We start from the raw sequence: 72,089 nt of genomic DNA, 5'->3' as shown, positions 1-72,089 counted from the left end.
GACCACTGTGTACTGTCGATTGGTGGACCGATGACAGACCCTGTCAGACCTTCCTGTGCCACAATACATGTCTCATCATCTCCACCATTAGTGGCAATGACATCAGGTTCCCTGCTGCATTTAGCCACCCCTAACTCAGCACCTGTGGAAGGAAGACAGGAAACACACTTTACAATCTGTACATGATGTTAGCACACATGAACACATGCACACATGCACACATGCACACATGAACACATGCGCACATGCACATGCACACATGCACACATGCACACATGCACACATGCACACATGAACACATGCACACATGCACATATGCACACATGCACACATGAACACATGCACACATGCACACATGCACACATGCATAGACATATACAGCTCACCATAGCGCACACACACACACACACACACACACACACACACACACACACACACACACACACACACACACACACACACACACACACACACACACACACACACACACACACACACACACACACACACACACACATACACACAAACACACCAGCAATCCAACACATACACAATAGTGGGTGATGGTGGGTGACAGTATCACAAGGCAAACAGTCACCACACATGTGTCAGCATGCAGACCATTTGTTGCTCAACACCATGCAGTGCAAGTGTAGACAGCCCTATCTAATCACGTTATACATGGCTTTGATGCATGTGTGTAGTTGTTCAGTGATTGGCTACTCCCTGGAACACAATGTTTACATGGACACAACATTGCTGTGCAAGTATTATCTGCTCTGCAATGTCATATGCACCATTACTCAATGGTATACATACCATGGCTGCATGTGTTATCTGTGTGACACATAGATTGCCATGTCTGATGACAGTGTCTGTGTCCATAGCACATAATAGTGGGCACAGGTGTAGCAAATGCATGCAATGTACAGACATGGGATGAGTGAAGGAATCCCAATGCATGACATGGACATTGTACAGTGGTTATGGTGAGTGTGGGACATATTGCAGATATCTCGGTGCCAGCCATGACATGGCATGCTACATGACTGCAACATTAAACACCACACATACCCAATGTGTGTCATGTGACCTATACACCCAATAGCATTCCAGGACATATATGTGACTCTCTCAGATGGTGACTGTTGTGCAAAATGTACACACACAACATGCTATGCATGGGTTTGCACACATAGAACAATGAGGTGCACAGCAAAGACTGCTATGTGTAGTACTGTGGTCACTGTAACCGGATGGGGTGTAGTACTATGTGCCATCATCATCATCATGCATCTTGTGGTCACTGTGTGACAGACCACCACCTAGCATGCTGTACCTGAACTGCAGTGCTGTGGATATGTTCACTCTTAACAGCCACTTTGTACATGGGTGTATGAGGTGCCCAGTAACATGATTGTGTTATGTGTTGAAGAGTGTTGCACAGCCCACCCTGAGGTACATCATGTGTGTGTGGATGACATGTGGGATACTGAAGTGTGACCTTACAGCGTGCATGTGATAAATGTGTTATGTTGTGTACAGGTGTTGCAACTATGCCTATCCAATGTGCAGTATGGACAACTGTGTGTCATGCTCTGTGTATTGCATGTCATTGAGGCAGCTACTGACATTACTCAATGTCTCACAGCAAACATGCACGGCATGCATTATACATAGGAGTGTTACGTGTACATGGCCTACACCTCACCTATGACATGCATATTTCATTACCAACATTGCAAGTATAACACACTCACCAGCATGGATCGGCTGCCCTGCCGTCACACCAGATGGACCTACGAGAATATGAGAGGGTTCGTCAGTGGCCACAACTGTGGCATTGCTACAGTGGGTATGCTAAACTGCAGTACAACAACAGTCAACAGTCACAGGTGTAGGGATATTATTCAAACTATCCGTATTGCACAACACTAGGCAGCGGAACTAGCGGAACTGCTAAACACACAGTACACATCTCACGTACACATAATCTAACAATACAGTTAACTGTAGCATGTTACCTGCTTGCTCCATGTAGATGCATTACAACACATGTCAGAGGTTGATGCAGCTGTTGTCCAGGCAGCTCCTCCACTCTGGTGAGGGGCCACCACACCCTGGGGGCCAACTGCTGTCTTTGGATATCAGATGCACGCCACCAGACTTGTCTAATTAAATCACTGCAGTACCCAAGGAACAAGTTCCTGCCACAGTGCAGTCCGCCTGCTGGTGCTGGCTGCTTCTGGAGAAACTGCAATAGGCTGTCGAGTATCACCTCTTCCTCATTTGCATCTGGCTGAAAATGATATGAACAATATGTGTGAGAGTGTCCTGTGGCACACTTTACACCTTTACCCACAGATATCACTTTACTGACATATATACCATCCTATTGTCTGTCAGAGGTAACACACGTTCAATACCACTTATTGGTTCTCAGGCCACAACTAACTAACACTGCCTGGCAGACTCTATATATCACACCACTATACAATAGTACCCGACACACTCTTTGTGACACATTGCACAACCTCAAGACATGGGTGTATATCACACCAATGCACGAACAGAGATGTCATCCATTGCAATGGATGTAAAGTACAGGTACAGTAGTGCCAATCAACCACCATAGTCATTGATGCCATAGCCCTGCCTAATAGATGTGTCCAGTTGTTACTATAGGTGGCATACTGCTGTAACAGACTATATATGTTGCTGTGACACACATATGATTGCAGCCATTGTACAGGCATAATCATACACACATCAGGCAAACATACAACGCACCACTGTATATCAACACAGATGAGCATTACCTGTTTATGCCTGCATTCTGTCCTCTGTGGAGACTACAGGAAACACACATGACAGTGTTTCCAAGCAATGTGAACACACACCATACTGTGCTGTTTAGGCCTACAGCTATAGGTAGTACTACAGTTCATATTGGTGATGGATTCACCAGCAGTACCACTCATTAATCATACATGTATTGCTTTAGCGTACAATGAGACACCACATTCATCAACGGAGAACTACGTCACATCATCTGCCTAACAGTACATTACACATCAGTTGCTGTCCTCACAGCTAGGATAGGCACTACCATGTCAGATACAACATCACACTAAGCTATCACACCTTTACAGACCTTGCACACATTCAGCGTTACACTTATTCAACCTCACATAGCAGCATTTTGCATTAAGTACATGCGTGAGTGCATAGTGTCATAGGTAGGTAATATGCTATTGGCCCTAGGGCCTACGGCAGCCTAGCCATATGCTACCCTGGCCTTTGACACACATGGACTTTGATTTCACTTGCCCCTGCCAACCTGAACCACAGAGGTGTTTCCTGGGGTGTATTACCAATCTCACACACAATCATCAGGGGTATTTATAACAACTGCTAAGGAGGAGCCTTGTTTGATATTGCTATGTGGTCTATTCCAGTGTATGGCATATCTCTGAGAAAGGAACCTATCCCTCCAGCATGTGCTGTTTAGTGAGCTGACAAGGTTTAGGGCCCTAGAGTGTGTATCCCGGAGGGATTGTGATATGTTGCCATGGTGGTTGTCACCCAGCTATGGGTGTGACATACCTCAGTATGTTCGGCAGATGTCACCTCTGTGTGGCCAGTATGCAATACAGTGTAGTTGTGGTTTTGTGAGTCAGTCTGCATAGGGCATCTGTTTGCGGCCAGTATTACCCTCTGGGAGGTCTGTCTGTGGCCTGTTCACCTGGTGTAGTTGTCATGTGAAGTACATACCACACAGGGCATTGTGATGAGTAGAGGGGAACTCTACCCTATGCTTTCATAGATGACACACCTGTTGTCATGACACATACCATACAGACAGATTACAGGTGTAGTGTGGCACTGTCTTCTTCAAAGTGGAGGCTACTGTCCACCTGTGTCCCATGTTCCCTTATCACACCTTCACTGTTAGGTAGATCTCTACCTATGTGGTAGCTAATGGGTACACTGTTTTGGGAAAGTGGAATGGCACTGCAGTATCAACACTTGTCTGAAGTCCATGCCTTGGACACCACACACCTGTTGCGGTACATATGACCCTGTGTCTCTCTGTCTCTCTCTCTCACTCTATATGTATATACATATATATATATATATATATATATATATATATATATATATATATATATATATATATATATATATGTATGTACATTATATATATATGCATATCTATACACATACATGTATATATCCATTGCTGTACACATGGATGTACATATAGGCACATGTACAGTCCACCTTTCATGGTGGGGATATCACTTATGCGACAGTTGTGGGATGTACAGGTATGTGATTAAATTGCAAAGTGTTGTGCAGAATGCATGTGGGTGTCCTCAGCCCTTGTAGCATTAGCAGGCCTCACTTGCTGTAACACAGCAGATCTGACAAATCTGTCCCACAGCATTTAACCACCACATGACATATATCAACACTACCATAGCTGGCCTTAGGCATAGGCCAACTGGGCGGCCGCCTAGGGCGCCGCTCTATCAGGGGTGCTTTTCCACTATCTATGTGGTGTAGTAAGACAAGGATGGGGGCACCAGGAAGTGTGGTAGGGGGCACCATGGAGCCCTTTTGCCTAGGGCACCAGTTGACCTAAGGCCGCTCCTGCACACTGCATGCTGTTTTCTAAGCCACACACTATGACCTACATGCATATATGCACATATAAACCTTCACTGATAGATATCTGTCCACCCTTCACTAACAGTTGCAGTATGTCCCTTGCCCTATACACATGTGCAGATACAGATAGATACATACTGCTGCCACATATGAATGATTTGCAGTGTGTAGAGTACTCTTCAGGAACATCTACAACATGCCAACACATACATGTGAGTTACATATCTTACCTTTGTATTTCCCTGCTCCATGTGTTACGGTTTTGTAGTTTTTTTTTTTTTTATTGGTGGTTTGTTTTGGGTTTTTGCCCTCTATTAAACTTTCTGTCTCAGTTTCTCACTCTGTTCTGTCTCTGTCTCAGTCTGTGTCTGTGTCCATGTCTCTCTCTCTCTCTCACTCTCTATCTCACAGCACCTGCAATGATATAATAGCATGTGTGGACTGCAGGTACAGCCTGCTTTTCTAGGTATCTGCACTTATGCATGTGACAGCCTCTGCACCAGTTGCTGCCCACTATTCAGTAATTGCATGCAGCCTGCTGTTTGGTGATTGCATTACTCACTGTGATTGCAGCCCACTGCTATAAAATGCTAAGTTAGGTAGGCATAGCCCTTTCAGATTTCCAAGGTGGGGCCCATGCTTGTTTGCTCTGGACACCGTTGTGTCAGTCTGAAGGTTGGTATATGTCTCTTATCTGATGCTAGGGTTGAAGCCAGTTATATGCATGTTGTACTCAAACCTGAATGTTGCTGCTTCCAGTACACACATCTCAGTGTAGACATGTACGCACCCCTCCAAGTGCTAACACAGGATACATGGAAGTATGTACTTTTTTCTCACTTACACAATTAACTGCCATACAAATGTGGTTATTGCACTGTATTCCTGTGGCCAGTATTTATTCTGGTCTGATACTGTGTGGTGTTTGTATGGTGCTACTGTAACATTAGTCCCTGCTTGGATGGCTGGTTCTCCTTTCACAGTCATGTCATGCAATTCCACAACCACTGCTGGTAAAGACCCACAGAAAAGGATTTGTGTTATGCCACTCCTAATTTCCATTTACATTCCCTCATTGTAATGCATGATATATTTATTTCAGAACCAAGTTATTTGTATATCTGCTGTGGCTTAGTGGTAATTCATGCAGTCTATTGTGTCAATGGTCAGGGATTCGAGACTGGCAGAGGTTTTTTTCTTTTGCTGCTCAGCAGAACAAGGGCCCTGCCATAGAGTGACTAAGGCACTTTTAAGTAGTTGTAAGTGGGTTTGCGTTGGTTTGTGAGAAGCTTAGCGATGCTTAGCTAAGCGTACACATGTGCACACTCGCTTAATCCCACTTACTACTGCTTAAAAGTGCTTACTCCCGCTAACCCCCGCACTAATTTCTTTTAAAGAAAAGAAAATGGGGAGACAGGAAAGTGGTGAAAAAGGGGGCACAAAGAGGGACAGACAGTAGGTAGACAAGCTCGAGATGTGCAGGACGGGTGTAGGGAAGGTCCATAGCTGCCCATTTCTTTAACAGCAACAGCTGTGCATATGCAATGAATTTGGAGTGATATTTGAAACCTTCCACCCCTGGGAGAGGGGTGAGGACAACAAAGTATGTTGTACTGCCAATTCTAATTATCAGCTTACATGTCCAATGGACATGTGTGCAAAATGGGCAGCTCTGTATGGGGCATAATTTTTTTATGGGCACAGATTGCCCTTTTTTTTTTTTTTTTTTCAAGTGAGAGTGGGAAGTGAGGTAGAGGAAGTAGGTATGTCCAGGGAGGTAGGTTGGGAAGGTAAACAGACAAGACAGACAAGATGCATACAGGGGCGGTGTATGACACATGGGGTGGGTGAACACAATTGACGGGGTCGGATGTTTGGAAATCGCAAGCCCATGAGCCCACAGATGGTAACAGTGGAACTGAGATCCCCATCCATGGGCAGTCACCACTGAACCTTCACAGCCCCGAGGGTGGCTGTGCTGGGGGCTATGTAGGATGGGCAGGCTCACCCGTGAGATGCGCCATTCTCACCTCGAGCTGGCGTAGGGGATCAGCGACTGAACGCTGTATCTCTCTACGCACCACAACCCGGACCCTTCCAAGGGTGACAGGTGGCCCTTCTCTGCCCATGCTTGCAAGGGGGGATGAGCCCCATCCCCTGCAGCGCTTCCACCCGAAGGTGGCATAGGACCAATGGAGGAGGGGAGCCCGGGCTGGGCACCAGACCTGCTGGTGCCAGGTGCACTCGCCAGCTGAGGAGGGACAGGTGGGTCCGCTGGGACCGGCCTTCCCATACGTTCTGTGATTAGGTGTGTTTAATTACAACATAAGCAAAACAGCATTCCAGATTAGTTGTAACAGCATGCAGTAATATTCCCATTAACCCAACACACCAAGGTTACAACAGTTGAACAGCAACATAACACATGCATATATTGAACCACAGTGGATATTCCAACAGCATGCAGGGATGTTTGGTAGCAACAGGCCACCATGATTGTGGTGTTTAAACAGGGCACATGCATCAACGTGAATGCAAATATTTATAGAACAATAGGACATATGTCCCAACAAATATGTAAGATTACACATACCCATTGAGGTGTGGAATTGCATGGTTTATGCACATACAGTAGGGTGAAGAAAAAACCTCGATTAACATCTTATAATTACCTTTTCATCTACACTGCATTCCTAGTGACTGCAAGTGTATATCCCCTACATGTATTATTACACTTGCCACCATTCATTAGGTTGTGTAATGGGTTTGGCTAGTTCAATATATGCCTGACCTGTATCTGACATACTAACAGTCCAGGATGCAGATGTTACTGCTACATATTTCTTGATTGCATTTACATTTCTTTATCTACATATCTGGGATGTTTTCACATGACATTTTCACTTCGATTTGTACAGAACCCTGCATTTCTTGACACACACTCACATTTCTGGGGAAAAATAACATACTTCACATGTGCCAGATTTACTTATTCATGCCAGCCAGTAACTGACTGTTGTGGACTGTATATATGTTTCACAGCTACTAGCACTTCCATCACTCACTTTATATGGGACTGCACAACTCTGGGTTGCCAGCACCTTTTCAAACAGTACTGTTTGTATAATGCAAGGGTACAACAACATTTCAAACTCTGTGATACAGACACACTCCGGGTTTTAGACCTTTATTAATGACATTACACACTTTTCCACAGGCTCACTCCTTTATTTGTTTTAACGGTGTATATGGCAGACATGTTCAAGACATATTATACCTTTATTAATGGGTTAGAACACTCTTTTTTCAGGCTCACTCACTTATTTTATATGACAGTGCCTGCAGAGATATTATTCCAGACATATGTTACCTTTCTTAATGGGTTACTACACTCTTTTTCTGACTCTCTGATGTTTTTATCTGACAGTACATGCAGAGGACTTATTCAGACAATTTTATGGCTGTATTATTGGACTACAACACTTTCCTTCATGTTCTCTCCCATATTTTATATAACAATACATGCAGAATAATCACTAACCTGCCTGGTGGTGCAGCCTTAGCAGCCTATCAGCATAGGCTTGCTGATTCGCAGCACAGTCACCTGCAGCTGTAAAGTAAATGAAGGGATATTGAGACATACATATCCATTATATATACTCCATTATCAATTCTTACATACTGCATTCCATGGCTACTTACTCAGTTGTGGGGCATCCCGCATCCCACGGGCCTCCTGTATCCATTGGTTCAGGTGGTCCTGCTTTCGTCTCATCAGGTCTGCATGGTGGTGATGGACCTGCTCACCAGTCTGAGGAACGCCTGTGGCACTGGTGAGGTCACGAGCTAACCGGTTCCAAGCCTCTGCCTTTTACGCCATCCCTTGGAACTGGCCCTGCAGGAGTCTTGACTCATGATGGTGGACAAGGAGCCAAACCATGCATTTCGACTCCTCGATGCCCCAACGTTGCGCTCGGAAGCATGTTCCCTCTCCGACACCAGACATTCTAACTGCAGATGTGAACTACAATCAGTTATGGCGTGTATTCCCAACTGTGGGGCTTAAATATGCCACATTTCCCGCACTTTTTTGTGATTGGTCATTTTGTAAAATTCTCGGCTGACTGCAGACCTGCTTAGTAATGGTTAAACTACCATTCATAAGTATATGAATGTTAACTGTGGCTGTTTCCCCTATGTTGTCATGGCTTAGTGGTTCTGTGCTTTGCTTCTGATGCACAGAGTCCTGGATTCGAACCTTGTCATTCATTTTATTTTCATACTGTCCAGACAGGCTAGAGGGTGTGGCTTTATTTAAGCAACTTTGCTGTACATTGCTCCTTGGTGCCCTATGGTGCCCTGGTTGGTGCGGCGCGCACGTCCACGCAAATACATTGAGCTGGGTAAAGCGCTGTTAAACTATGGGCAACTCTATTGTGCTGGGTGAAGCGTTGCTTAACTGCAGGCAATTTTATATTGGGATCCTTTAAAATATTTATTTTGTTCACTGATACATTGGCCATTTCACTGCTTTTTAGTTATGTTTAAACATATATGTCAGGTATTATTCCATATACTAATTTAAAAAATAAATACGAAAGGGAGTGGTGGGACTCGAACCGTGAATGCCTCTTCTTTGTGCAAACGCTCTACCATTACGCTATTGCTATTTGGTGTGATTTGCATAAACATTCTTTCTTATGCTCTTCCATGTCAGAATTGCTAACTGTAGCTAAGCAATGGACACACCCGCGCACACACACGCAAATACGGGCAGCTATTTTGGGAATTTAAAAAAAATGAATGTTATACGTTTTAGAACTGTGATGGGGGTTTACAATATCAGACAGTGAGGTGTTGGGTGCAGGGACATTTGAGCGGACTCGCTCTTGTTTATTTGCATTTATTTTAAACACTTGCAGGGGCGTGGACATTTAGTCTGCTTGGCAGTCGGACACGCCCCCTGCTTTCTTACGGTCCGTGTAAGACTTACGGTTGAGTCAGCATGCCCTCATGCATATTCATGGCACGCTGACGTCATACCGTTCAACTGCAGCCTCAGAGCAAGACTTATTAAGTCTTACACGGAGGATTTGTGAATCTGGGGGATTGTCTTTCCATTTGTTCAAACCTGAGTGCTTTTGTTCTAGTGTGCAGTGGCCTACAATTTTTATCAGTCTCAACAAAGGAGAAAATAGATGAAGGGTGTTTAATGGAATGATTATACAGGGCACTTGTTTTCTTTGACAGCAAATATCATGTATTTGTGGTGCAATACATTGTTTGAAATAACAAGAAATCTGTCCTACATAAAATGCCTAACATTGTTGTACAGCTAAATAAATCATCCTGGTGGTGTAATAAATAATAAGGTATCTAATTTGATGTTTTTTTCAGTATTTAAAGAAGAAAACTGTTTTACAAATCCCTAAACAAAATCTGCAATTACCAAAAGGGTAACAACCCCTTGACAGATTCTGAAAAGGACCAGTCTATCTTATGATGTTGTCACTATATGCTGTCTCATTGTAGCTATATTCCAAAAGTTGCACCCTACATTTTTTCTTTGGCTATGTGACCATCACGTTTTACACCCTTACCACTATAGCTTTGCTTCCTTTAAATCCTAGTCGGTAGTTCAAACTCTCTGACCACAAGTACAGATAAGGTTACTGGAAAATAAAGCATTTTGGACAGGATACTAATAACAGACTCCCAAAATGTCCCCTGTATTGTGCTTGACACCATTACTGATTATGATGCATGGCACAGTCTGCCTTATAGAGGAGTACAAAAATTACATAGAAACTTCCAATATAAAAATATCAGACATATAACCAAATTCAATAAGGACACGTTCTAGTCTATCCTGAAACTTAGAAACTGGGAACCATTAAAACTGTCTGCTTAACTCACTTCAACAAAACTATCCTCTACACATAAAACTCTACAACTCAATGCAGGAGTACAATCAGACCAACTCCTGCACTATGGCTAATTTATAACAGATACAAAGCTGTAAAAATTGGTATTTAGAAAATTAGTAATTATGTTGCAACAGTATTGGCTCTTACAAAAGCATACTAAGAATACCAACCTAGAAACTAAACAAAGCTACTTGTAGTCTTCAATAAAACCATTGTAAAACTCCAAAACAGTTTTGGTCAACAGTCAACATATATAAATCCTAGTCAAAATTTGCAACTGTGCAAATTCACAGATGAAATAAAGTATAACACGGCATACAAATTTAACTTGTACTACATAAATGTTACTGCCACCCCTAATAACTCTAGTGCAAACAATACATCTGCAAGTGACATGGACCCTAACACCACTATCTTTTCACTTACCAAAACTCCTACTACTATGATAAAAAAGTACTCAAAAATTTAAACCCATTTCTCTTGCAGCTAATAACCTTTCAGTACTATTTCTCAGAATAGGTGCAGAAGCCGTTGCATAACCAGCATCTTTACTTATAAATCACTCTCTTGAAAAATAAATAATTCCCATACTATTGAAATAATCCTATGTTATTCCATTAAATAAAACTGGTAAATTACTTGAACATCTACAGATCTATAGACATCCTTTCCATCATGTCTAATATACTTGGCAGATGTGTTCTCATACACTCGATCAATTACCTATTGGCAGAAGAACTTAATTTCCACAATACAGCATGGATTGTGGCCAGGCCATAGCATGGAATAAGGATTACTAACTTTTCTAATCTATATTCATGACAGATGAAATCAAGATACAATGGATACATCCCTATTTTTAGACTTGTCCAGTGCATTTGGTATAGTTTCAGATACCATGCTATTATGCAAGCAATAATGCCACAGGGTGTGTATTATTGTGTAAATAACACATGCCTAGGGGTGTTCTGAGGCCCAAAGCTACATACACACACACGCACACACACGCACACATACACACACACACACACACACACACACACACACACACACACACACACACACACACACACACACACACACATTCATAAGTGATGAGCCTTTAAAAACACATATGATTATACTCAATTAATAATGACAGTCATTAAGTTTCATACTCCCGTATATCTCAACTGTTCAGATTTTCAAAGAATGTCCAGACTTAATTTACATTTTTGGACCATTCCTTGTAAAATTTGTAGCTTGTTGGCAAATCATTGGAGGTTGAAGTCACTAAATAATGACATGCATTTAAGTTTCAGACTTTATATCCTTCAGAAAATGCATCTGTTATTCTAGTAAAGTGTGAAGTTTATAAGAGCACTATTTAAAATCAGTGCCTATTTCTGTGTCTTTGTCATTATTTTAAACTTTGTCCAGATAGATAAGAAGATAAGTATGCAATTACAGCCCCTACTCAGTCTCAGTTTCTCTCTCTCTCACTTCCAGTTTCATGCCCAAGCATGCATATGCTCACACATGCAGACAGAAACACACACACACACACACACACACACACACACACACACAGACACACACACACACACACACACACACACACACACACACTTTTCTATTTTTTTATCTACCATCTATTTGTTTTAATTTTATGCTCACTAAACAGCGAAAGCACTGCTTAGCAAGCATAAAATAATTTTGTCTGTTAGATTTTTTACAGTCCGTGTACCACGGCAGCTTAATATGCTGTGATGAAGTGGTGGATTTATTTTTCAATAGATATAACCTAAACAGTAACACCTTGCTGGAGAGCATTTGTTCTCCAATCAGGGTTTAATGTAAAGTTTGCCTATTCTCTAATTAGAATCAGTCAACTTGGACTTGTAAGTAATTTATTCAATTTGTTTAAATGTTTACCTTAACCACCAAACATAGCATGTGTACGCTAATCAGATGAGATGTCTTCATAGTAAGTAGCATTAGGTTTGCCACAAAGTTAAATATTAGAATGCTTACTTTTTACTACATTTAAAAATAAAATGCATCTGCTCACTCAGCCAACAAATGTAACTCAATACAGGTTCATATATAATTGCTAGGCTATCAGTCTGTAGATATTACAAACCTAACCAATAACCAGTGGGAAGAATAAAACTCTTTACTATAGATCTGTTAGTTAAAGACCTTAACCCTTATGCCATTTCTTCCCTCCCAAAAATGTTGTGTAGTAGGGATTTCAAGTCCATAGCTCATAGGTTCATAGGTTGGTACTAGGCTAGCGGCCTTAGGCCCTATACAAGCCTAGCCATAACAATTCCCTGGCTATTTCTTCCCACACTATTTACTTCCCTGGACCCCTGTCTAGCAGGATGACTGACGTGATCCCCGAGGTGAATTTCCTTTCTCCCATCCAGTCTTCAAGGTTCCTTTTGAAGAGGGCCAAAGATGCACTCTGCTTGACATGTATGGGCAGTCTATTCCAGAGTCTGGGGAGTCTCTGGGTGAGGAACCTATCCCTCCAGCATGTTTTGTTTATTGTGATGACAAGGTTTAGATCCCTGGAGTGTGTGGCTCTGAGGGATTTGGATTTCTTTAAGTGTAGCATGTACAGTAGCTCTGGGTTTGATATGGCCTTGTATGTTAAGCAGAGATCGCCTCTGAGTAGACGATATGCAACAGAGTATAGCTGGAGTTTTTTTAAGGTGGTCAGCGTAGGGCATCTGCTTTAGGCCTGTGATTCTTTTAGTGAGATATTTCTGCAGCCTTTCCAGTTGTTGCAGATGTCTTGAGCGGTACATACCAAACGGGGCATTGTATTCTATAATGGATTTAATGAGGGATGAGTACAGTGGGACAAGGACCTCCTTTTTTCTGTATGAAAAGCCCTTGGTGATGAGGTGTGCCACATAGAAGGATTTCCTGACTGTTGTGTCAATGTGGTTATCGAAGGTGAGGCCACTGTCCACTTGTGTCCCTAAGTCTCTTATCGCACTTTCAGTGTTTAGTGTACTGCCATCTATGTGGTAATTCACAGGTACATGTTTTTTTCCCAAAGGGGATAACTATACATTTCTTGGCATTGAGCTTGAGACCATGGCTCTGGCACTAAGCATCTGTTTCTGTAAGGCCCTTTTGTAGAGTATCCACATAATTTGGGATTCAATAATGGCTCCCAGTTTACAGTCATCTGTGAACTTTGTTAGCCAGAGTCCCTTAATGTTGGCCTGTACTTCAGAGAAGTAGATGCCAAACAAGAGAGGTCCCAGGACTGAACCCTGAGGTACTCCACTTGTCACTTGTCTGGAGCTGGATTTGGAGTCAGCTACTTTTACTGTCTGGGTTCTGTCAGCAAGCCAGTTAGCAATCCATCGAGTGACATAGGGATTAATGCCCAGCTTAGTAAGTCTATCTATGATTCCGGAGTGGGAAGATGGTGTCAAAGGCCTTGGCAAGGTCCAGATATGCTGTGTGGACCACCTTACTTTTGCCCACGGCTCTGGAGACTGATTCGAAGAAGTCAATCAGGTTCAGGTGACAAGATCAGCCCTTCAAAAACCCAAACTGGGTAGGGTCCAGTGTTTGAAGGTTGCCAATGTCTTTGTTTATAAGTTCCATGATAATGCGTTCCATGCCCTTGCAGATCAGGTTCATCAGACTGATGGGGCGGTAGTTCCCGGGATCCAAGGTGGATCCCCCCTTGTGGAGTGGGATAACTGTAGCTGTGCACCACTCAGTGGGCATGAAGCCTGAGGTAAGGCTATGATTAAACATGACACTTAGGTGAGGTGTCAATTCATTTTGTAGTTCATGTAGTACATAGCCCGGGATGTCATCTGGTCCCATGGATGCTGTAGTCTTAGCTTTTGAGAGTGCATTTTTTACCTGTGTGGCCATTATTACCTGAATTTGGCAATTGTCGGTATTGAGATGGGCCCTTTAGGGGGTTAGAGGGGGGTGAAGTTGGCACTGAATTGATCTGCCAGGATACTGGCAATATCCTTGGGATCAGTATATTTAATACCATTCTGTTGTAGCTCTGAGCAGATCTGAGCATTGCCATTTAGATTCTTGACATAGTCATAGAATGCCTTGCGGTTGTCTTTGGAATCTTTGGCAATTTTATTTTTGTAACTAGCTTTGGAGGATTTTATGAGGTATTTCAACTTCTTACTGAGGCTGGTAAGGGAGTTTTTTGCATCTTGGGATTTCCCTCTTTTCTGCAACAGTTTCTTCCTTTTGTTATAAAGTTTGTTTATGGTAGGGGACCACCAGATTGGCTTGCTTTTTTTGGAGGAGGGCATCTTGGTTCTATTTGGGATGGCACGATTCATGCATGAGTGGATGTGCTCATACAGTGCCTTAGTGTAGGATTCAGCAGTCGAACTTTCAGTTCCTGTCTGCATGGGTGTCATGAAGTTTGTCACTTCTGACTTGAGTAGTATGAAGTTGGCTTTGGAGAAGTTTTTTTGGAGGTTTCCTTACTGGGGGGTGGAGGTGGGATGTGGATGTTAAGGGTGATTAGCTTACGGTCAGACCTGACCAACTAGGGGGTGACCATAGGTGTGGAGCATTGATTTCCCATGTTGGCAATGACCAGGTCTAGGATATTGGAGCCCCTGATGGGACTATGGATTAGTTGATCCAGGGCACTGGAATTTATGAATTCCAAGAACTGTTGGGCAAAGGTGTTAGTACATGGGTAGTTTTCCCAGTTAATGGCAGGGTAGTTGAAATCACCTAGTATTAGGGTGTTTGGTTGTATCTTAATATTTTCCAGTATGTTTAGAAAGGTGTAGTGAGAATCTTGGGGCATGGTGGAGGATCTGTAACAAGCTACAATTTGGATTCCAGTCTTATCTAGTGTTAGTTGGACCTGGAGAATTTCAGATGCATTGTACTGGGCAACTAGCCTGGTGGTGTGAATATCCTTGGTGAATATGGGCAATCCTCCACCTTTAGTGTTTCGGTCCTGGTTTGGTGGCTGAAAAGTGTGGTAAGAGTTGTAGCCTTGTATTGCAGGGGTGCTCTCTGGAGTCTTGAACCAGGTCTCAGTTACTGCACAGATATAGATATTCTCCATTTTTAGGAGTGCCTCGAGAGAGTGAATTTTGAGGTTTAGACTTCTAGCATTGAGTAGCATTACCTTCAGAATTTGCATGCTTGTACCTGTTATGGTGGTGGTTTTGTCCTTTGAACCTTGCCTAAAAAAGGCACTATAGGTGTGGCAAGCGCCTTAGCCAGTAACCTGAATCCCAGGGGCGACAGGTGCAGACCATCTCTGGCAAAGAATTCTGGTCTGTCGATCATGTCGTCCCAGGCAGACAGATACTGGATCCCCTTTGAATGACAGCAGAAGCTTAGCCAATTGTTGAAGTCAATTATTTTGTCCTTATATTGTGGTATCATTCTGGGTGAAGGTAGGATGCTACTCAGGGCTAGGGTCATACCTAACTGGGCCACATGATCCAAGAGCTCTTCCATGTCTTTTTTTTATGTAGTCCAGGGAGGTACATCTCAAGTCATTCACTCCAACATGGACAATGACATAGTCATATTTGTACTTGTTGTGGAGTAACTTGAATGCATGCTTTATGTGGTGGATCCTGGCACCTGACAGGCAGCTTACTGTAATTTTCTCCTTGTTCAGCCTGGTGAGTGGGACATCAGTGTGCCTGACTATAGAGTCACCTATGAATAAAGTGTTAGGTACGTTGTCTTGCCTTAGGGGCTGTTGCTGGGTGGCACACTGGTGTTGTGAGCTATGTGACACTTTGGTTGTGATTGTAGTTTGTTTGTGTTTCAGCTTCAGAGGTCCTTGTTACTTGGGCAGGTTACAGTTAAGGGCCTCCGTATATGTGGATTTAATATTGTTATGTGTGGGTGTTGGTGGTGTGGATTTAAAAGGGCTATGTGTTGCTTGAGGTGTAGTGTGGGTGTTAACCTTCTCCTCTTGACTGTCTAGCACAGTCTTGGGTGGAGAGAGCTTTGCTTATAGTTTGGTTATGTAAGGGCATCTCTCACAGGTTATAGTGTTGGGTGGTAGGAGGAGAGGGTTGTCTGTATACATGAGGCAATTTCTGCATTGCCCCAGTATGCCCATATTCATCTGGTGGACAGGAGAAATCACCAGAAGCTGACCCTTGGAAATGCATGGTTTGGTGCTTTTTTTGTAAAGTACAGGAGCTGTTTTCCCTTGCCTTTGCAAAGTACTTTGCAACTATAAGCTGTTCAGTGCCTACGATTAATTTCTCCTTATTAACAAGGAGAGTTGAGTGCTTGTATCAGTTTACGGCTTCCTAGTGCTTTCCAGCTGGTATTAAAGTAAGTGCTAGTCACAGGGATGCTCAAAGGTAAGATGACAAAAAATGGTTTATCCTAAACACTGCATTGTGCACTAGATAAGTTAGATGTGAAAGTAGGTAATGTAAGTTTTACCTATCTAAAAAGTTAAGTTTTAGTGGAAAGTCACTATTTTTAAAACAGCAAGATAGATTGAAAGGGGCGGTCACTTTTGTATTCTGGTACTATGGAATACAGTAGGATGGCCAATAAAGTTAAATAGTTTAAGGGGAGTGAGTTCATAAAATGATAATGTTGTGCTTAGTCACACCAGCCAGTAAAGGCAGAGAGTAAATGAGATATATGGTCAAATTAACATAAGAGGCAGGCAACTAGAAAAAAAGTGGTATTTTAGAACATGACATTAAGTGGGTAGGAGGGTTATTATCATAGGTTAATACTAGTCAATCAGTCTGCTGACTATCACATGTCTAGCTAACAACCAAATTGTGACCAAAGGTGAGAATCAAACCTTGTACCTGTCATGTAATTACCATAACCATTATGACAGATAATGAGACATTAATATGCACTGTTTCTTTAATCAAACAGCTCTAAGAAGACCTGCAGCATTCCTTTGTAAAAATTGAAAACTGGCTGGAACAATCTAAATGACTCCTAAATGAAAATAGAACTAAACTGATGGTATATTCATGTCCAACCCAAGAATCAGATTATTGCAACTTAACAGTATTGTAAGTCAATAATACTATAACCGAGTTGGTACACAATACACAATTGTGAATAATAAGACATCATATATTAAGATTATCCCAGCCTCCCAAACCTCTCTGAACTCAGGTGAAGGCCGCCCTCTCCAAAGCAAAAAACACTGCTTCCATGGGACCAGATGGTGTCCCGGGTTGCGTCCTACATGAACTCCAAGAAGAACTAATCCCTCAAGTAAAACTGCTGTACAATCTCAGCCTCACTACAGGATATGTGCCCAAAGAGTGGCGTACAGCAACAGTGGTCCCACTCCACAAAGGTGGCGCCTCTACAGACCCTGGAAACTATCGCCCCATAAGCCTGACTAGCCTAGTCTGCAAGGCTATGGAGAGGATCATCATGGAACTCATAAACAAAGACATTGGGGACCTACAGACACTAGATCCTACCCAATTTGGCTTCGTCAAGGGCAGATCCTGCCTTTTGAACATGGTCGACTTCTTCGAAGCAGTCACCAAGGCCATAGATGAAGGGAAGGTAGTCCACACAGCCTATCTGGACCTCGCAAAGGCATTTGACACAATACCCCACTCGGGCATCATAGATAAGCTATCCAGCCTAAATATAAACCCCTATGTCACAAGATAGGTTGCAAACTGGCTCAAAGACAGAACCCACAGAGTCAGAGTTGCTGGAGCCATGTCAGACTCGAAACCGGTCACAAGTGGCATCCCACAAGGTTCTGTCCTGGGACCTCTCTTGTTCGGTATTTACTTTTCTGAGGTACAGGCCAACATGGGAGGACTATGGCTCACCAAGTTCGCAGATGACTGCAAACTGGGTGCCATAATTGACTATCCAGCTGACAAAAACATCCTTCAAAAAGGTCTCGCAGAGATGGATAACTGGTGCCAGAGCCATGGTCTAAAGCTAAATGCCAAAAACTGTATAGTCATACCCTTTGGCAAAAACAATGTGCCCACAAATTACCACATAGGTGGTAACCCATTAAGTACAGAGAAAGTAATTAGGGATCTGGGGACCCAAGTTGATAGCAATCTCTCCTTTGACAACCACATTGCCAAAGTGGTTAGAAAGACCTTCTACATAGCCCACCTCATCATGAAAGGATTCACATCTAGATCAAGAGAGGTAATCATGCCCCTTTATTCATCCCTCAACAGGCCCATCATAGAATACAATGCCCCCTTTGGGATGTACCTTACCCGACACCTGCAGCAATTAGAAAGACCCCAAAAGTACCTCACCAGGAAGATCAAGGGACTCAAACAGATGCCATATGCTGCTCGGTTAAAAAAACACCAGCTCTACTCAGTTGCATACCGCCTACTTCGAGGCGATCTATGCCTGACATATAAAGCTATGTCCAACCCAAAATTAATGGACATGCTCCACCTCAGTAAATCTAAATCCCTTAGAGCCACGCGCTCAAGGGACTTGAACCTCAGCACAGAAATAAATAGAACATGCTGGAGGGACAGATTCATAACCCAGAGGCTCCCTTCGCTCTGGAATAGAATTCCAATTCATGTTAGACAGAGCACCTCACTGACTCTCTTCAAGAAGAATCTTGATGAGTGGATGGGGGATCGTAGGTTTGTCCCGGGGATTACTTCCATGTCACTATTAGACAGAGGCACAGTAAACTAAACTTTAAAAAGGGCACAGTATACTCAAATCAAGGGCTGGCGTAAGCCAAACACAATCGGGCTAGGCTTATAAATGCCCCAGGGCAGATAGCCTAGTATGAACCTATGAACCTATGAACCTAAGATTTGATCAGCACATCCAGCATGCAGTTCAAAAAAATGAAGAAAGAACTAGGAGTCACCTATAATGTGAAACCATTCTTTAAAGAATATGCTCAGAAGACTGCAGTTCAGACATGTCTACTCCATACCATCCTGTATGCCTCATCCATTTTCACTAATCTAAACTTTTCTCAGGCAGATAAATTGAAGAAAGCATATAATAAAATTGCAAAGTTTGCTAATAACCGCATTACCCAAACATGTCACTTTAGAGCACTTCACTCCTTAAACTGGCTTGAGCTGTATTATCTCCTAGACTTTTTACATGTTAAGACTGCCCACAACATCCTCTAGACCACAGACAGAGGCTTTGTTACCAGCCAGTTATTAAACTTGTACACAATCCCCAGAGAACTGTGCTCATCAAACTAACACCTAGTGCTCATTCAAAAATCTGAAAGTCATAATGGTGACTCTGTACTTCTACATATGTCACTAACTGTGGAACTCAAAAAAATCTCATCTTATGTACAATTTAAAATCTCTTTGAAGATGTACCACTCAAGCACATTGCCCTGTGCTGAGAATAACCACATTACCATGACCCCTTTGCATTCTAAGTTGTACTCCATCTATAATTTACAATCTCAATGAAATAATATCAAGCCATATAACAGTACAGCCCTTTTACCAACCACATTACTAATTCCATACCTCATATAGTCAGATCAAACAAATATCAATAAATTCTCGAGTTTACTATAGTAATTTCCAAGTTATGGGTCTCATGTAAATTTAGCTGTTTGGATAAAATATGCATATGCCTTATTTGTTGTCTGTATGCTAATTTTAAAGTGGGTGTATGTACATACACTGTAAATTAAAGCCGAATGTTCTGTGGATGTTTGAGAGATTTACGTGCCATATATGCTATGTTTTATAGATGTTTCTGAGCTTAACGTACTGTAAATACTTTAAAACCAGGAACCAAAATAGAGGACTTGTAAAGACAACTGCAGCCAAAACTAAGGAAAGCAGGAGCTACTCCAAGACAAACTGGAAGATGTTTTAATAAACACACAGTTGAATAAAATTTCAGTAAAGAACGATTTAAGTACTTTCATCTGACATTATACAGACTTTATCAGAATCAAAGAAACAATACCAAAATCACAGTTTAAATCCCCCTCCATTAAAATCACATGATCCTTCATATCCATTGATAAAAATCAATTAAAATACACTCTGCCATAAAATAACCTGCATCATATTTGTGCTGTTACAATGTATAACCTGTAACTATAAAATCATTGTATCATCAAAAGCAATTACACAATATAAGATTTTAATCTCAAAAAGCTGCCAATAGAATTTTGCTCATTAAGTCTGGGCTGGGCAGTGGCATTTAATCTGAGTTTCCCGTGCAACTCATGTTGTTCTAGAAGATCTTCCCACGGCTCACCCCAAGGATTTTGTGCAATGTAATCAAACCCAAAAAAACAGAAAACAATGATCTGGAAATTTAATAACTTTTCGCTAAAGATTTTTAGGAGTTTTCTTTCTCATATCTAAATAGTGCTCATATATGCAATCTTTAAGCCTTCTTTGGGTTTTACACACATAGAAACCATCACATTTCTGTCACAAGGCCAGATAAATAACCCCCTGAGTATTGCAATTAAAGTAAAAAGTGGCTTTTACATTAACTTTGTTAACTTCATCAGAAGTGGCAACTAAAATGTGTTTACATTGGCTGCAAAAGCCATACTTAGCCATATCTTACCTTTTGTAACTAATAAACAAATCAGAATAACTATTGTATTCCAAGAAACTCTTTATAGATCTACCATTCCAGTCAACAGCTTGTGGCTTTTCACCTACCTTTTTTACCAAATCATCAAAACATGAAAAAACAAACCAATTTCTACCATGCACTTCTCTTATAGTTCAAAATTTCTTAGAATAATCATTGATGAAAGACAACGCATGATCTTTGTCCACTTTGAGGGTGCCACCAAATAAATCATTAATGATACTAAAAGAGGTTTTAAGTAATGGTACTATTAAACCTTTTTTTTCTTTTTTGTGCCAAACTTGCTCAAACTTCAGAGACCAATTGTGTTGGATAACTGCATGTAGCAAACATATCGTCCAATGTATGGCTTTCAAAATCAAATTGGTCATCCTCCGACACCATTCTGGTCAATCATATGTATTGTCCCTTAACAATGCCTCTTTCCTGATGTTCAAGATGATTACTCATATAGTGTAGCAAACTGCTAGAATATGTAGGTTTTCTGTAAACAGTGCTAACAATACATTGGTTACTAGTGTCTTTAGCAATATTTACATCTAAATAGTTGAAGGATAAATTGTTAAAGGAAAATATAAACCTTAAGAAAGATGCTATGGAATTCAAATAATCAAAGAAGGGCTCAATTTCACTACTTGATTTGTCCCATACAATAAATATATCATCCAAGTAACGTACATACAATTTCCAGGGCACAGTTGTAAACTTGTTAAACAAAAACTTCTTTTCCCACTGGACAAGGATGATATTTGCGAAAATGGGGGTACAAGATGCTTTCATTGCCACTTCCTATTTCTGCTGAAAATATTGCCCTTCAAGATACACAAAATTTTTCTTAAGCAAAATTTCCATAAATAAATCCAAAGTATTCATTTCATTATTGTCCAAAGTGGTGAACTCAAGTAAAAAATCATGAAACCACAGCAAACCAATAGAGTGGGAATAACATTAAACAATTCAACTACATCAACTGTAAGGAAAATAAATTCATTAGAGCCACCTATATTTTTGAGTTTGAGCACAAGGAGTCCCATGAATCATGCCATAAATAGGTAAAAGGTTCCTACCATGTTTAAGCCTAATGTCAACATATTTGGTTAAGGGGTGTTTTTTTTTACTTCCTTTTGTTAACAATATGTCTCATTGGTGAGTCTGTGGTGCTCTTATGAATTGTTGGTATACCAAAGATAGAGGGTACTACGGAAAACTTCACATGTAAATTGTCAAACATTTCAGGTCTTATTTGGTCTTGATCAACTAAATCCTTCAATAGAAAAATCAATCCTCTTATGAGCATTTTAAATAAAATTACATGAAACCTCATCATGGAAATTACCATCCAAATCATACCCATTCATTTTGTTAAGATGGTCATTTTTTGTCATAATAACAACCCCACTCCCTTAATTGAGTTTCATTACCCTTACATTTTTATCATAGGTAAGGTCATACGGCAACAAAGTTTCGTTCTCAGTTAAATTATGTTGCCCTCCACCCTATACCTTATTTTTCTACAAAGCTCTAAAATCACTTTCCCATAATTTTTCAAAAATGAGTAAGGGTAATGAAAGGGGGGTTGACAGTACTATTCCTATGCAGTGAAGTAGGTACAAAATCAAGTCATTGAAAATAATTGGGAAATTCAACTTCCTAAGATACATTTTAAGATCTCTTTATAGCTTGTGAATCTTTAAATGGCAGGTAGGGACATAACTATCAACCTTCAATCGCCAAAATGAGGAACACTTGCCTTCATAATGTGGAACAAATGGGCAAAATGTGGAACACATACTAATGGCGTACTAACAACTTCAACTAGGAAGGTCATAGGATGGTTAAAATATGCTGGTTTTACTTATAAAGAAGATCCTTTAATGAATTAATATGAATAATTTCAATTTACCATGGATTTCACTTAAAAAAATTCCTAACACTGAATGTGTGACAGACTCTTTCATTGTGGAACTTTGAGGAATTTCGAGGAACATGAACTTTTTAAGACCCCAAATGAGGTACGTTCCTCTTAATGAGGTACACTTGAGAGGTATGTAGGGACAAAAGTTTGCCTTTTATTAAGTAAATTAGCATGTTCATAACTAAAACCATACGTAGTGTAGTTATAAAGTTTAAAGTCACCTGTTGAATTTAAAAGAGCTTAATCATTTTTTACTAACATTTTATTCAACTGTGAGTTTATTAAAATGTCTTCCAGTTTGTCTTGGAGCAGCTCCTGCTTTCCTTGCTTTTGGGTTCAGTTTTCTTTACAGGTCTGCTATAAATACTATATAGTACCATTAACATGATGACCACCTGTTAATTATGTAATCCTGAATGGTATGTATATATTTTTAGTGTTATCTCAGTCAAATTATGTAATGTGATGTTTTTCTTTCTGGGCCTCATTGAAAAAGAGCCCTTGCACAGTTGAACTTTCCTGGTAAGCAAATGCAAATAATTAAATAATCACATGTAATATTATTTATTCTACTTAACACCTTAATCCTGAGTTGAGGTTTATGACCCCCTCCCCTTTCCATAGTAGTACCATTACACCAGGTGCCTAATACAAATGTACTCATTGTTTTAGTTAGAATAAATGCTACAATTTCTAAAACAAAAAATGCTTAACCTACTTCACATTGGTATGGGAAAACACGCATCAACTATTATAATGAGGACATTAAAGAAAAATTATCATTAACTTATTAATACCAAGTCTGGAAGTATGAGCTGCCATAGACACTTTTCAAAACTATGTAATGTTCTGAAATGAGCTAATCATAGACATACTAGTGGTTCAAAAAAGATCAGTGTAATTGCTTTGTATATTTTCACTCAAATTTGTCTTGGGAAGTGAGGTAAGTAGACCTGCCACCAGATCCACAGAGGTTTTGTGTCTTAGCAGGAGATCTCCATTTCAAGAAAAACTTTTACAGATATAAATACATATGAATATGTAGTAATGTTGGCCTAGTACAGATTTAAAATGTCCTTAAAATGTGTTCTACAGCACTGAGTATGGAAACATTTTCATAACAATTAATTAGGCAAATACTATGTATAAGTCACCTGGATGAATTGAATCAAAAAGCTTGTTACTTTGATGGAGGTTTGGTGTGGGGGAGAAGGACTTTGCCTTTCAGACCCTGAAGATATGGAATGTAGGAGGCTAGTGAAGGCTAACTTGTAGAAGTATACTTGAAAGAAAAATCTTGGAATTGAAACTATGACTACCGCTGAGATGAGGCGTGTAGCTTGAAACATTTTTAAAGACAGTTTGTACTTTAAAAGGCTGTAGGAGACTGTAGTTCTATTTGAAGGAAAACAAATCGAATACACTATTTTGTTTTTGTTTTGAGCCAATAGGGATATTAACTTTTATTTTTCATGTGTTTTATTAAAACTATACCTATGTTTTATGGAAGTAGTACCTTTACTGTCTCTTTGGCCTTTGTCCTTATGGTAGCTTCATGGGCAGTTGGACAGAGACTTGGCAGTTTTAGATCCTCACCCACCGCCACTGGTAGGTGCAACCCACATTTGAGCCACTAATATCTTACAGCGTTGTAAGTGTTGTGATCCTTGCATGGCTTCCTGGGGACATCAACAATGAAGAAACTACTAAAAAGGCTTATTTTGCTGCATGTAGAGACTGAACAAAAGCTAGCGCAACTACTGCGAGAACTGGTTGTGCTGAACTATTTAGTTGCAACCGCCAAAACTCTGACTGCTTTGAAGAATCTGACCAGGAAGGATGACACAAAGTCCTACTTGGTAGCTTTTGAATGCTATGCCACTACAGGGAAATGGGACTGAGCAGACTGCTCAAAAAGCCTAACATCCTAGGTGACAGTAAAACAAAAAAAGCAGAGCAGTGTGTCGAATCTGAGGACACAAACTTTAATGAAAATAAGCACTTTCATCAGGTACAAGAACCAAACTTCTTCAGATAAAGAAAAAAGTTATCTGTCCTTCTTATACCACATTTGAAATACATCATGGTCCAACAACCAATGAATCCAAAACAATGACAAAAAATGCAAATTGCAACCTGCAATCCTAATAGTAACCTTTTGTTTACCAAAGTCTTTAAGCATGTAAAAAAATTCTTTAAAAACATATAGAACAAAAATATGAAAAACTATTTATATATATATATATATATATATATATATAAAAACAAATAAATAAACATTCATGCTTGTTGACAGACACGAGTTTAAAAACTGTACTTTTTATCTTTCAAATTGTTTTAATTTTAAAGTACTGCAGACGGAAATGCTGTCATTCAGCCAAGGGGGGAAACATGCATTCAAATAAATTTGCCACCAAGTTTCTTTTTGTTCCAAGTATAGTTTTCAAGGGCCATTATACGGATTTTTTTGAACTTGATGCACTACCACAAATTTAAATTGATACTCAGGGTACTTGGTCAGATGCCAATATAAGGCATTAGTCCCCTTCTTGTGGGTTATATCATACTGATATATATATATTCTCTGAGCAAGTTTATGTTTGGTTTTGCCTACATAAAAAGCAGGACATTGCAAACACAAAGCAATATATACCACTGACTGGGATATCATTGCTGGAGCCTTCCTGTGTCCTGACAGAGTGCCATTCAATCTATCTGTGGATATACAGAGCTGAGTATATTTTTCTGGCACTTCAGAGTTGTGTACTGGTAATTGTTGTTTGACTAATTTTACATCATTGCTGGCTGACTTCAGAGTTGTGCACTGTTATTTTTGCTTCACTGTGTAGTTTTTCAGATCTCTGCTGAAGGTGTTGTTTTTCTCCTACCCACCCTCCCTATTCCCGTCTTGTTGTTTAAATTTGGAGACTTTTGCAGTTGTCCGCCCCCACTGTAGATTTGATCTGGGACACTCCCCCCAGTCCCATCTCTTTACCTCATTCTACCTAATAGACTCCTTCTGCACTTGTTTATAGTCATTTTTAATTTAATTGCATTTTTTAAACTGTTTGGTCTAACATTGCTACATACTCAAGTGTGCTAGCTTGCACTGCATTTGAATTGTTTTGACTGCTGTTTTAGCTACTTTTATATATATATATATATATATATATATATATATATATATATATATATATATATATATATATATATGTAAAATACCTTTCCTGTATCTAGTGTAGTCCAGATTCAGATTTGCTGTATCCAGGACTGTATGTAAGCTTCTGAGCCCCCCCCCCCAAGCTTTCTGTGTTGGATGGAAGCCTTCTAGCTTATCAGTGGGAATGGTAAGCACTAGGTAACCTATCTACCACATAAGGAGTGGTTCTGGCCCAGAAATTGTAGTTATTGGCTGTTTGTGCAGTTTTTCCATCTCTCTCAACTTTCTGATTTAAAAGCCCACATTTGCACTTGATTCCCCCCTTTCCTGTAACTAGTTTAGTCCAGATACAGATTCTTAGTTTTAACACTTGAATTTGCTTATTTGTGATCAGCACTTGTTCAGAACTTGTAAGCACTAAATAACCTATTAATTACTACAGCACTCAACCTTCCTCATTACCTAGAGGAAAACAGTTTTGGTACTTACTTTCCTCAACTGCTTAAAGAAAAACAGCTCTTGTACTCACTTTCCTCACTTATCTAAAGGAAAATAGTTTTTTATTCAGGCATGTCCAAGGGTCAGCTCCCAGTGTTCTCTCCTGTCTATCTGAGAATCTGAAGTGCCAAAGTACTGCAAGCAGACAATCCAAAAGGAAAAACCACTTTAATGACAAAACACAGCAGAGCTTTCGGACATAATCCTTCTTCAATACTACAAACTTATAAAATTTCTTTCATCTTATATACAGGCCCAAAGTAGTCATGTGGTTAGCAGCCCAAAAATCACATGACCATAAGTATCACTCAATAAGGCAAAGTTAAAACAACACAGATAGCAATGATTCTATAGTACATAACAAAAATTTAAATAATTTAAATATCAGCTTGCTAATATGATTAATAATCAAAGTTACACATAAAATTCATATTATAAAATTCATATTGTAGAAACAATATACATAATTATAAATTCAATCTACTGAGCTTAACCAAAATTGGTTTAAGGCTCAGCATACTATTCAAGCCTGGAGAACGGTCACCAGCAAACCTTAAAATCCACTGATATTCTTTAATTTCTAAGAAGTTATTTATATCACCACCTCTTGAGGAGGGGAAAACAATGTCAATAACACTGCTGAATTTTAAATTATTTAAATTTTTGTTATGTACTATAGAATCATTGCTATCTGTGTTGTTTTAACTTTGCCTTATTGAGTGATACTTATGGTCATGTGATTTTTGGGCTGCTAACCACATGACTACTTTGGGCCTGTATATAAGATGAAAGAAATTTTATAAGTTTGTAGTATTGAAGAAGGATTATGTCCGAAAGCTCTGCTGTGTTTTGTCATTAAAGTGGTTTTTCCTTTTGGATTGTTTATCTGAGAATCTGGGCATCTTGAGGCAATGTAGAAATTGCCTCATGTACACAGACAACCCTCTCCTCCTACCACCCAACACTACAACCTGTGAGAGATGCATTTATCTAGCCAAACTGGAGGTAAAGCTCTCTCCAATCAAGACTGAACTTGACAGTCAAGAGGAGAAGGTAAACACTTGCACCACACCACACTCATCACATAGACTCACTAAATCTACACCACCAAAATCCACACATAGAAACACAAAAACATTCACGGAGGCTCTCAATAACAATCTGCTCAAGCAACAGAGACCTCCAAAGCAGAAATGCAAGCAACCCCACCCCCAACACAACCCAAATGACACATAGCCCGAAGACTCAGTGTGCCACTCAACTACAGCCAATAAAGCAAATCAACGTACCCAACACTCTAGTAATAGGTGACTCTATAGTCAGGCACACTGATGTCCCACTCACCAGGCTAAACAAGGAGAAGGTTACTGTCAGCTGCCTGTCGTGTGCCAGGATCCATCACATAACCCACGCACTCAGGTCACTCCACAACAAGTACAAATATGACTCTGTCATTGTCCATGTTGGTGTGAACGACCTGAGATGTACCTCCCTGGACTACATGAAAAGAGACATGGAAGAGCTCTCTGATCTTGTAGCCCAGGCAGGTATGACCCTAGCCCTGAGTAGCATTCTGCCATCACCCAGAATGATGCCGCAGTACAAGGACAAAATGATTGACTTCAACAATTGGCTAAGCTTCTGGTGCCATTCTAAAGGGATCCAATATCTGTCTGCTTGGGATGACATGGTCGACAGACCACGATGCTTTGCCAGAGATGGCTTGCACCTGTCACCCCTGGGATTCTGGATACTGGCTAAGGTTCTTGCCGCTCCAATAGTGCCTTTTTTTAGGCAAGGTTTAAATGACAAATTCACCACCATAACAGGAACAGGCAAGCAAAAACTGAGGGTGATGCTACTCAATGCTAGAAGTCTAAATCTCAAAATGCATTCACTCAAGGCACTCCTTAAAATGGAGAACATCGATATCTGTGCAGTGACTGAGATCTGGTTCAAGGCTCCAGAGATCACCCCTGCACTACCAGGCTATAACTCATACCACACTTTTCAGCCATGTAACCTGGACCGGAACACCAAAAGAGGAAGTGTGTCCACATTCATTAAAGATATCCACACCTCCAGGCTAGTTGCTCAGCATAATGCAACCAAGGTTATCCAAGTGCAACTAACTCTGGACAAAACTGCAATCCATATTGTAGCTTGCTACAGATCACCCACCATGCCCCAGGATTCCCACTCCTCTTTTCTTGATGTACCGGAAAATATTAGGGTTCAACCAAACACTCTAATAATGGGCAATTTCAACTACCCCACCATTAACTGGTAAAACTACTCATGTACTAACTCCTTCACTCAATGCTTTCTGGAATTCATAAACTCCAATGCTCTGGATCAACTTATCCACACCCACACCAAGGGCAACAATTTCCTAGATCTAGTCATTACCAACATGTGTGACCGGTGTTCCACACCTGAAGTCAACGTCTCATTGGTCCGATCCAATCATAAGCTACTTACCCTAGATATCCACATCCTGCCCCCACCCCCCATTAAGGAAACCATGGTAAAAACTTTCTCCAAAGCCAACTTCATGTGTCTTAAGACAGAAGTTGTGAACTTCATGACACCCTTGCAGATGGACAATACAGTTACGACTACTGAATCCTACACAATTGCACTTTATAAGCACTTACATGAGTGCATGGATCGTGCTATTCCAAACAGAACCACAATGCTATCCTCCAAAAAAGGAAGCCAATATGGTGGTCCCCTGCCATAAACAAACTGTACAACAAAAGGAAGAAACGGTTGCAAAAGAGAGTAAAATCCCACGAGTGAGGAGCTCCCTGGTCAGCCTTAGTAAGAAGCTACGATCCCTGATAAAATCCTCCAAAGCTAGTTATGAAAACAAAATCGCCACTGACTCTAAAGACAACCACAAAGCATTCTATAGCTATGTCAAGAATCTCAATGGCAACACTCAGATCTGCTCTGAGTTACAGTACAATGGCACTAAATATAAAGACCCAACTGATATTGCCAACATCCTGGCAGATAGGTTCAGTGCTAACTTTACCCCCTCTCACCCCCTAAAGAGCCCATCTCTATACCGTAAGAATGCAAAGTTCCTGTAATCACGGCTGCACAGGTAAAAACCACACTCTCCAAAGCCAAGAACACAGCATCCATGGGACCAGACAACATCCCAGGCTGCATTCTACATGAACTACAGAACAAACTGGCACCCCACCTAAGTACCATGTTCAATCATAGCCTCACCTCAGGCTTTGTACCTGCTGAATGGTGCACAGCAATGGTTATCCCACTCCACAAGGGAGGAGCCACCACGGACCCCGGGAACTTCCGCCCCATTAGCCTGACGAGCCTGGTCTGCAAGGCCATAGAATGTATCATCATGGAACTTGTAATCTCCAAACTCTGGACCTCACCCAGTTCAGGTTTGTAAAAGGCAGATCATGTCTCCTAAACCTGATAGACTTCTTTGAAGCAGTCACCAAAGCCGTAGACAAGGGTAAGGTGGTTCACACAGCCTATCTAGATCTTGCCAAGGCTTTCAACACCATCCCCCATTCTGGAATTATAGATAAACTCACTAAACTAGGTATAAATCCGTATGTCACAAGATGGGTTGCCAACAGGCTCACTGACAGAACCCACACTGTGAAAGTAGCAGATTCCAAATCCGACTTCAGACCAGTGACAAGTGGAGTACCACAGGGTTCAGTCCTGGGTCCTCTCCTGTTTGGCATCTACTTCCCTGAAGTACAGGCTAACGCAGAAGGTCTTTGGCTAATGAAGTTCGCAGATGACTGCAAACTGGGAGCCATAATCGAAACTCCTAATGATGTGGACATCATACAAAAGGGCCTTAATGAGACAGATGCCTGGTGTCAAAGCCATGGCCTCAAGCTCAGTGCCAAAAAGTGCATTGTCATCCCCTTTGGTAAAAACTCTGTACCCATGAACTACAACATAGGCAGTAGTATACTTAACACCGAAAGTGTGATAAGAGACCTTGGGACACAGGTGGACAGTAGTCTCTCCTTTGATAATCACATCGCCACAGTAGTCAGGAAATCCTTCTACATGGCACACCTCATCACAAAAGGTTTCTCATCCAGAAAAAAAGAGGTCATTGTCCCCCTCTACTCATCACACATTAGACTCATTATAGAGTACAACACCCCTTTTGATATATACCTCACAAGACATCTACAACAACTGGAAAGGCTGCAGAAATACCTCACAAAGAGGATTACCGGCCTCAAACAGATGCCGTACACAGACCGTCTCAAAAAACTCCAGCTTTACTCCATCGCATATCACCTACTCAGAGGTGATCACTGCCTAATATGCAAAGCTATGTCAAACCCAGAGCTTTTGGACATGCTCCACTTAAAGAAATCCCAATCCCACCAAGCTACACGCTCTAGGGACCTAAACCTTGTCACCACAATAAACAGAATATGCCGGAGGTATAGATTCCTGTCCTAGAAACTTCCCATGCTCTGGAATAAACTACCTATCTATATCAAACAAAGCTCCTCATTAGCACTCTTCAAGAAAAATCTTGATGATTGGACGGGAAATAGAAAATTCACCCCAGGGATCACCTCTGTGGCTCTGCTCGACAGTGGCACAGGAAAATAATTTTCTTGGGTGGCAAAAGCCAGGGTACCTTTTTGGCTGGGCTTGTATAGGCCCCAGGGCCGATAGTCTAGTACCTACCTATGAACCTATGAATAACAGGAATATTTTCCTTTTATATCAATATTTCTTCCCATTATACTAACACTTGTACAAATAAAAATGTGTTTGCACTGACTACACATTTCACATGGAACCATCCTCCTAGTGTTAGTACTGTTCTTAACCACTTGCTTCATCATAATGCTATTTAAATTAGGCACACGCTTGTACACAATATTAGGATGTAACCCCAGTCTATCCTGGATATCCTGGTCACCCTTAATAATTTTCCAATTTTTATTCAAAATATCAGTAATAATGAAATTGTTACTGTAATATGTGGTAACAAAAGGGAAAAAACTTTTTCTTTGCCCTGGGTTATATTCATGGTACCAGATCCCATCTGAGACACAATATCCTGATTACCATTCATCAAAAATACCTTACTTGTGTCTTTCTGATGTAAGGAAAAATCCTGCAAGAGGGGCTTATATTCACAATTATTACACTTGTTAACCACCTCATTATGAATTTTAGTCAATAATCATGGTGGGTAGCTTCAACTGGAACACATTTTGAGCATATACGTACATTCCTGAAGAAAATTTTCATGGTCTGTGACCATACGAGCTGCATTAACAAGTTGCCCTTTTATCACTCCCCATTAACATGAAAAGGGTGACGGCTGGTGTAGTGGAGATAAAGTACAGTTTTGTACCTACCATAAATGCAGATGTTCGAGTGTCTTCACTGCTGCAGTCATTACACTTGGGTTATCCTGCCGTCAGGCGGTCCCGCAGTCAGCCAGAGTTCCAAAGTCTTGGTCCGGCGTCGGTTGCTGTCACTTCTTCCCTGATGTCAGTGCACCAGGGGTATATAAGATGCAGCCTATGCCATTTTCTTCAGTTTTTCTTGCCCCAGATGTCAGGTGCCCCCAAATAGGTAGGCAATACATATTGCTAATAAAACATAATAAAAAGTAAAACCAAAATTTTCAGTTACCAGCAAATACACTACATAGGTAGTATAGAGTAGAAAAGTGTAGATAAGTCCCAGCTAAGAAAGAGGGGATAGAGGGAGGGTAACCTGGACTGCAGCAGTAAAGACACTCGAACATCTACATTTATGGTAGGTACAAAACTGTACTATGTTCATCATGTTTCACTGCTGCAGTCATTACACTTGGGTTGAATCCCAAAGCTGAGGTTGGGTGGCTGGTTCTATAGAGGATTTGGGGTGGCTATGAGGCCCTGCAGCACTGCAGTGGCAAAGCCAGCTCTGGATCTAGAATAAAGAGGCAAGTGATAATGCTTGGTAAAGGTGTGCACTGAACTCCAAGTTGCAGCTTCCAAGATGTCTTTGGTAGGTACTCCTCTAAGGTAGGCAGTTGAAGTGGCTGTTGCCCTGGTGGAATGTGGCCTAATGTTACTATGTACAGGTTTCCCATGCTGTGTGTAGCAGAAACGGATACAGTGTCCTATCCACTTTGAAATGGTCTGCTTTGAAATAGCCTTTCCCTGTGATCTTGCAGCGTATGCTACAAACAATTGCTCAGTTTTTCTGAAAGCCTTTGTTTTGTCCAAGTAGAAACGTAACTGTCTGTGTATGTCTAATGAATGCAGAAGTCTCTCCCCTTTATTCTGTGGATTTGGATAAAAAGTTGGCAAGTGAATAGATTGGTTAAGAGTCACACTGGATACTACGTCTGGCATAAATGAAGGGTTTGTTCTTAAAGAAACCCTGTCTTGGTGGAAAATGATGAAAGGCTCCACTGCCATTAGTGCCTGTAACTCTGAGACTCTTTGTGCTGAGGTTATTGCCAGAAGCAGAGCAGTTTTCCATGACACATATTTTAATTCTACTGAATTGGCTGGCTCAAAAGGAGGTAAAGTTAGTTTTTCCAAGACAAAATTGAGGTCCCAAGTTGGTGTTCGTGCTCCCCGGGGCCGTCTAATGTTTTTAGCCCCTCTGAGGTACTGTTTTAGCAATGGATGAGAGAAAATAGGAGGATCTGTGTTGTAATGAGCCAAGATGGCAAAGGCGTGGCTCTTAATAGATGAAAAAGATAGTCCTTTGTCCAGCATCTCAGTTAAGTATTGTAATATCTGAGGAATATTTGGGACAAGAGGGTCAAAGCTTTGAGCCTGGTTCCAGGCACAGAATCTCTTCCACTTTTCTGAATAAGATTTCCTGCTGCTAGGCCTCCTGGCCTCCAAAATGACATCCATAACAGCTTTAGAGAGAGGTGTTGTCTGCTTGACTAAGGAATCTGCCATGCAGCCAGGTTTAAGGTTTTGAGCTGACTGTGCAGGATCTGATTGTTTTGTTGAGTCAGAAGGTGTGGAGTTTGAGGTAAAATCCATGGTGGGCCTTGAGCTAAGTTCTTTAAGATTTGGTACCAGTGCTGGCGTGGTCAGTCTGGGGCAATCAGGATCATCTGTGGTTTATCTTGCCTGGCTTTTAGGAGTACCTTTGAAAGGAGAGGCAGTGGTGGGAAGGCATAAACTGTTAGGCTTTTCCAGCTGAACGAGAGAACATCCACTTTCCATGCTTGTGTGTGATAAGTCCTTGTGCAGAATTTTTGTAGTTGGCAATTCATTGGGGAGGCAAAAAGATCTATGTCTGGGCACCCCATTTTCGTTATCATGCTGAATACTTGTGGATTTAATTTCCACTCGTGAGGATCCATGATGTTTCTGCTTAAGTCATCTGCCAGAGTATTTTTCTTTCCTGGCAGGAATTGTGCTTGCAGATGAACTTGATAGGTTAGAGCTGTGTTCCACAAGGTCATGGCTTGTCTGCATAGGGAATAAGAATGAGTGCCCCCTTGCTTGTTTATGTACCACATAACTGTGGTGTTGTCTGTCTTTAATAATAGTTGTCCTGGATGCAGAAGGTCCTTGAAAACTGTTAGGGCATTTTGCACAGCTAACATCTCTTTTTGATTGATGTGAAGATGCATTTGGTCTGCGGCCCACTTGCCCTGAATACATTTTCCTGCCATGTGTGCTCCCCAGGTGTAATCCGAAGCATCTGTTGTTAGTGTCTGTCTGGTTGTGGGTAGAATGAAAGGCTGTCCCTTGCTGAGGTGACATGCCTGTGCCCACCATTGAAATTCCTGTTGTAGGCAGGGAATTAGTGGTATTACTGCTTACAAACTGTGACAGTGTTGAGTCCAAACACTTTTTAGGTACCATTGTAATTTCCTCATATGCAGTCTGGCATATGGAATTAGTAGTATGCAGGATGCCATGAATCCCAAGGCCTGCAGAATTTTTCTTGCAGGGAGTTGGTTTTTTGTTGCCATCAATTGAAAGTACTGAGTCAGTTGCCCTTGCTTGTCTGGGGTGAGATAAGCCATCTGAGCCGTTGTATTTAAGCTGGCACCCAGGAATATTATCTCTTGTGAGGGCACTAGTTTTGACTTATTTTCGTTTACTGTGTACCCCAGGCAAATTAGTAACCTTTTTACAAATGCCAGATGCTTTAAAAGTATGTCCTTGCTCTCTGCTTGAATAAGGCAGTCGTCCGAATATGGATATATTTGAATTCTTTTTTGTCTGCAAAATGCAATTACTGGTGCCAGGCACTTTGTGAAGACCCTGGGCACAGTAGATAAGTCAAAGGGCAGTGCAGAGAATTGATAATGCATTGAACCAGCTATGAATCTGAGGTATCTTCTGCAATTTTGTCTGATAGGGACATGCAGGTATGCCTCTTTGAGGTCCAAAGTAACAAGCCGAGCCTTCTTTCCCAGCATGGGTAGAAGCTGCTGTAGTGTCAACATTTTGAATTTCGGAACATCCAGGTAAGTATTGAGAGTAGAAAGGCCTAGTATGGGTCTCCAGGCTTTGTCCTTTCTGGGGACCAGGAAAAGTCTTGAGTAAAATCCTTGTCCTTGTTCCTGTTGTGGCACCTTTTGAATAGCACCTTTTGAATAGCTCTCATGTCCATGAGGGCTGTAATTTGTTTTTGTGCCTCTGCCCATTGATTTTGTGGCAGGTCTGGCATTCCTTTTAGCCTTGGTAGAGCGTGAAAGTGGAACCTGTAACCTTGAGACACAATATTCAGAACCCATTTGTCTTGGGTGATTATATGCCAATTTTGAGAAAAAAGTGCTAGTTTTCCCCCTAAGGTAGCTGCCTAAAGGTAAGTGCTTGGCATTTGAAGGGGGGAGTCATTGGGGCTGTTTCCTATAAGGTTGTGACTTGTCTTTACCTCCTTTTGGGGTTGAAGCACCCCACTGTCATGGTCTGTAAGAGCCTTGGGGCTGAGATCTGCCTCTTGGGCATCTGTATCTGCCTCTTTGTGGTCTGTCTGACACTGGAAAGGACCAATTCTTTGAAAGCCAATTTCTGCTAAATCGAGATGGCTGTACCTGTAAGAAATCCTTCACTGTTTGCATAGATTTTGCCTTATCCTCCATTTTCTTTAATACCTCTTCTGCCTTAACACCAAATAAAATATCCTGCTGTAAAGGAGCATCCAATAATTTTGCCTTAACATGATCAGGTAAATTTTGTTCTTTTAACCAAGCATGCCTTCGAATCACAGATCCTGTAATTGCTGCTCTACAAGAAGCCTCTAATGAATCAAAATCACATTGCAGGGTATGTTTTCCCACTTGTTCAGCTGCATGCAATAAATCCTGCATTTCCTTATAGTCAGGATGTTCTGAACTTGTAAGCATTTTCTGTTTTAACAGAGACATTAAATATTGTTGGTATTTAAGCATGTGAAACTGGCAATTTAAAGCTCTCACTGCTAAAGTTGCAGAAGTGTAAACTTTCTTCCCCCATCTGTCTAATGCTCTAGAATCCCTGGCAGAGGGAACTGGATTTTTAGCTGTGGAAGCCTTTACCCCTTTGGGACCCTGGAAAATAGTTTCTGGGTCAGCAACAGGGTTTTTATAAAGAAATTTGTGAGAGTCAGGGACTCTGTAGTACCTGTCTGGCTTGACTGGAACAGGGGGCAAAGAATCAGGATTTAACTGGATTCAGAGAACACATCATCCACAATATCTAACACTGGCGGAATAGCAAGGGGCCTGTGCTGAGGCAATAAAAGAAAGTCTCTGAGCCTTTTCTTGGATTCTGAGTAATCCTGGCCCTCCCAGTGGAAATGCTCCCTCATGGTATGTAAAGTTTCCCCAAAAGAGTAATCCTCAGGAGGTGAGGCTGAATGAATTGATTCTTCAGCATCAGAGTCCTCATAGGGGGGTAAAGAGTATCCCTGGTCTGAAGAGGAATCAGAAGAAATGGAAACCTGGTCAGAGGAATCATAGTCTGTATCCTGCCTAGGCCTTTTATCAGGAGAGGGATGATAACCCCTGATCAGAGTAATTAAGTCTTCAGCCATTTTGAGCATCTGTTTTTTTTAGGCATAGAGGCCTGCCCAGGTGAATGCTGTACTTGCTTCTTTGTCTTTAATGGAGTTTTAGACTTGGCTGTAGTTTTTATGGTAATCTGTGAAGGTCTGAAAACACCATCAGAAGCCAATGCCTGCTCAGCGGCTCTGGACCCATCTGAAGGGTTAGTTTCCATAGGCCCAACACCTTGAGTATCCAGAGGCCTAGACATCTCCACGTGGGAGTTGGAGGCGGCCTGCGGCTCTGAGGTAGCGGGTGTCAGGGGCTGCGAAAGTCCCTCACTGAGAACCAGCGAACCGATGACTGGCCTAGAAGAGGCTTCATCGTCAGTTTTGGGCCTCGGATGCCTATCCTTATCCTTGTCTTTGCGTTTTTTGTGTATTCCCATCATCGGTTGTTCTGACGGCATGGTATAATTAAACCTTCGGCCAAAGTAATGGTGAGCAAAATCAAACCAACGTTTAATAGTGCATTTGTTAAATCTAGCACAAAACTGACAACTAGTGACGCTGTGGTCTGGGCCTAGGCATGGAATACAGTAAGAATAAAAATCCTTATGAGGTATTTGTTTCCCACAAGAAATACAATTATTAACTTTTACTGACATTGGTCTGAGGCAAGAAAAAGTTTCCCCAATGGGGTACTTAGATTTATTGAAGACTTCGGTTCTGAAATTCAAATTGAAAATCTCAGGAGTCGGCCGTCCGGCACTTGCGAACTGCTTTTGCTTCAGGCAGCGCATGGCAAGAAAGACTGGAGAAAATGGCGTTGGCTGCATCTTATATACCCCAGGCGCACTGACGTCAGGGAAGAAGCGACAGCAACCGATGCCGGACCAGGACTTTGGAACTCTGGCCAACTGCGGGACCGCCTGATGGCAGGATAACCCAAGTGTAATGACTGCAGCAGTGAAACACCATGAACATCTATTGGTGTGGGTAGGTAGGTAGATAACTTTTTTCTTTATCTGTAGAGGGTTGGTTCTTGTACCTGACAAAAGTGATTATTTTTATTAAAGTTTTTGTCCTGGGATTCTACACACTGCTGTGCTTTTTTGTTTTACTAGTTTTGGTTGCTGATTTTTGTGGTTCCTGGTTATGGCTTCTGGCAGTGTGGCAGAAGAACATGGACATGTTTCACAGGCAGAGTTTATACTTCTACATGATTCTGTCCATCATCTTACTGTTTTGGTTCAGCAGTTAACACAACAGAGAATTTCAATGAATTGGTCTGGTAATGGACTTAACCCAGCCACTGGGGATGCACAAGCCAGTGCATTTCTTTGTGCCGGTCCCAAGCCCAGATAAATGGGCAGGGTTGCTTCAGGAAGGGCATCTGGCGTAAAACTTCGGCAAATAATTTCATGTGGACACCAGTAAATATTTCCACACTGGATCGGTCGAGGCCCGGGTTAACAACGACCGCCACCAGTAATGTTAGCCAACAGGGTGCTGGTGGAAATTGGGCTACTGTTGGCCGAAGGAGGAGAAGAGGTGGAAGGCATGGCCAAAGGCAGGAAGAGAATGGCTAGGACTGTGGTAGTGAGGGTTGGAACTTTGAATGTTGGCAGTATGACTGGTATAGGGAGAGAGCTAGCTGATATGATGGACAGAAGGAAGGTTGGTATATTGTGTGTGCAAGAGACCAGATGGAAGGGGAGTAAGGCTAGGTGTATCGGAGGTGGGTTCAAATTGTTTTACCATGGTGTGGATGGCAGGAGAAATGGTGTAGGAGTTATTCTGAAGGAGCAGTATTCTAAGGGTGTTTTGGAGGTAAAAAGAGTGTCAGATAGAGTGACGTTTATGAAGCTGGAAATTGATGGTGTAATGATGAATGTTGTTAGTGCATATGCTCCACAAGTTGGGTGTGCAATGGATGAGAAAGAAAAATTTTGGAGTGAATTGGATGAAGTGGTGATGACTGTACCCAAGGCTGAAAGAGTGGTGATTGGAGCAGATTTCAATGGGCATGTTGGTGAAGAGAACAGAGGGGATGAGGAAGTAATGGGTAGGTATGGTGTTAAACAAAGGAATGCAGAAGGTCAGATAGTAGTGGATTTTGTGAAAAGGATGGACATGGCTGTGGTGAATATGTATTTTAACAAGAGAGAGGAGCATAGGGTGACATACAAGAGTGGAGGAAGATGCACACAGGTGGATTATATCTTATGTAGGAGGGCCAGTTTGAAGGAGATTGGAGACTGTAAAATGGGGACCGGGGAAAGTGTAGTTAGGCAGCATAGGATGGTGGTTTGTAGGATGACATTGGTGATCAAGAAGAGGAGTGGGAGTCTGAGGGCAGCACCAAGGCTCAAATGGTGGAAATTGAAAAAGGGTAATTGTGAGGTGGAGTTCAGGGATGGGTTAAGACAAGCACTGTGTGGCAGTGAAGAGTTACCAAATAGCTGGGTAACTACAGCAGAGCTAGTAAGGGAGATGCCTAGAAAGGTGCTTGGTATGACATCTGGACAAAGGAAGGATGACAAGGAGACATGGTGGTGGAATGAGGAAGTACAGGAGAGTATACAGAAAAAGAGGTTGGCAAAGAAGAAGTGGGATTGTCAGAGAGATGAAGAAAGTAGACGAGTATAAGGAGATGAAGTGCATGACAAAGAGAGAGGTGGCAAAGGCTAAGGATAAGGCATATGAAGAGTTGTATGAAAGGTTGGACACTAAGGAGGGAGAAAAGGACCTGTACCAATTGGCTAGACAGTGGGACCAAGCTAGGAAAGATGTGCAGCAGGTAAAGGTGATAAAGGATAATGAGGGAAACATACTCACAAGTGAGGAAAGTATGTTGAGGAGATGGAAAGTGTACTTTGAGGGGTTGATGAATGAAGAGAATGAGAGGGAGAGAAGGTTGGACAATGTGCGGATAGTGAATCATGAAGTACAATGGATTAACAAGGAAGAAGTAAGGATAGCTATGAAGAGGATGAAGAATGGAAAGGCTGTTGGCCCAGATGACATACCTGTGGAAGTATGGAGGTGCTTAGGTGAAATGGCAGTGGAGTTTTTAACCAGATTGTTTAATGAAATCTTGGAAAGTGAGAGGATGCCTGAGGAATGGAGAAAAAGTGTTTTGGTACCGATTTTTAAGAATAAGGACGATGTACAGAGCTGTAGTAACTACAGAGGGATTAAATTGATCAGTCACAGCATGAAGTTATGGGAAAGAGTAGTGGAAGCTAGGTTAAGAAGGGACATGATGATTAGTGATCAGCAGTGTGGTTTCATGCCGGGAAAGAGCACTACAGATGTGATGTTTGCTCTGAGAGTGTTGATGGAGAAGTTCAGAGAATGTCAGAAGGAGTTGCATTGTGTTTTTGTAGACTTAGAGAAAGCATATGACGGGGTGCCTAGAGAGGAGTTGTGGTATTGTATGAGGAAGTCAGGAATGTCAGAGAAGTATCTAAGAGTGGTACAGGATATGTACGAGGGTAGTGTGACAGCCGTGAAGTCTGCTGTGGGAGGGATGGATGCGTTTAAAGTGGAGATGGGGTTACATCAAGGATCAGCTCTGAGCCCTTTCTTATTTGCAATGGTGCTGGACTGGTTGACAGATGAGATCAGACAGGAGTCCCCATGGACTATGATGTTTGCAGATGACATTGTGATCTGTAGTGAGAGTAGGGAACAGGTGGAGGAGACCCTGGAGAGATGGAGATATGCTCTAGAAAGAAGAGGAATGAAGGTCAGCAGGACTAAAACAGAATATATGTGTGTGAATGAGAGGGAGGATAGAGGAATGGTGAGGATGTAAGGAGTGGAGGTGGCGAAGGTGGATGAGTTTAAATACTTGAGGTCAATAGTTCAGAGTAACGGTGAGTGTGGAAGAGAGGTGAAGAAGAGAGTACAGGCAGGATGGAGTGGGTGGAGAAGAGTGTCAGGAGTGATTTTTGACAGACAAGTACCTGTAAGACTGAAAGGGAAGTTCTACAAGAGGGTAGTGAGACCAGCTATGTTATGTGGGTTGGAGACAGTGGCATTGACAAAAAGGCAGGAGTTTGAGCTGGATTTGGCAGAGTTAAAGATGTTAAGATTAGCACTGGGTGTGACGAGAGTGGACAGGATTAGGAATAAGTATATTAGAGGGTCAGCCCAAGTTGGAAGGTTTGGAGACAAAGTCAGAGAGGCAAGATTACATTGGTTTGGACATGTGCTGAGGAGGGATGCTCAATATATTGGGAAAAAGATGCTAAGGATGAAGCTACCAGGTAACAGGAAAAGAGGAAGGCCTAAGATAAGGTTTATGGATGTGGTGAGAGAGGACATGCAGGTGGTTGGTGTGACAGAGCAAGATGCAGAGGACAGGAAGAAATTGAAACAGGTGATCCACTGTGGTGACCCCTAACGGGAACAGCTGAAAGAAGATGATGATGGTCTGGTAATGGACTTGTACAAAATGCTGGTGAATTTAACAACACCCCAGAGATTCTGCAAGGGGTAAGTAATACAAACTCTGGTGAGCAGATTCTGCCTGGTCAACAGCAGAACAATGGGATGTTACTCCTGTAATTGGGAATAATGAAAGCAGGTTGCAGCCATGTAGCTTGGATAGTTGGCTGCAGAGGGAGATACCAAGTGATACAAATTCACGGATGGAGTACCCTGACTTTGAAGGTAAATTAAAAGACTTTAAATCAAAATTGACTGCTTATCGCAAATTGCATCATAAAAACATGTATTTTAGGGAATGTTTGAGTGTTCAACAGGTCCCAAAATGTTTAAGGGTTTGGTAATACCCAACGGGGCTTGTACAGAATTCCTTACTACACCAGGAGTTGTTAGCAATGTTTGATGGGCATGGCTGTGAATTAATGGAATTACTTATCAAACACAACAACATTTCTATGGATAAACTTTATGAAGAAATTAAAGTAATGGATAAAACTATCACCAGTGATGTGATTTTTAATACTTTCAAATCACAATATGAAAGTATTTTTAAGGAAATATGCAATATGTGTATACTCATTTCCAGTAAAAAAAACAAAACACTTGAGAGGGACCATTTGGCTTACCATCAGGGTAAAGCTTACCCTAATCCACCAAGAGGTCAGCAAGCTGGATGGAGGGGAGACATCAAGTCTGCAGCACCTAGTGCTGATGTTGTGGATAGTGAAGGAGCTGCTGACCCTTAATAAGTGCCAACAGTACTGCGCTCAGAGCAACTTCAAAACCAGAGAATACAGAACCAGAACCCCTACCCCCAGAAGAATCGAGTGAAATGGCAGAATCGGAGGAATGGATACAGCAATGCCAAGTTTCAGAGGTGACTGCAACTGAACCTTATATTATTGTTTCCAACTCCAGTGGAGTCTTTAAGATTTACAATTACAGTGGGGTGGCTATGTCTACTGTACATGCTGATTTGTTTTGTAAAGGGTATACTTTTGTGCCCAGTAAATCAACTGATGTGGTTAAGCTAATTATGGACTTAAAAATGTACATCCGTAATTTGAACATGCAATTATTGTTTTGTGACAATTTAGAGTTTGATAATGTCCTATGAGTTCCTAATACTTACAATCCAGACTTGAATCATACTTTAAATTTTTTTGAGAAAGCTTGTGAGGTGGATTTTAGGCATTTTATTTCCAACACAGGTTATGCTGAAAATATTTCATCTGCAGAGTGGGTGTTACTTGAGGAATTAAAATCGCAGAATAACCTGAGATTTATGCAACCAGATTTGGGGGGGGGGGGGGGGGTAGTTGTCATAGAAAATAATGATTATATTCAGCGTATGTTTACTATGTTATAAGATGATGTTTATACTGAGGTGTCCTGAATGAAGTTAATGTAGGTTATAAGTACATAGATTATGCATTATCTGATATGTTAACTCTGGAACAAATTTCTATAACAGAATTTAATTACATGACAACCACTTGGCCAAAGATTTCTGGTATCTTTGGTATACCAAAGATACACAGAAACTTAAGGGACCCCCCTCCCCTTCTCCCCATAGTTGACTCAGGTTGGTCTAAGACTTGTTACATTGCATGATTTCTTGACAAGCAACTGAAACGTAGTACTTAAAATCCCTTATTTATGCCATGACTCCTGGCACTTTTTGACCTTATGTAATCAGATCAGTCCATTTCAAGAAGGGATTTTTACTACCATTGATATTACAGATTTGTACAGTTGCATCCCATACAATGTGGGTATGGAATGGTTTTCGGACTTCCTGTGTCAAGTGGTGAATCTAGGTCAAGATAAAGTTAATATCGTTAGTCAAGTAATGGAGCTGGTATTAAAGCATAATTACATCTATTTTGAAGGGCATTATTTTAAAACAATAGGGCAGCCACGGTGGTGCAGTGGTTAGCGTTGTCGCCTTACAGCAAGAGGTTCTCCAGTTCAATTCTCAGCTGGGGTGCCTTCTGTGCGGAGTCTGCATGTCCTCCCTGTGGTCACGTGGGTTTCCTCCGGGTGCTCTGGTTTCCTCCCACATCCCAAAGACATGCATTAGGTGGATTGGACACTCTAAATTGGCCCTAGGTGTGAGTGAGGGTGCCTTCTGTGCTAGGTTGGGTGCCGGGCTGGCAACACGACACTGTAAAACTCCACTGCCAATCATGAGCGGACAGATGATCCACTGTGGTGACCCCTAACCGGGAAAAGCCAGAAGAAGATTATTTTAAACCAATGCTGGAGGTAGTAATGGGCTCCGCATGTGGCCCATTATTTGCTAATATTGTCATGGCTTCGTGGGATAAGTGTTATTTGTTTCCTTTTGAATTTTACAACTATATTAAGATGTATATGAGATATTTGGACAATTTGTTTATTGCATGGGTAGGACCGTTAGATGAAATTCCACATTTGATTGAGTATATTAATTAGACTACCCCGTTTTTGAAGTTTACACATATTATTGGTATGGATAAAATAGCTTACTTAGATGTTTTATTACCAAGTCCCCAGACAATTATGCATTAAGATCTTCTATTTATAAAAAACCTACCCACTCCAACAATTATCTCCACTACACCAGGAATCACCCTTTTCATGTTAAAAGGGGAGTGGTAAAAGGCCAACTAGTTAGGGCAGCTCGTATGGTCACAGACCATGAAAATTTTCTTCAGGAATGTACATATATACTCAAAATGTTTTCCAATTGAGGCTACCCACCATGGTTATTGACTAAAATCTGTAATGAGGTGGTTAACAAGTGTAATAATTGTGAATATAAGCCCCTCTTGCACGATTTTTACTTATATGAGGAAGATGCAAGTATGGCATCTTTGATGAATGGTAATCAGGATATTGTGCCTCAGACGGGATCTGATACCCTGAATATAACCCAGGGCAAGGAAAAAGTTTTTTGCCCTTTTGTTACCACATATTACAGTAACAGTTTCATTATTACTGATATTTTGAATAAAAATTGGAAAATTATTATGGGTGACCAGGATATCCAGGACAGACTGGGATTACATCTTAATATTGTGTACAGGCATGCACCTAATTTAAAAGTATGATATAGCCCACAAGAAGGGGACTAATGTTTTATATCGGCATCTGACCAAGTACGCTGAACATCAATTTAAATTTGTGATAGTGCTTCAAGTTCAAAAAAGTCCCTATAATGGCCCTTGGAAACTACACTTGGAATAAAAAGAAACTTGGTGGCAAATTTATTTAAATGTATGTTTTCCCCCTGGGCTGAATGACAGCATTTCCATCTCCAGTACTTTAAAATTAAAACAGTTTGAAAGATAATAAGTACAGTTTTTAAACTCATATTATTTATATATATATATATATATATATATATATATATATATATATATATATATATTTATATATATATATATATATATATATATATATATATTTTCATATATTTGTTCTATATGTTTTAAAAAAAAATTGCATGCTTGAAGACTTTGGTAAATAAAGGGTTACTATTAGGGCTGCAGGTTGCAATTTGCCTTTTTTATCATTGTTTCAGATTCGTTGGTTATTGGACCATGATGTATTTCAAATGTGATTTAAGTAGGACAGATAACTTTTTTCTTTATCTGAAGAAGGTTGATTCTTGTACCTGAAGAAAGTGCTTATTTTCATTAAAGTTTGTGTCGTGGGATTCTACACACTGATGTGCTTTTTTTGTTTTACTAGTTTTGGTTGCTGATTTTTGTGATCCTAGCTGACAGAACAGACCTGAAAAGGTTTTTAGACATGGAGGGAACTGATTACTTGAACTACAGCAAACTTAAGAAAGAACTTTTGGGCAGAACTGGAATAATTTCTGTAGTCCAAGTAATACAATTAAATTGCTGAACTTTTAATACACAGACATGGTTAGGAACACAGATGTATTATTAAGAACATATTTTAAAGATTTGCCTATAACCTGCTAACAACATAAATTGAAAATTTTAATCTTAGAACTAAACAGGTTTTAATGAGCTTTGCTTAGTAATTAAGAAAATTAATATTGAACGGTAGTCTCAGGAATCTAATAAGCTAAAACCTATAGTAGAACTTTTAGTAATTAATGAGATAATTCTTAAAACTAAATTATATGCATCAAAGTGTAAATCTGCAATAAGAAACATGTCCTCTTCCATGAAAAAAAAAAGAAATAGAGCATGTAATGCATTATTTTGTTTCAAATGTGGTGAACAGGGTCACATTGTCTTACTCTGTGCAGAATGATATAAATATGAAAACTGAAATGCATGATATAAATGAATTTATTCATATAGACTATTGTAAATTAATATCTAGGAAAACTGAGTCGCCAATATTTGATTGTTACAATGCAGCTAGTAAAGTATAGCATGTTTTTATTAGAAGGAATAAAGGTTCAAACCCTACTAAAATGCTTGCCCTTGTCAAGGGCCCCCTTATATGTAAGTATAAGATTAGTAACAACCAAGTAGTGGAGGTAATGCATGTTAATAGTAAAAGAAGAGTTGTACTGTGGTGGTGGTTCTGTGGTAGCATTGTCGCCTCACACTAAGACATTGTCCTGTTCGATTCTCAGCTAGAGCATCTTCTGTGTGGAGACATGCGTGAATGGGTGTACCTTCATTGAAGGTTGTGTGTCAGGGCTGGCAACTCAGCACGTAAAAATCTACTGCCAATCATTAGTGGACCGGAGTTCTGCTGTGGCGACCCCTAACCGGGAAAAGCTGAAAGACACAACAACAACATCCCTCTTATACATGCAAAGATTCAGACGAAGAAATGAGGACATAAGAGCAGAAGCCAAAGTAGCTCTAATTTCAGAAAAGATCAAAGGGAACAGATTATGGTGGTTTGGGCACATGTGTAGAAAAGCAGAAGACAATGGTGAGGAAGATTTATGACAGACAGGAAGAAGGTAAGAGGAAGTGAGGACATCCAGCAAAGAGGTGAATGGATTGTGTAAAAGAAGATCTGTGACAGTCAGGCATGAGTGTTAAAGAAGGTGGGAATGTGGCATTGAACTGAGAAAGTTGGCAACAGTTAACACGATACCCTGACCCCATGTAGAAAAATGGGAAAAAGGGGGCTGATGATGATGATGACATGCAAAGATTCAGACACTTTTAGAAAAAAGTTACATCCTGTGGCTGTAACTCATAATTTGACTCATAGTATAATGTTAGAAAAAGATTTTACCCATTTATAGCACTAGGAAAAAATGTGTTGTGAGGAAGAATCTATAGACACAGTGATGCAGATTACTGCATTTAACAGAAATGATGTAGAGCGGCAGTTTGATGCACCCATTCTGCATAAGTAATGAGAAAAAAGGCACTAAAACAAGTACAAATGAGTTGACATACAAAAGGAGTCAGAATTTGGTTGTCATTATAAAGTAAAATGGATACTCTGCCATTAGAAATGTGCCACAGTGATAGAAACCCAAATCTGTATGAGATGTCAGTACTGGAAATGAAAGTGAACTAATAGAGAACCCTGAAGTAAAAAAGGGCAATACAAGACAATACATAGTTAATGTTAAAGCTATTATCCAAAAACTGGTATTATTATTCTCCAGAGAGGTTATCCCTAAAGAGATATTTACTGAACAAGGTACTTACTTTATCCCTCGGATTCTCAAAAGCTTGCAAAATTGGTGCAGGAGCTCAAGCAGGCAATATGTCTGCTGTGCGATCCAGGAACAGCCTGCAGGGGTGTGCATGAGCACTCCTGCACTAATCCTGCATGGATTAAGCCCTTGTATGCAAATCACCCCATTTGCAGGAGAAATCTATGCAAATGAGGTGATTTTGCAATCCAGGAAACTTGCAACCATCAGAGCAGGACTAGTGCTCTCTGCAGAAATGTATTTGGTTAGTAACCGAGTACATTTCTGCAAAATCCAAAACGGAGCTGTGACAGCTGTAGTAAGCATGCCAATGGCCAAGTATAAGGCCATTGGCTTTGCAAATGTTAAAAAAATACAAAAATCAACTTTTATTTTTTTATTTAGCCGATCTCGGATGTTTAAGCTTAGGGCAGCGGTGTGCAAAAGGGATTGGGGAGAAAATAACAAAATAAACCTAAAGTAAGCATTCTAACTAAAATCAGTATTCTGCCATGCAATTCAATGGCAGGCAGAAGACAACATGGACAGTGAGTAGTGGTTGCTAAGGGGGAAGGCCCAGTGTGAGACATGTAACTATGCATTAGCAGGCAATCGTATGCAAATGAGGGGAATGATAGTGAATCCCATTTTCCCCAGTATGTGAGTCAGGTCCCAACAGTGTAAGAGTAGGAATAGCTTGGTGTAAGCCTAGGAGTTAAGTGACATCATGAGTGGGGGGGTGTCAGGCATACTGTAAGCGAATTGGAGCCCTGTGGCTCTGGTTTGCTACTAGCTTAGCACAGCTAAGCTTGAGGGTGTGTCTAAACCTGCCTAGCACTCTTTACAATGCCTAAGCAGGTGTGCGCGCCATGCACTGGGTTTTAAAGAAAACAAAAGTTAAACTAGGAAATAGATGCAGTGTGCACATTTGAGCACTGTGTTTGTGCGGCGTGCCCCCGGGCTTAAACAGGAAGGCAATGGGAAGGGAAAACAGCAGTAGGAAGGTAACCAAGGAGAACTAGCATAGCTGGCAGATGAAATGCATCAGAATCAGCCAATTAGCGCTTTACACTTTCTGACTTGGATTCTGTGCAGCCAGATCGTTTTTAACTTTTTATTGCTTGGCAGTTACTGAGTGTGCACCGGACTACTGATTGCTGTAAGCTTGTTTTACTCAGCTATTAAACCTTGTTGGACTTTGCAGTGTATGCTCATGTTGTCTTGTGCCTATTAGTTTTTGGACGTTTTTAGTAAACATGTCTTTTGTGGAGTCGAACAGAACTGAGAGTCCATTTCTAACACAGACTCAAACCCAAACTGACGTTGGGGAACCTGACCTTACTAATTGAAGTTATGAACCAAAAGCTGGACGTTCTGGCTACACGCATGGCTACTTTATCACAAAACACCCGAATGGAGGGAAGTTCAAACATGAACAACATGAATGTTTCTACTGCAGGTACCAATATGATGAGCACTTTGAGGAACACTCGTCTGAATACTGGCACCGGTAGTGTTACTGAAGCGAGGGACCGTGGAACTCAACCCACAATACCTGCCAACACAGCAGGGCACACTACACCAGGGCTTATTGGAGCCCCGGACTTAAATTCATGGCTCAGGGATGAGCCTAAACTACTTGCTGACAACATTACCAACAACTTAGTGGGACAACTGGCGACTGGGAGTGTGAGTATTGTGGAGAAACTAAAACTGTTTGATTTTAAACTTGTTAAAATAAGAAAACTACAACTAGAAGTGAACTACATTAGTGAATGTCTTAAAGAGAAGATTGTGCCGAAAGACTTGCATTTTTGGCAGTATCCTACTGGACTAGTTAAAGATTCTGCCTTTCACATGGAACTGGTGACATTTTTCAACACTCAGGGGTTAGAATTATTGAAGATTATGTCCAAGCATTATCAGGTGCACATTAATGAATTATCTAGTGAAGTTACTACCCTCGACGAAGAAATTAAAAGGGACCTTGACATCCAAAGATACCATTTTGAATATAACAGGACTTTTGCCAGTATTAATAACTTACTGTCAAAAACTAGGGACACTAAAATCAGGAAAATTAACAGAGACCGGAGGAACTATGCAAACGGAACAGCTTACCCAGACCCACTCCCATCACAAATATGGAATTCCCCTAGAGGTTTTAATACCACAAGGGGTACATCTGATAATAGTAACAGCAATCAAAATGAGGGTTTACCAAGGCCTAGAAACCGAGGGGACACTAAATGAGAATGAAGCCCACCAAAACAACTACTTCACAGACCAGGATGATGAGGACAACAATTCTCAGATGGCGGGCGTGGGTTCAAATAATGTTCCAAAAAACTCCATGAACAATCAGGGGCAGGGGGTGAACAAATCTACCCTCAAGCAACAGAGGAAATACAGCACAAGGAGGAACAACAACAACAGGAACAAGAGGTGACCTTTCACCAAAGGGTCAGTTCAAACAACCCCTCTTGTAAAGTTGTAATGAATAAAAGCAGAGATTTCAAAATTTACAACTTTACTGAATACACCATCGACCCTCTGTTAGTTGAAATTTTTGCAAAAGGAGTTACATTCATTCCAACTCATGCTACTGATTTAGGGTCCTTATTACTGGACTTCAAACTTTACACTAGAAAACTCAATTTACAATTAATGTTGGGTAACGGGAACTACAATAGTAACACAAACTTGCGTATTTCTAGTACATTTAATCCCCCTTTACACCCGTCCATTTTACTATTTGAAAGAATGTGCAAAATGGACTTTAGGGCTTTTATTAACCATCAACACAAGTCTGAATTAAGGACCAACTTGAACAAGAATGAAAGAGAAGCTTTAAGCAACTTTAGACTTTTACCAGTCCACCTAATGAAACCTGACAAAGGGGGTGGACTGGTCATTATGCACAAAATGGACTACAAGGAAAGAACGGGGAAGATACTTGAAAGTAACACATATATTAAAGTGAGCCTGAACGAATTGAACATAGCATACAACCATATCAGAATGTTCCTGAATGATATGTTCATTGACTCACTCAACGACCTTGACATGTTTAACTACTTGTCAGTACTATCACCTAGATTACCTGTACTTTTTGGAATACCTAAAATCCACAAGAATCAAGGAGATCCACCTATGCGCCCCTTAGTGGGCGCTCGACAATCAATCACCTATTCTTGTGCTAAGGTGATAGATGACATTCTGAAGAGATTTGTGGCCCTGGAACCTCAGATTTGCAAAGACTCTTGGACATTTTTGATGAGTATTAACTCTTTAGCTTATAATGAGCACTTTTGTTTTTTAACAGTGGATGTTTGCAGTCTATACACGGTGATCCCACAAACCTTGGGAACAGAATGGGTTATCGACCATATTTGATTTAAAGGGGCAGAACATTCAGAACTGAGATTGGTGGAGGAATTGCTAGGTATAACACTGTCCAATAACTATATTACCTTTGAAAAATAATTTTTCAGACAGCAGATTGGTGTACCTTGTGGAGCTAGTTTCGTCAATTTAGTCATGGCCAAATGGGAAAAAGACACCATTTTTGATAACCTTGGACTGAATGAGTGCATTTATTATTACACCCGCTTTTTAGATGACATTTTTATGATTATTAAAGGGGGTGTTGAACTAGCTGCTGAAATTCTAGAGCAGTTTAATAGGTCCACCACCTTTCTCAGGTTTACTAGTAACTTCCACATAGATTCTATGAGCTTCTTGGATGTTGAACTATCTAAAGATAGAACCCAGAAAAAATATCTAGCAAGGATTTTTCGAAAGAGTACTTACTCTAACTCATTCTTACATTACACTAGTTTTCACCAGAAGAGGAGTGTAGTTAAGGGCCAACTGATAGGAGCGGCCAGGATGACTACGGAGGATGACTACTTCTTTTGGGAATGTGAACTCTTGAAGTCCATGTTCCTCAAGAGAGGGTACCCCATTGAGTTGATTGCTGACCTTATAAGGGAGGTGAGTAGTAAAATGGGCCTCTGGCCACTTCAGACCCATCCTCTCCCAAGAATGGACAGCAGCTCACACTTTAGAAACCAACATCTCAGTAAAGATAGAACTGAGTAACCCCGTAGTTAGGAATAGTATTGGACCACAAAGGGAGCAAAATTGTTTGAGATTCATGACTACATTCTCTTTAGATTATGAAGCCCTGATCACAATACTGGGAAAAAACTGGCAGTTGTTACTGTCCAATAGGGATATACAAGGAAAGTTGGGAGACAAACTGCTGGTCACCTGGAAAAAAGGAAGGAACCTAAAAAAACTTACTGAAAGTAGTAACAGCACTTTTAGAGGCACCCCAGGGACATTTAAATGTGAGGCATGTAACCAGTGTCGACACATTGCTACAGGGTCAAAATTCACTATTTGGGGGTGAGACTATTTCCTGAAGAACAAGTTTAACTGTAACTCCAAAGGCTTAGTCTATGCAGCATTATGTCAGTGCTGCACTAGTTTTTATGTAGGCAAGACTGATCGTAAGTTTAAGGAAAGGATTTATGAACATGTTTACTACATTAACAAAAGGAAAATGGAGAGCCCACTAGCTAGACACTGCATTGAAAACCCTAACCACAGTTTCAAATTTAAGGCCATCGACTCAATTGAGATGAATAGTAGAGGAGAGGCATCTACACTTATGTTGGAGAAAATGGAAATTTTGTGGCAGCTTAGACTCATTGCATGCTTTCCACCGGGCTTGAGTGAAATTACTTCTATTCTATGTGTGCTATAACTAAAGAGCCTTAAGAGATAGTAGCTGCACACACACTATTTTTGTTGGATGGTTAAATAATAGGTACTCATTAGCCCTAGGGAGGTTACAATTGCTAAGTTACACCCACCTTTTATAGGTTAAAAGAAACACTACACAACACAGTTTTTTATGAAAAGATTACTACTTCCATGGGTCCATGAACATTAGTTATAAGTAAAGTGAACTAACTATGATTTTAATTAATACTATTCAATTTACTATATGCTCTGTTATAAGACAACAGAACTTTGTTTTTTTTTATAAAACTAAGGCACTCATTTTACCTAATGACTTAACAAAAAACAAACTGTTTGACTTCAGTATTTTAGGATTACACCTTTAAATTATGTGACTGTGCTTAATTGGCTTAATTGTATTAACAAGTATGAGTCACTAGGATAGTACTTAAACTTGTTTTTTCTTTCTGAGCACTATTGTCTGAAGAAGTTTGGAGAAGTGTTTCCTAACAAAAAGTGCTTTACACTTTGTGACTTTGGATTCTGTGCAGCCAGGTCGTCTTTAACTTTTTATTGCTTGGCAGTTACCGGAGTGTGCACCGGACTACTGATTGCTGTAAGCTTGTTTTACTCAGCTATTAAACCTTGTTGGACTTTGCAGTGTACGCTCGTCTTGTCTTGTGCCTATTAGTTGTTGGACGTTTTTAGTAAACAAGAATCAGCCAGTTACACAGGCAGCAGACCAGCCCAGCCCAGAACACTACTATAAATTATGAAAACACCTTACCCTCTGTTTTTTCCCACAGTCTACACCACTGGTGTAAACAAGCGGGGAACTTTTAACACTCACAGCAGCAAAATGATAGAGGCTGCAATAGCTATCATACAACAACTTGTGGAAGAGGCTGAGGGTGGGGAGGATGTGAATGCTGTTGACCAACTCACAGTGAGGAGATGGAGAAGAGTTTACGGACCCAGGGTAACCTACCAGGGCTACATGAGCTGGAGATACTGGAGTGCTATAGGGTGGACAGGGACCTCCTACAGCAAATTGTTGAGCTGTGCCGGCCATGCCTGACACACAGAACTAACAGAGGGGAACCCATCCCAGTGGATACCAAGGGATGTGTAGGCCTACGAATACTAGCTACAGGTACCTTCCAAAGGCCAACTGGGGATATGATGGGGATTTCACAGGCATCAGCATCCAGGGTACTCCACCAGTTTGTGGATGCCATGTCAGCACATGTCAGTGAGCATGTATATTTCCCCAAGACCCATGAGGTGTTGGCCAGCAATATGCAACTGTTCCACCAAATAGCAGAATACCCTGAAGTAGTGGGTGCTATAAAGTGCACACACATATGCATCAAAGCACCACCCGGTGAGTTGGGTGGGGTCTACATCAACTGCAAGGTCATTTGTGATGTGCAGGACAAAATAATGAATGTGTGTGCTGGCTGCCCTGGAAGCTATCGCGATTCCCACATCTGGCATCTGACACAGCTGTACCAGAGATTTGCCAATGGGGACATCCCTGATGGTCACCTAGTGGGGGATGCTGGATACACACTGTTGCAATGGCTGATGAAACCCATCAGAAATGCACACACACCCGAACAAGAACTCCTTAATGAGGCACATGCACAGACCAGACTTATAGTAGAGTGTGTGTTTGGGGATGCTCAAGTCACAGTTCCGGTGCCTGGATACATCTGGTGGAGCCATGCAATACTCACCGGCTACATGTATCCAAATTGTCCTTATATGTGCCATGCTACACAATATGATCCTGTGGAAAGAGGTGCAGAAGGAACAGCACAGGGGAGGGACAAACATACCTCACCAAGGCCTGCACAGGCACAGAGTGACGCAGAGGAGGAACAACCTGAGACTGCCCCAGTAGGCAGAAGGAGTTATGCCCTGGCCTTGGCAAACAGGCAACGCATAGCACATACACTGACACAGGAGGGACCCAGGGAATAACACCTCTTTCTGGTTTTCACATACAGTAAAATGAATGCCATACATTACACTACCTGTGCTTAACCATGTGTAGGGAGTGTACTATGTGCATCCAACATAGGCAGCCCAGCAGCACCACCCTCAATACTGGGACACCCACAAGGTAAGTTACTACACATGCCAGTCAGGGGGGTTCACATACCCAACAACAGTCACAGCCAGCAGGACAGGTGTAGACAAACACAAACAAAGGCTGTGCAATGACCTCTGAATGAGGCCTATGGGTAACTTCCCCCCCCCAGGCCTACACAGACAGAATACAGCAGGTCAGGCAGTGGGATGTCAGTTCTGAAGGGTAGGAAGTCAGAATCTAATATGTAGATAATTAAAAGCTAAGATCTGTAGTACACTGGTATGCATCTAGTCAGCATGATAGGTAAGACTACAGAATGAAATGGAGTACCCAACATACCATTACAGTCCTAGCAAATGTGTACATGTGCCAGGTGTGCCCCTCCCCATCCTATGTAAACATTTAGTAACAGTCAGGTGTGCCCCCCAATCCTGTGTAGAAATGTAGAAATAGTCAGGTGTGCCCCTACATTTCTCCTACAGAGAACTGTAATAACATTCAGGTGTACCCCCCAATCCTGTGTAGAAATGTAGAAATAGTCAGGTGTGACCCCCCCCCGCTATGCAGAAATCTAGTAACAGTCAATTTATCGACAGATACCCTGCAGAGACAGCATGCTACCTGTAGGTGTACAACACAAAGGTCAGCACTGCAGTACACACTACCTGGACACAATCCACACATTCAATACAGATGGCCATACTGGGCATGCTCACACACATAAACACATGGAGGCCCTGTCTGCAAACACCAGTGGGCCAGACATAACTGGCAGTTGCAGATGTTAGTGCAGACACTCCTCAGTATGCAACACACATGATTTGCACACACAGTGGACAGGAATTCAGACATATATCTAAGGACAATACACAATAATAAGCCAAAGGTAGACGTACATAAATGTGTGGAAGAAGGTGACTGTGACAAGGAGCCATTCAGACCTGTCCTACCCAGCACACAGCCAAAGGGCCACAACCACATGAGGGTCAGATGTCACCCACTGCAGATACTAGCCACCGGTATCTGTCAGCATTACAGAGTATGTGGTGTGTGTGCCAGCTGAGCAACATGACTGTACAAGGAAGTAGTCATCTAGCAGCTGTATACACGTACCTGTGAAATATGACCCAGGTTGTGCCCGCATGTGGAGTGTCAACCCCAAGATAAATGGGTTATGGCCCATGTACACACACTGACCTCCCCATAGCCCCACCATGACAAGCATGCTGAGGTCATCCACTGTGAAATACACCTTTGGGAGAATTGTAGCCCAGTAATCTCCATGGTGTGTCCCACAACTGTGTACTGCTGTACTGTGATAAACTAATTAGGTATGAGTTTTAATCCCAGCCTTGACAACTGTGTGTGTGTGTTTGCATGTGTGTCTGTCTGTGTAGAAAGCAATGCTTTTTGGGGTAGTCAAACCACCTACAATTTAAATGCTCAACTTAGGTAAGGCTGCTGATGTCATCCACCTAGGAATACACCTTTGGGAGAATCGTAGCCCAATAGTCTCCATGGCACATCCCATAACTGCTGTAGTGTGATAAACTAGTTAGGTGGGTGTTCTAACCCCAGCCTTGGCAACTGTGTGTGTGTGCATGTGTGTGTGTCGGTCTGTCTGATTGATTCTGTCTGTATCAAAAGCAATGCTTTCTATGGTAGTCACACTTCCTACAATTCAAATGCTATCCTTTGGCAAGGCTGCTGATGTCATCCACCTAAAGATACACCTCTGGGAAGGCTGTAGCCCAATAATTTCTGTAGCATGTCCTGTAACTTCATACTGTTGTAGTGTGATAAAGTAGTTAGATAGGTGTTCTAATCCCAGACAAGACAAGGGTGTGTGCGTGTGTGTGTGTCTGTCTGCCTGTCTGTGTAGGGAACAATGCTTTTTAGGGTAGTCACACTCCCTACAATTCAAATTCTCAACTTTGGCAAGGCTGCTGATGTAATCCACCTAGAAATACACCTCTGGGACAGCTGTAGCCCAGTAATCTACGTAGTGTGTACCATAACTGCATACTGCTGTAGTGTGATTTAGAACCCCTGGTAGGGTTTTATTCCCACCCATGGCAGTTCTGGATGCTTTGTGTGTGTTTCAATGCCTATGTAGGAAGAAATGCATTAGAGGCTAGTCACATTCAGTACATTTCAAATGCCCTACTTTGCCAATCCTGCTAATGTCATTCATTGTGAAATACACCTTTGGGGAAGGAGTTTTCCAGTAAACCCTGTGGTGCATCCTATAACAGCTCCATGCTGTAGTGTGATATAGACCTCTGTTAGGAGGTTCTATACCCACACATGTTGGTTGTGGATGTTTTGTGTGTGTTTCAATGTATGTGTAGGGAGCAATGCATTTTAGGCTAGTCAGACTCACTACAATTTGAATGTCCTACTTTGGTAATCCTGCTGATGTCATCCAATGTGAAATACACCTTTGGGGAAAGAGTACTCCAGTAATCTCTGTGGCATGTACTATAATTGCATAGTGCTTTAGTGTAATAAACTAGTTAGTTAGGGGTTCTACTCCCAGACATGACAAGTGTGTGTGTGTGTGTGTGTGTGTGTGTGTGTGTGTGTGTGTGTGTGTGTGTGTGTGTGTGTGTGTGTGTGTGTGTTTGTAACTCATATCCTATGTGGAAGTGGGTGTGAGTGTGTGAGTGTATAACACCTGGGCCAAACATGGAGTGGGTTTTGCAAATTTCGTATATGGTGGGCCTAGTATATATCACAATGTCCACCATACAGGGATAACAGATGTGAAATAGCAAAGAGGCTGGGGTGCAAATCCATACCCATATATGTGACATAAAGGCCGGGCAATCACAGTTAGCAACCCCAGTGGTACCCAGAGCACATTCTCAACCCATGTCTCATACAAACACATGTCTAGGAAACAGCCAATATGTGGGTAATACACTGCATATTGGTCACTGATTGTAACTATGGTGTGATTACAGTGGGCTACAGAGGGCATGGCACCCTGTCCATCTGTCCAATAGGCACGTACATGCAGACAGTGCATCTTCTCAATGGACACCTGTGGTGCCATAACATGTGACCCACAAAGGACATACCATGTCTGAAAACATGCCCTGTATGGACAGATGCCACTGACACCAGGGAATGCCATTAGCATGCTATCAATGCAGGTGCAGGGTAAACCTGCTGTCCATTACCAGTTCCCACTACAGGTGGCCAAGACTGGCACATCTGATGATAATCGGTTTACACAACATGGACCAGACACCCCAGGTACAGTTCCACATGTCACTGTACATGCATGTGGGAGGTGTGCACATCCCAGACACCATCCATGTCATGGACTAAGGAGCACATACATGACAAGTGATGCACAACATTGGCCACACACAATAATCACCCAGGTGACTGGATGGGGGATACAGTACTCACCTGTGTGGGGAAATGCAGAAACTGCAACCCTGAGCCACAATGCAGATCATTGTCATGTGGCCTGATGCCAAGGTATACCCATCATCTAGCCTTGTATAGCCATCTGGCACAGTTGACCACCACACACCCATGCACAAATGTACCTATACATGTCAGTACTGGCACCCTGTGTGTTTGTGTGTGTGTTGTATGGTACTATGATCACATCCACAATCACTACAACCCCCATTGGCATACTGAAGCATGCTATCTGATGTCAGACACCTCCCCATATCCTTTGCCCATAAAACCTCCATATGACCCATGTGGTGCATGTGATACCTGCACAGTAATGTGCTGTGGAAATCTCACTAGTGATGAGTTGTAATTCTAGCCCTGCCAAGTGTGTCAATGTCTGTGCATCCCTGTGAGAGTGTGGCTGTGTTGACGCTAGCACCTTTTCATGCAGACAGGCATGTGTATGTCACCTACCATATAGCTACCATATCCCTGTTGCAGATGTCACTCACCATCACAAATATGTTCTGAGGGCTCCACAACAGGTACCCTATGTGGCACACCCAATAACTGCATAGAACTGTGATAACACTACATAGTCATCAGGGGTTTGATACCCTGTGCTGGTAGGTGTGTGACACAAGCATGCTTAAGTTTTATTCTCCCACCCCTCCCTGACTTGTCTTTGCCTCTGTCTGCCTCTCTCACTCCCTCTCTGGTGGATGTGGAGACCTACACCTGCTTTGCTTAGGCAGCAACATGTGTATTTTAAGTGATGCTGATGATTAGCTGATGGCCTCTGCACGAATTGTAGCCCTCCCCTAGCTGATTGCATGTTGTACAGCTGTGGTAACATTCCCATAGCCAATTGCATGGAAACACACTCCAATATCTAGGAATATCATGTTGGTGTTGGCCCTTTTCATTCACTGTCAGCAGGAACTAGATCTGTTGTTTGACAAACAACATCTCAGATGGATTGGGGATTTACCTCTAACAACATACATTGTGGAAACAGGGCAACACACAGGAGGGGGATTTGCCTGACCTGACTACAGACTGTAAGTGCTGCTATACTGCATTTGAAGTAATGTTGGTTTAACAGTGTGTGTGTGTGTGTGGATATGGCTGTCCTACATGTTACAATACCTGCCATGTCAGTTCTATATTTATGAGGAACCCCCATCTGTAGGGTCATCTGCAGACTGGGCAGTGTATTGCGCCTTTGGTTTCATGTGTTACCCACAGAGCATCTATCTGTGAACTGCAGAAGGTAGTGTGAGGACTGCAGTCTGTAGATGGTGAAAGCCGTGACAGTTACTGACTTCGTATCCCTCATAGGACATATGTTGCAACAAACCCTGTTACAACAGTAAATGGATGAGGTTATCACAGCAACATGTCAATATTGGCCCTGTGTATGTGCTTCCAGCCACAACTCTGTCAACCTTTGTACATATGTCATGCATTAAGAGGTACATATGTGTTGTACACCATACTTAGTGTCATCATATCTGATAACAAGCCAGTGAGATATCAGACTGCTACACATGTTATGTACAGTAGGGGTTATATCTGATGACATAACCTGGTCATTCTGTGGATATTTGTACAGTACTGAGGTCTTTGTACTCATGGTGAATGTTGAAAGTTTGTGCATTGTTAATATGTACTTTAGCCTGTGTACAGACTATGATAGATGTCAGTGTTCTAGGTCCCATCCTATCTGATGTTACATGCTGCTCCACTGTATGTTACCGTATTGGCTTACATGTTTGTAGGGCCATACACACACATGTCCCATACCACAGAAAGACATCAGACCAAATTGTATCAGCCCAGTATATGTAGGGTTAGTCTGTGAGTGGTAAATATGAGGATGGTGTCGAACAGATAGCCCGTATACTGTAATATTATGCTAGCATACTATATGTGGCTGTGTTCACATTGGCTGTGGTTATGCACTTTCACATGGGTGTATCTTACCCTGTGCTGTGACATGCCTGTAGAGCCTGCTATATATGCAAGTACATGTGCATTCTCCCTTAGGAGATTTAGGCCAACGTTGAGCCAGTCTGCCTGTAGCCTGCACAGTGCATTGTTACATGCCTAGCAGCTTAGTATACTTACCCAGTGAGATGTCATGTGCAGATACTTGACAGATGTACTGCTGCCTGGCCTCCCTTAACAGTCATATATGTCAGACAGTGGGATGCTGTACAGATGTACGTCAATATCTAGTGGGTAGTATGTGGCCATGGCACCCCTGTACCAGCAGTTATTATGTGACAGGCCAGACAGGGGTGTGTGAATGCATAACCTATGGTGGCAAATGTGTATCAGTCATTATGTGTTATACCCATCTACATGGCTGTCAACATCCATATTGTCAGGCATGGTAAACACGTTTTGAACTAAGGGGTTCTGTGTATACCTCTGGACTGTACATAGTGTGTGAACCTTTCCAGACTACTGTATTAGTATAACTGTTTCACAGTTGCATTACTCTGTTTACATGAATATCAGTGTCTGAACAGCTATATGACATAGCATATAGACCTGTAATAGTACACAAATAAAGGTTTTCCATTTCTGCAAACCTGTGTGTGGTGTTTTTTCCTGTCACCTCTCTGTGGGCATATGTTGCAGGCAATGATTGTCATTTGTATGGGTGGCCCATACAGTGTCATATATATATATATATATATATATATATATATATATATATATATATATATATATATATATATATGTATATATGTGTCTGGATATATGTATCTTGGGGATGTTGATAGCTTCCACATTTTACACTTCCTATTGAAGGCAGACTGTACTGCATGATTTGTTACCAATACCAGCCTGACATCATACAGGTGGGATGTAGTAATGTTAACATCTTGTGCCAGGTCCTGGTTATGGGATCTGCAACACTTAGTACTGCATTGCAGGGTGGGCGGGTTTGGCTGTGGGGGGATATGCCTATTCGTACAAGACATATATTGTTTTGGGCCTCTCAATCCCATTAACAGTGCATGTGGACATATTTGTTTTTGTTAATCTACCATTGCTATCTACAGCTGTATGACCATATATACCTATATATATATATATATATATATATATATATATATATATATATATATATATATATATATATATATATATATATCTGCTTACACATATATAACTATGTCCGTATATACCTACATAGATATATATTTGCGTACATATATGTAACTTGTGTATATGTAGACATATAAGTGTAGACACATATATGTGTTGATATAAGCATTTGCATATATATATATGTTCATATATATTTATATATATGTATATATTTCTAAATATATATATATATATATATATATATATATATATATATATGTGTTGTATCTGCTTAGATATTAATATATTTACACACACATACATCTAGATGTTGGTATACATTCACTGTACTGTTGCATGACTGGGCTGGATGATATGTTTCTGAAAACATCATATTTGTGTATATCTGGCATGGCTTATTGGTAAATCACTTTGTCTATGATGTGCAGGGTCCTGGGTTTGAGCCTTGTAGACGCTGTTTACTTTTTTTGCTGGGCAGAACATGGGCCGTTGGATACAGAGTGATTAAGGCACTTTAAAGCAGTTGTAAGCGGGTTTGCGTGTGTTTGTGCAGAGGTAAGCACTGCTAACTTCTGGTTACAGTTTCTTATACTCAGTTAGCTTCTAAATTACTTAATCTGTGTAGGCAGTGCTTACCCCCCCCCCTGCAAACAGGCTTAGACCCACTTACTGCTGCTTAAAAGTGCTTACACCTGCTTACCCCCTCGCTAATTTCTTTAAAAGAAAAGAAAAAAGGGTTGATAGGAAAGTGGTGAAAAAGGGACTCAAAGAGGGAAAGACATTAGGGAAAATAGCTAGGGATGTGTAGGAAGGGTGTAGGGAAGGTCAATAGCTGCCCATTTCGTCTACAGCAACATCTGTGCATATACACTGAATTTGGAGGTAGATTTGGACACTCAAACCCCTGGGAGAGGGGTGAGGACAACAATAATAAGTTGCAATGCCAATTAGACCAGATTACATGTGTTCAGTGGGCACGTGTGTGAATTGGACAGCTATGTATGGAGCGAGACTTTTTTGTGGGAACAGAGTGCCCTTTTTTTTGTTTTTTCAGGTGAGACTGGGATGTTGGGGATGGGTAGTAGGTATATTTGGGGAGGTAGGTTAAGAGACAAGACACACAAGACACATACAGGGGTGGTATATGACACATATGGGGGTAAACACCTTGATGGGTAGGGATGTTGGGATATCAGAAGCCCACAAGCCCCGTAGTAATAACAGTGGGACTGAAGTCCCCACCCATGGGCAGTCACCACTGCCCCTTCACAGCCCTGATGGTGGCTGTGCTGGGGGCTGAGCCACAGAGCCAGGCTAACTCTTTAATTGTGGCACACGGCCCTCAAGACTGCATAGTCGATCAACAAACTGCTTGTTGATCGCTCTATGCACCACGACACTGACCTGGCAACGGTTGACAGGTGCCTGCCCACGCCCACTCCCGGGGGGTAAGCCCCATCCTCTGAGGCAGTTCCACCTGAAGGTGGTGCAGGACCAATGGACAGGTGCGTCTGCTGGGACCAGCCTTACCAAGCGTGCTAAAGTGTTCAGATTTCATCATCATATATGGGTTAGTAATAGTCAACACATTCCAGGGTTAGATATAACAGCATGCATAGATATTCCCATTAACCCAGACACCAGATACGGAACAGTTGTATAGCAAACAAAACACATGCATATATGGGACCACAGTGGTAATAGGAACAGCATGCAGGTACGTTGATGGCACCAAGCCAACAATATTGGAATAATTCAATATGACACATGCATGGGAACCATTAAAATATTTATCAAACAATTGGACATTATCAGAGTCAGTACATGCCAGTTGGGGTGGGTATGTTGACTATTGTTGGAGATAAGGTGGGGGGGAGAAAGATGTAAATTAACAGGTAGTATATTCTTGTAGTCCACATTACTTTCCTAGTCAGTGCTGTTATCTCTACCTTACAAGTCTTAATACACTACCCTATAGCCTTATTTTGGTCAGTGATATGGTTGTTGTCATCATTACATGTGACCTAGTTTTACCTGCAGTATACACCTCTTACCTGGTATACCTGTGGAAGGAATGTTTGTTTACACTGACTGTTTGTTAACATACACCCAGATTCTGGGTTGATGTTTTGCACTATGCTATCCAACTCTTTCTCCACAAACTCTGGCCATGTGTTGACCACATGCTGGTGTGCCTGGATATATCTAGAATATTGCCATCTTCCACCTTTAGTGACCTGTCACACACATATACATGCTTTCATACACAGTTATATTATGTAGCGCAGTGTGGGCGACAGTGACCAGTGATACTTTATTATTCAGAGAAACTGCAACACTTACATTTCCCTACAATACCAGGGTGGACAGTACCAGTACAGGTTATATTGGTCTGTATTTCTCAGCACAGTGTCCGTATCCAACATACCTGTGGAAGCAATGTTTGTTAGAACTACCTGACTGTTGCCACACAACGTTCCAGGGGTTGGGATGGTGGCTTAATGGTTAATGTGTTTGTCTTACAAACACAAGGTACAGGGTTTGAGTCTCACAAGGGATAATTGGCTAGGCTTAAAATGGCTCGCAAGGTCAGTTAGCTTAGTACAAATCTATGAACCTGTGAACCTTAGTATTATGCACATTCATCTCACTCTTTTACGGTACACACTCTGGTCACAGCTTGAGAACATGGGAGGGTAAAGAGGCCATACTTGAAAAATAATCTCCTAACACTTTTGGGGGTTGCTACAATTACAGGTGTGTTCTCATGATGGTTGACGATAACTTGTATTCCCTGTTTGCTGGCTACACATCTGGGATCATCCCACAGACTTACCAGGGGGACAGGTGGACAGACAGCAGATATGAGCACATATACTAGACATTCTGGCCTCATGTGTACAGTTGTGGGCTATGAATCTGTATGCAATCTACTTCCACTCCCAGGATTCAGATCATGGCTGTGTCTGCTACTACTTAAACACTGTCCATCACAGTTGTGTCTGCTATATTGATATTGCTGTATATCTCCAATCTGCTTTCTGTCTTATTAATTCCCTGTGCTTATGCATTCTGACCTTGTATAACAACACTCTTATACAGAATTCCTAGACAGTTATATGATGTAGGACAGTGTGGGTGACAGTGATGTGTAATACCTCATTATTCAGAGCAACTGCATATCATTCTTGTATTTCTGGGCACAGTGTTGGTATCTGACAGACTTGTGGGAGGAATGTTTATTAGCACTACCTGAATGTTCCCACACACAGTACCAGGTTCCACATTACTATTATGCACATACATCTCACTCTGTTACTGCACACACTCTGACCACAGCTTAACAATTTTGGGTGTAAATGGGAGATATGTGGCTTCATAGTCAGATAAGGTATTAGGAAGTTGCTAGTGTGCCAGGTTTACTGTCATAGATGTGTGTCAATCAGTTGTATTTCCTGTTTGCTGCCTATATGTCTGGGATCATCCCACTGATTTACCAGGGGCACAGGTTGATAGGCAATAGATATGGGCCACATTAATGCACATTCTGGACATATCTGTACAGTTGTGAGGTATGATTCTGTATGCAGACTACTGCCACTGGCAGGATTTGAACTGTGGCTGTGTGTGCTAAAAAAGCAACAGCTCACATCTCAGTTGCATGTGCTATTTGGTTTTTGTTGTCTGCATTTTCTCTATTTACTGTCTATGTGTCTCTCAGTTGTACTGAATGACCTCTGAGGATTACACCTGTCATATACAGGCATTCCTACACATTCAATTTATGGTGCATGGTGTGGGTAACAGTGCTTAATACTACAGTACTATTACATGATTGCAAATCTACATTACCATATGATACCGGAATATACACATGCAGTCCAGTAGTTAGACCTGTTTTGTCAGGATATTACACTTTTATTGACATACAAACAATATGAGACTCTTCCTACCATATTCTCTAGTGTATGCAGCACTTGCCTTGAACAATACAGGTTTTATACTAGCAATTAATTTTCTACTATTTTATTTTTATTTTCTATGACAGTAAAAGCATGAGTATTACTGACCTGCCTCGTGTCGCAACCATGCTAGGCGGCTGATGTGGGCCTCCTGGTTCATGGCCCACTCCGTTGCAGCTGTGGGGCACATAAGAGGAATGTTTAGCCATACCTATCCATAATATACCTGAGCTGGCACTTATTACACACATACTGGGGTGATACTTACACAAGGCTGGGACATCGCCTGATGCTGTAGCCTCTTGAAGCCACTCCTCCAAGAGGTCCCCCTTCCACCCCTTCAGGTCGGCATAGTGGTGTCTGACCTGCTCATCAGTTTGGGGTATGCCAGTGGCACTAGTAAGGTCACGGGTGAGATGGTCCCAGGCCTCTGCCTTATATTGGGAGCCCTGATACTGGCCCTGCAGAAATCTCTGTGCATGGTCTTTAACTAGGAGTCCAGACATGACCTTGGACTCCTGGATGCACCAGTGCTGAACTTGGAAGCACACTCCTTCTCCCCCTACTGCCATAGTGCCTGCAAGGGGAAGCTACAACCAGTTATGAGATGTATTACCATCTCTTGGGTTTAAGTAGGGCCGATTTCCTGCACTTTTCCGTGAATCGCCGGTTTTGCAAAGGCTAAGCTATGGGCAAACCTGCTTACCTAAGGTTGGCATTGTTTAAAGGGGTATACCACTGGGCACAAAGAGTTAGCTGGTCTACACGTTGCTCTCACCTCCTAAATTGCCCTGTGCAATGCTTAGCATTGCTTACATTAGACCTTCATTATAATGTCTTTTTGGCATTGTGTTATTATTCATTACACCTTATATGTATGCCTGGTATCTCTGATTGATGTGTACGTACACTCTGTGGGGTCCTTGTGTTTTATTGGGGACTTCAACACTCTATTACAATTACACTTCACTTCTGGGCTTACCGCTGTACTCCATTTCACATATTTATGTTATGTAGTGGGTTATGGCACATATGACTGTATACTGATGCCTTTCACAGGTTCAGTTAGGTTATACTATGGTGAGAACATGTTTGCTACTACCTCATTCTTCTGTACTTCTGTGATGGCTTGATTGATAACTACTGGCACTATGGTGTATAGGGTCCTGCGTTCAAGACCTGCATAGCTGTTTATTTTATTGATGGGCAGAACAAGCGCCATTGGATACAGAGTGATTAAGGCATTTTTGAGCAGTTGCAAGTGGGTTTGCGTGACGGTAAGCACTGCTAACCTGCCGTTGCATCTGCTTACAGAGAGTTAGCTTTAGAATTGCTTAGCTAGTGTAGGCATTGCTTACTGCCGCGCAAACAGGCTTAAGGCCGCTTACCAGTGTTTACATATGCTTACTACTGCTTATTTGTGCTTAGACCTACTTACTAGGGCCTTATTTATTATTACACTGACACCTCACATGTGCATTTACTGTAGTACTCCAGTTCATAAATATATGTTATTTAGTGGGTTATGCAACAAAAATATTGGTCATAACATGCTTTGCCATCTAAAATAGAATGTGTAGCAGTGGGACTCAAACCAGGAATGCCTGCTTGTTAGACAAATGCTCTGTCCACTACACTATTGCTGTGCTTTTTCATTTGCATATATCTTCCTTGTTATCCTCTTCACCCTTTTAAGCTGCTTTAACTGTAGCTAAGTGATGGGCACACCTGTGCACCTACGGTTAGCTTTACATGGATTTAAAAAAATAAATAAAAGGGTTTCTTCATTTTATTTATATGTACTGTTGCTGTTGTACACATGGGGTACTGTTGGTGGGGATATGCGGACACTTATGAGCAATCTCGCTAGTCCTGCATGGAAGTTTAGTAAATCCGAGGGTATGTCATGGGTACTGCATTAGTTTTATCAGTGCTAAAAGTCAAACAGTTGAAGATTTCAATCTGACATTCACAGAATTAAGGATGTATAGAGAGCTTTAATAAAACCATGTACTCTCCTAGGAAAAAAAAAACATTATATTGATGGAACCTGATAATATCCCAACATGCCTCCTTAATAGCATGAAACATGGTCATGGCCTTTTGGGTCTTTTAGTAGCATTTTTCAGTTGTAACCCCCAAACAGACTTCATGTCAGCTTAATGGATGACTGCAACTGTTAACCCATTGCACAAGGGTGAGTCATCTACAGACCCAGAAAAGTGCTAACCCATAAGCCAGACTAATCTCATATGCATTGTCATGGACAAATATTATTTATATAATAAATATGGACATATGAAATCTTCAAATACTAGATCTAACTCATCTTAGTTTAATAAAGGAAAGGTCATGCATACTCAACCTGGTGTTCTTCCAGAAGGTCACCAAAACAGTGGTTGAATGCAAAATAGTTCATACTACCTATCACAACCTAGACAAAATATTCAACACATTTTACCACTCAGGCATGGTAGGTAAGAACACTAAATTAGGTATAAACCTCTACATCACCCACTGGATAGCAAATGGTTTAATTATGGGACCCAAAAAGTTAGGATAGGGAAGTCTACCGCCTCAAAAAGCCCAGCCAATAGTGGTGTCCCTCAGAGTTCTGTGCCTAGGCCGCTTCTGTTTGGTGTCTTCTTCTCTGGAGTCAAGGCCTCTGGCTTGCCAAATTCAGAGAGGATTGCAGGTTAGATGCAGTCATTGAAATACCCTTAGACATAAACCTCCTGCAATAGGACTTGCCATAGACTAATAACTGATGATGGAGTCATGATCTTAAACACAGCACTGAGAAGTGCATTATAGTATCCTTCAGTAAACTATATTGATAATACAACCCTAAGGGTAGATCTAGTAGGCAAGGATTTGGGAATACATGTAGACAGTGACTTGGTCTTTGATCATCATGTATTTGCAATAGTAAGAAAATCAATCCATATTGCACAACTTATAAGCAAGTTTCCAGGTCCATAGATGTCATTGTTCCATTGTACACTGTCCTTATAAGACCGGTCATCAAGTCCAGTGCACCCTTCAGCATGCCATTGACAAGACATATGCAATAACTGGTGCCACCACAGCAACTTTACAAAAAATAATACATGATACAGAAAACATGTACTACATAGACCATGTTTACATAGTCCTTATACTCTGTCTCCTACAGGCTTTTAAGAGATGACCAATGCCTGGCCACAAAGTATCCTCTGATCCACCCTTATTGGACCTGTTGCATATCTGCAAAAATTTAACAACAGAAACACCCAATCCAGGGACCTTAACAGAGCCTACAACTTAACAACAGCATGTTGGAGGGACTGGCATGTGTCACAGAGGCTGCCCATTCTGAAGAACAGGCTTCCCATCCATACAAGGCAAGTTCTTCTCTGCAGTTATTCAAACAAAACTTGGATTAGTGGATGGGAAACTGCAAATTTGCCCCAGGTCTGGCACCAGTGTTCCAATTGGGCAGTAAACTTTTAAAAACTCAACCACACATGCCCAAGTTTACATACCCACTCACATAAATAATGAGACCAATACAGTTCTAATACTTTTGGGAAACATGGCTAGGCTTAAAAAGGGCCTTTAGGGTTGTGACTCCCCTGCACTGGACCAGTAATCAATGATCCTCAATCCTCACCATGAAAACTAGTGTGGGATGTGCACATTGGGAGAATGACAAGTACACACACAGTAAAGTACAATTTCCCTTAAGAGCGCACAGAGATCACAGTCAGTCTGGGGCTGGTTTCTCCCTCTCTCTCCAGATCCCCCATAAGACTCCCCACTGACACAGCTATAGGGTTCAGATTTCAGCCGTGTGGTCAAGCCAAAACCTCCAGCACTCTCTCTATCCAGCCAGTGCTTCGTGTCCCTGTCCAAGTAGCTGACACACACACACTTTGAAATTTGATTTATATACAAATACACAGGCACTCCTGGTGAAGGCTGGCACAGGTTCACTAGCTATGCCCCCTTCTGCCCAGACCAATCACTACCTATCAGCTGCTATAAGGCCCTTACAAAGGGTGTCCAATTTTACTGTGTAATGTTACTATTATCCAAATGGTAAGTATAACCAAGACTTTTAAGTCTATTTGAGTGGCCTATACAGTGTCACAAAATACATATGGAAGTACTCTAAGAGCTTAAATATCTCTAAACAAACCATCCACAATTAAAAGGTTTAAATATATTTAATAAAAAATAATAAAAGAACAAGACAATACTCAATAACTCAATACAGTGACAACAGAGTTCAGAATCACAGGAAATATTTTAACACAACACTGCAGAACAGTCTCACATAAATACAGAAAAAAATCTAAACTAATTTTACTATATTCCTATCTATCTCTGAGAGAGATACTATGATCAAATTCTTACTTATAGAGCAAAGTAAATGTAGATGAGAAGTGCTGAAGATGGATGTTTCAGGTCCAAAGACGAGATAGAAAATATACAGACCCACTCTCTGAGATAATTCTTAAATTACTATCAAACATTACTGCTTGGTTATCTCAGATTACATAATTCTTTGTCACCTCTGCCTTTAGTTCCCAGGCTAACAGAAACTTAAAAATTTAGCATCTCTGTCAAAAATACTAATTTGCCTAGAACTGGAAGTCACAAAACAGTTAAACAGTTTTGCATTTGAAACCTATAATTATTTCTGTTTCTAGACAATAGAAAGAACTTCTAACTGTAGACATTCTGTCCCATAGCTGAGGTATACACCATTGCAAAACTCTTCACTTATTTTCTTAGAGTTTGCAAGTTAACTGTTCTTTTCCAGTAGAGTACACTGTGGTTACATTCTTGAAGCTCAGTACAGAACATACAGTTCAACACACACTTCTGCACCAGTAGTTTAATATCCACTTAACATATAGTTTTCTTACATCTGTAAGATAAGCATACGAATCATATCACTATTCACAAATGACATAGAATTATTTACAAAATTCCAGCTAGCTGGGCTGGCAGCCTTCACAAGGGTCATTAGCCTTCTATTCTCCTTTTGTCATATGATCTTCATATGTTGTAATCTGTACTAAGAGAAGTTAATGCTGTAGATTGTAAAAACTGTGGCCAGATGTTACCCTACTTACTGTCTGCAGTCAGAAAAGTACCTCAAACTTCAAATTGGTTTGCTCCATATGAAACTTTCTAAAGCAAGAATTTGTCAGGGCTGCTTAACATTGCCAAGGCAACATGGATAGAAGAAGCAACACCATTTGAAAGTGTGACAGAACACTATGTTTAGTTTGTAAGACAGATTAAAACAGGTACTACTCATAGTAGGAAAACACAGGCAGACAGCTAAGGAACTGTAGCAAGAAGTTTATAATAAGAATGCCTGACTTGGAGACTTTAACCAAGAACACTGGATGCTAGTGATACTGTCTTCTGGAAAAGACATATTTAGGGATAATAGCAGGAAACATTAGAGGTAATAGAATAAATGTAGTGAACTATAAGTTTAGATAGCCAGGAAAAACGAAGAAACAACAACCATATCACATTTATATATTGCAGCCAGAGAAGAAAATAGAGAAGTCTGCAGAGAGCTTGCAAACTGTTGTTCATACAAAAGAGTCCCAGAATACTCCACCTAAAAGTACAGTTAGAGGAATCCTTATTAAGAGCACAAAAGCAGGATTCAAGAGAATTTTACTTGAAAGATAAAGCATGAGTATCGCTTGCCTTTTAAAGGAAATCCTGTGTCGAGATACAGTGGTGTCTTGAAGTAGACATCGCATTTCATGAAATAATAAGGGTTCTGTGTTTTCAACCTGTCGTAATGACTCTTGATTTTATTAGAGTTTAATGTACATATTAAAACTTTGGAGGTAGGTTTAGGGTAGTGCTATTTCTAGGCATTCATGGTAAGGACCATCCTGTGTGCTGTATCGGGAGAAGCTAAACAATGTAGAAAAAAGATGCTCAGGCACTGAATGACAGTGTGTGGCAATACACTGGATCTTCTGTGTCTTAAGGTATGAGTTGCTAATCGGAAATTTTAATTTGATAATATATCATGTCCCATTACAATTAAGACAGATGGATGGCAACACAAGTTGTGCCATTGGCTACTATCCCCTCCATCCTTTTCAGCATACTTTTAAACCACAGATCTAAACTGGTCAGCTGAAATCCTGATGCATTACCAAATGTCAAAACGACATCATTATGAGTTGAAAACACTTCGTTTTATGCTGGGAATGGGGTAGATGTACATTGATATACATGGTTCTAGTATAGGGACACTGCCTCTGTAAAATGTGTGCTACAAGTGGAAATACTATCCCAATAATTAGTTATGTAAAAACTATGGCTAGGAGAGAGAGACAGACAGAAATCTTCTCCACGGACACTAATTGACCAAAGATGGTTGGTCAATTAACATGATGGAAAGAATCTCCACTTCTGGGACATGGTAAATCTGCACAGAGAAACAACTTATTATTTTCTCATCAACATCATGTCTCTGAATCAAATAATATATTGTTAGATCTGACCTCACTAGATTTGAAACATAGAATCCCCCAACATGTGTTGGAGTGAGCAGATGCACACACACACACACACACACACACACACACACACACACACACACACACACACACACACACACACACACACACACACACATACAATCCTTTAAGCTACATTCAAGCACCTACAAACATGCATGCACATGGCCACACACTCACACCCACACCCATGGGTCCACTTTAAATACTCGTATAGTGGTGTTGTCTTTTTCCTCCAGAGTAAAATCAAACTCAGCCAAGTGATTCAGAAAATCACTTGTTGGAGTAATTCACATAAATAGTAATAATAATAAACATTTCTGGTAGATAGTACATAGCAAATTAACATTAGCTACACCCCCAGACTGCTTCATTATTATATGGCTTCACCTTTGGCACTGCTTTCTGTGCTATGTTCCCCATGAGTGAAAAACTATAGCTGTGGAGCAGTCTCTGAATTAGAAAGGTTACCTTGATTTGGAAACCTTCAGAGATAAGACTTTTACATTGCAGAAAGTCTTTCTGATTCCCAGTGTTATTAATCAGGTTAACAGATAGTGACTGCAAATTATACTTATTAAAAGGAAGTAGGTTGGAGGACTAGAAGAAGGAAGTACATTCCTCAGCAGAAAGTTCAGAGTGGATGAGCAGGGGCTTGCTTGGAAGACCCCAGATGTGGGGTGTGTGAGACCTCAGGTTAACTTTTGGAATTATAGTTGAAAGAAGCGACTAGAGTTTTGAACCATGACTGCAGCCTAACCCAGGTCTACAGCCTTAGATTTTTTTTTTTTTTTGAATAGCCTGTATTAGAAACTGCTGTGAGACATCATAAATCCATTGGAAGGAAACTAACCAAAAACAATGGTTTGCTTGAAACTAAATTTGGTACTAATTTTTATTTTCCCTGTGACTTTATAAAACATTGAGCTGTGTTAAATCGAAGTCCTGTTTCCAGTGTTTCTAGAACTTTACAGTATCGCTATATAGATCAACAGAGAGATGCAGAAAATCATATTTTACATGTTTGTTTTTTAAGTAATCAAAATACTGCTAAAGAATTTCTGAGAGATAGACAGACAGCTGCATGTTGTTTATTATTCAGCACTGAGTTTGTCAGCCCACAGTTTATTTTGTCATGTTTAGGTTTTAGAGATAATAGTTTATTGCTAAAATCTATAGAGAGCAATTGTAAATTGAGCCATCCTTAGGAATGAGAACAATTCTACTTTTTAGAGCTGTAATTATTATTATTATTATTATTATTATTATTATTATTATTATTATTATTATTATTGTTGTTGTTGTTTTATTGCAGTGCATATAGGAACATTTATAACTGGAA

Source organism: Protopterus annectens, chromosome 3.part0, assembly GCF_019279795.1.
Source record: "Protopterus annectens isolate FY-2018-M chromosome 3.part0, PAN1.0, whole genome shotgun sequence".
In the NCBI taxonomy this organism is placed as follows: Eukaryota; Metazoa; Chordata; order Ceratodontiformes; family Protopteridae; genus Protopterus; species Protopterus annectens.
The sequence above is the reverse complement of the archived record's forward strand: the minus strand, read 5'-3'. Positions refer to the sequence as shown.